Raw genomic sequence first — 72,089 nt, 5'->3', positions numbered from 1 at the left:
CAGCCAAGTCAGTTTGACAAACACCATCCATACCCAGAAAAAAAGTAAACAGTGAAGAGTGTTCTTGGAAATTACCCTTAATGAAGAAGCTAAGATTCTATTCCCAGCACAGAGAGAATAACCTAAGGCTCTTTTCAACTGAGTGACAAAGATCAAATCCTTAAAAGAAATGAAGTAATAAACAAGATTTTCCCTTTCATTTGTCTTCATAGAATTCATTTATCTAATTCTGAATTAATAACCTGGCATTGCATGAACTGCAAAACTTGTGAGCCAGACTTGCACCATAGAGAATCACAATTTTTAAGAATAGTGCCCACATACTAGTTATTTAACTAAATGGCTGAACTGAAAGATCCTTGGTTGTTTCAACTAAAAATGGAATTGGCTTTGTTGGTGCTGGCAACCGACCAATGCTATCAACTTTATCCTTTTGCTTTGGAGGAGGTCTAGCTGCTTTAGGCAACAATCTTCCTTTCTTTTCAAACCACTCAGGCTTCAGCAGTGCCCTCAAGCCCAACTTATTGTAATAAACCCTTCTCACAGACCCACCAGCTGCTTCAACTGCTTCCTTAGCCCTAACAGTAACCCTTGATACCTGTAAAATCGCTGTGTTAAATTACACTATGGTATTTAAATTTTAACATTTCCAATTATAGCATAAATATCAAACTACAACATTTTGTTTGTTTATAGGAACGTAAAAGAAAAAATACAAGGTAAAAGAAAATTAGCGGATAAACTTTGGACATATAGTATAATACAAACTGTATCTGTAACAAATGTCAAGTTAGACACCCTATGATAGACACCCCATTGTACCATTTCAATTACCAAGGTAAAAAATCTTGCTGCGCCTGGGTAGTTTATGTTGCTAATGAAGAAAGAATTTCAAGCCACCATATAACTAATCATAAAATGTTTAAAAGAAAGAATGATGATTAATTATGACCATGGTGAAATTTAAGAAATTAGATAAAGATAAGTTTAAAAACTGATGAATAGATATATTTCCAAAGTTAAAACTTAAGAATCAAAAAGCGTGATTATGATCCTCAAAACACGTCTAGCCTTCATATAAAGTCTACCTCTAGATGAATTGGCCATTTGATCTGCTCTGAACCACGCCCCATCAATCTTACTCCATCTTTCGATTGCTTCCCAAGTACCCCTGCATCCTATGGTAATAATAATGACCACAAGAATGAGAAAGCACATGAAGCAAAACCAATTCCAGAAGAACTGAAAAGGTGAGGTAGCCGGTATAAAACCTTGAGTGTTTTCATTGTAATCAGTTCGGAAGAATCTATTTTCCCAGCATTAATAAACTTTGCAATTCTACCCAAACCTATTGGCTGCAGACAAAAAGAGGCATAAAAAATTTAACAATGTCGACATATAAATGGCTTATAGATTATGGGTTTCTGAGATTAAAATAAGAACAACCAAATCAAAATCAACAGAAATTTGAATAAAACTGAGCTACTCAATTGTCATAAATCCAAAGTCAACTCCAACAATCAAGGTATAGAATACCTTACTACATCAACATCAATATTCAAGTATAAACATTTAAGATATAGGGAAAATCTCTTCAATACAATAAAGATATAAACTTTAAACATTTGCTGTCAATGATCACAATACTTTCAGTGAAATCAGACATATATATTCATAGGAAGTTTCAGAATCTTGAAAATAAAATTAGGATCAGAGATATAGCATTAAACATATCAATTTAGCTTCAGTGTCAGGCAATGTTTCCCACTTAATAATTCATTTTTTAAAGTGGGAGAAAATACAAAGAGAGAAAGCAATAATGATAACAACATATTGTGTTTGGAATGGGGAGGAATAGAGATGAAACGAGAGCAACCTTTACAGGTCTATTATAGAAGGACAAAAGGGGCTAATTTGTAATTAGCTGTAACCAGGTAGTTACTTATGTGGTTTTGGAGTAAGAACCTAATAAATAGGTCCTCATTTGTAATTGAGATTTTTAGCTTTTGTTTTCTAACACTGGTGAATCTGGTTTTTACAAAGTGAAAAGGAGAATGCTCCTTTTGGAGGTAATATGGTTTACCCTGTTGCTTTGACTTCTATGAAGAAAAACTATTCCTTTTAGTCACACTATTTGGTAACGGAGGAAGCAATATTGTATTAGGCCTTCTGTTTTTGGATCCCAATAGATTGATCCTACACACAAACTCACACAGAGGTTTAGTTAATCTTTCAATAACATAACTGCCTCAGAGATCTTAGATCATCCTTGCGATTGCGATAATTGAAAATTGCATCCAAATGTTGTGGATAGTGCTCTGAAAGACAACTGCTATATATCCCACGTCCATTGGTAGCTCCAACTACTTGAGATGTAATCTACTTTGAAAGACCCCTATAGCACTATTGCACAGCAGAATTTCTCAAATCCATGATTGCAACTCTGTCCCTGTTGCAACTACTGTTGTTGTTGTAGTTGTGGCATGAGTCCTGCATCTTCTTGTCATCTTTGACAAGTCGTCGGCCTATTGAACTTTTGAATAAATAGCATGCTAATTTTATGTTTTATTTTTACTTGTGCGCATAACATAATTTTTTAACATATATATTTGATAAAAATCATATATTCTAACTGTGATGTGACTTCTGCTATAAGCTCGCAAAGTTATCCACTACATGATATGACAGGCTATTGGCTTTCTGCCATTTTTCACAATTTGTACCAAATAACATTAAACACCATAACAAAAAGATTGGCAACAGACACAAACTGCCTTTTTCTCATTTTTCTCCATTATTCATACAGTATTAAAGTTCTCGTTTAGTGGGAAAGAATGCATTTTTAGAAACAAAAACAACCATGACCAAGTGCATTTGGTCCAAGAATCAATTTTACCGAGTTCAATTATTTTGGTTTTCCATATGTTCTGCATTATACAAAAGTAAAAACGATAAATATAAAGACGAAAAGATACCTGAAAAGTGAGGCTAAATGGGTTCTTGAACCCACGTTTGGGTACTCTTCTTCGAAGAGGGGTCTGGCCTCCTTCAAAACCCAATTTTATACCTTTTCTAGCTCTCTGACCCTTGTGACCCCTCCCAGCAGTCTTACCCTTTCCAGACCCAATCCCACGCCCCTTCCTTGTTGGCTGCTTCCTGGGAACCTTATCTCTCAAATCATTCAAGCTCAGAAGACTGTACGCTCTAAAGCCTTGAAAATCTGGGAATTTATAACAACTAATTCTTCGATGAGCATTGGGAGAATGAGGGAGCTGAAAGGGTTGAAATTGGATAGATGGGCATCTGAGTATGGGTTTGCTATGAGTTGAGCTTCTGATGATTGACGTTGAGAGAACAGATAACCTTCGTCTAATCATTTTTTTCTACTCTATTCTTTCACTAACACAAAATAAGTGTTAATTTCCAATGGCAACAGCTTCAAACCTTAGGAGAACCACAACAGAACAATGTCAGAAATCACACTTGGTGAATAAAGCCAAATCCCATGAAATGAAACCCAAGCTACCAGTGAAACGAAAGTTCATGCTACATACCAAATTTAAATGCCAAAACATGAAACCGGCCTTATATTACAGCCAAAAGTCAAATTAATAGCCTTTACACATAAAACAAAACTGAAAACTAAGAGAATGCACCCACAAAATCACACAAACCAGAAAACAGGATGGAAAAAGGGACAGCTGTTAGCAAAAGGGGCCTAGCTTTGCAACTTAGCAATAGGGCCGATACTGATACAGGGCCCAGTAGCACCACACTGACTAAAAGGGAGAGTAAGAAACCACAATATCTTTTGGATTATCAGCTTTGAAGAAGGCATTTGACAGAATCATATTATAAAGATATCTTTGTGAGGTGTCACTTGATCATAGGTTATGTTAAGGAAATATTCCTTTGTTAGTTTCTATTTCCTCCAAATGCGGTCAATCAATGATCGGCAATGTATATATTTCAGCAGAATGAATGAAAAAGGGAGCTGGAAAAATTATTTCTCTCCCCTTATCTCTATAATTTCAAGGAGGTTGCCTTGACCTCGAATCAAAGTAGTTGTTTTCCTTATCAACAGCTCACAAACTTAGGCAATAAACCAAATACCACATAAGCACTGATCATAGCTAAACATTTTCACAATGAAGGACGTAAGCGAACATAAACCCAATAGTTCAAGAATTCAATTCACTCAAGGGCCAAACCTAATGCTTGAAACAAATTCAAGACAAAAACTTTAAAACCAATGAATATATTCTTCAACCTCAGCTGCACCAACTCCATAATGAATTAAAAAATACGATTCACATAAATTCTCAAACACAAAAAACGAAAAGAAAATGTAAAACAAAATCATAGTATTTAATAATTTATACTTCACAAATATACATTATAAAAAAAACATGGGTGTTCTTTAGTTCAAGACAATCTATAAAAGTAGAAGTTAACAATCATAAAGCAAATACATGACTGCCAAGGGCATGAGAGCGTAGGAATGAAGAAAAATATAAACTGATATTAAAAGATTGAAAACATGGATTTGCAAATAAAGGAAAAGGAGGTCGAATTTATGGAAAAAGGACACCAATTAGAGGCTATTTTGAAGTCATCACGGCAGTGGAAAAGAATCAGAGACTTGTACTAATGAACAGAACATAGATCAGAGGAACTGAAATCAAGCTGAGACGTGAATGGGTTCACTAGAAGCAATGTGGAACAAGCTAGTCAAAATTGAGATCCCACCTAGGATTAGAAATTAAAAAGGAAGATAAATGCATAAACTGTGTACCAAATGTAAAAAGATAAATATAACAGATAAAATAAAATTACATTTGAACAATGTGCATACACACTGTTAGGTTTCTGCAGAACTAACACTCACACACTCACAAACAAGTATTCACACTGAAAAAGAATGGGTATGTATTGAATTCAACAAGAAAACATGTACAATCAGTAACTAGGAGCCTAATCCCCCTCCTCAGGACAATGGGTCCTGTAACTATCAAAGAAAATTACTCAACAACGTATTGGAAACGAGAACCTGCAAATTCTACTGCAACTCATCAAATTAAGGTTCATGAGTTCCTCAACTAACAAATTGGAAGATCAAATAATAATCTAACCCACACCACAAGCAACGAAGGAGCTACAATTGATATCAAGTAGTTTAGTAGTAGTAGTAGAGAGAGAGATCGAAAGAGAGGGATGAAGATGAAAACGCAAAACAGGGATGTGCCTGAAATTGAAACACCCACAATGACCCAACCCAAAGCCTCTGTGTTTGTTTCTCTTTTCTATTCCTCCTAAAATATTTTACTGTTTTCTTATTCAGGTATTAATATGTTTGTTTGTTCACCAAAGGACAATATTTTAATCTATTGAATGCCAAACCCCAACAAACAAGAGACACCTATACATTCGATCACAACGTATATTCTCTATCGATCCATTCAGACAAATAAGCAAACACTTGGTGTGCAATGAGAAACTATGCTACTCAGAGTCCATCATATTTCATACACTTAGTAGCCGAACCAAATAAGATACCAAGCGAAACGAAGCGTGTCGGAAAGAAACTTACAGTGAAAAAAGCGAACAAAATTTGAAGTTATGTTCGGAGCGAGAAAGAGAAGCAAAGAATATGTTAGTCGTTGCTAAGGACCTCTTCGGGGTTCAGAAATGCCTCCTCTTCAGGGTTAAGATGAGAGACATAGACATAATTTTCATAGGATAAAAAATTATAGAATTTGAGAAAAAAAAATTGATGTCAAATAATATGATAATTAAAAAAAATACTAGTTTATATTATAACCATTTTTTAAAAGAAACATGTAATTATACGAGAAATCATTTAAATAATTTCTATCTTTTGATCATATTTTAATTATTTTTTATTTTTAGTTATTCAAAATTCATATTTACGTAAAAAGGAAAACAGTATAATTACAGTGTGAAGTAAGTCTTGGGTATTCTTCTTTTTTAATATTAAAATTTTAAAATATAATTAAAAGTAAAATAAAAATATACGATGTATACATAAAAGGAAATATTATATATTGCTATAAATAATTTAAATATCCGTACACATTTGTTTTTAAATTATTATTATAAAAAGAAATAGTCTCTTAAAATCACTTTATCAAGCATATCCAATTTAGTTTTATAAAAATTCAACATAAATCAATGCCCAAATAAATCACCCTATATATTAAGCTAATAGAACTTTGTACCTAAAATTAGTGTCTATCTATTCATTTAATATTTGTGGATTTATACTGTCATAAATTAATTGATATTTTGTATGAGATATCTTATGACAATTTTTTAAAAGTTGAAATATGAACTTTTATTGTTGCTGTTATGAATTTTATGTATTATTCAGGATATTAGTTATTTTAGTATGAAAATATAATTTTGAATTTAATGTGTTGATGAATTAAACTATTCATTTTAATATGTTTCATTAATAAATTATATTTTATACCATCCATGTATTTGGTTCAACAGGAGCTAGATTTACTAAATTGTGATGGATGCGATGCTGTAAGTGATCCTCTGGATGTTGTTGTACTTCCTTGAAAAAAATTGAAAAATTATGATTAGTGTGTAAGTTCTTGGGAAACTGTTCCAGAAATATGAAATTAGAGATAGACAGGATAAGAAAATTGTTAACAAAAAAATCTTGTGACCGTAATAATAAGTAAGCAACAACATTCAACTTGTGTGCTTTATATTGAATAGAGTAATCAAGTCTCAGTAATTTAGATAAGTAAAAGTTAAAAATAAGACTTATTTTATTATTCTCAACCATAAAAAAATACATTCTTATATCCTTTATTTGTAATAATCTAATTTTTATAAAAAATGAAATAGGAAAATAGGATATATATATATATATATATATATATATATATATATATATATATATATATATATTAACAACACGATTCTATAAAAGAATTTAGTGTTTTACATTTAATTTCAACAAATAGAAATAGCTTCCATTGATGGAGAACCTAAAATTTACAAATTAAAGAGATACAAAAGAAATTGAGACCATAAAAAAGATGAAGGTATTTTCCTGAGGTACCTAGAAGCTACTACAAGCTTCAATCATGCTTTCCCTTCGCATTTTTATCTCAAATCTGCAGCCCATTTTCTTATTCCAATCCAAAAGGGGAAAAACCACCATGGATGAAATAGGAAACCCAAGAGGAAAGGGAGAGCTTCCTATCACTCCAAACAACCTCCAAAAGTCTCTTCCAAACCCCTAAGTGATTCTATTTATGTAAAAGTGTGAAATGCCCAAAACCCTCATGAAAACATGATTAAATACCTTCTTTTGTTTATCAAGGCCCATAAACTTGTCAACGACTCTATTCTCACCCAACGAGGCCTAAAAATCGATGCTCTTTGACTTCTAACTTGTTGGGTGAGTTATATTTTTGCCCAACGACTTGAATACTACAAGTCTAGGTTGTCATTTTCTCCAGTGAGAAGTCAGCTCGCCCAACGACTCAACCTAATGCCCAATGGTTGTTTTTTTGTTGTCCGGGGACAGTCCCGGCAATATAACGCTACAGGTGAGCCCTTTCTTCATGTTTGCAGCATTGAGTGTGATTATAGTGTCTTTGGCATGAGTATTTGTCTAAAAATTATTATTTCTTATCCAATCATGCTTCGTTAAGTTTCACCTTATTTTCCTCCACCAGAATTGATTCCTACTAACGTATTTCACACACTCAAAATAGAAATTAGAGGTAAACAAGCATCAAACAACTAAAATACAAAACAATGCAAAAGCATGATAGACTTGAAGATTAAAGAACCTAAAGGCTATGAAGAAGTTGATTTTATTCATAAAACTTAACACTAATAAAAGGTAAAAAATAATGTTATCATATAGGCTTTGTAATATAAAGATGCGTAAATCCTTTATTATTTTTTTACCATTTTTTCATAAGTTTTTCATTGAAATTATTTACTACTTCTAATTACGCAGATTGACAATTTAATTTTCTAAAGACTATAATATTGTTCAATAATATTTGAATACTTTGGATGTTTAACTTATTTATTTGCTAAATTATATAGGTTAATACTTTAATTTTCAACTATTATCTTTATAATAGTATTGGATGAAATAGGTAAGTACTTTGATTCCCTACTATAAAAAAAAGAGTTTGGTCAATTTCCTTTGATTGTATAATGGTAAATATATAAAATAAATTTGAAAAACAAAATATCCTTAAGTGAGTCAACCCAATCAACCCACTAATCCATGGTCAGTCGAATTTAGTTACAAAATTCCTAACTCACTAAAATGAGTTGGGGCGAACTAACTCTTTTTTAATTCAATTCGTGACGAGCATGTGAGTTGGGTTGACTCACTTTAACACCCCTACCCACCAACAAGACCAAGGAGTGTGGATATTAAATAAAATGGATTTAAGAAGCTTTCAAAAGCTTACAAAGCTACACATGGTTGACTATACACAAAAGAAAATACACATGAAGCACATGGAACAAGCATGAAAAGCATGAAACACATTTAACATATGTTTAAATGTGAAAAGCAAACTAGCTCAAGACATATGACCGAGATCTATAATTTGCAAAAATTTTGGTGGAGAAACACACATGGATAATTTGAATTTACCTTCCTTTTGTTTCTATAGACCTTCCACTCTTATACTTGAATTTTAAATGAAAATATCCCTACTCTAGAAAAGAACTAAAAGAAGAGTTTTCTTAGCACTAGTGCAAAAAGGACTTTAGACGTCTGTTATTTTGGGCTTTTAACGTCTGATCTCTGTCCGACGTCTATATGGGTGATGTTAATGAGACGTCGGACCTATATAGGTCCGATGTCTATATAGACGTCCGATCCATACATGTTAGACGTCTCTGAGGTTGCTCCTGACTCATGGTGATTCGAGTTTACAACTTTATATTTTAGTTGAAGAGAATGTATTGTACATTTTTTTTATTGGATGATTTTAAAAACGTAGTGGAGAGAATTGGAGGAGTACAAAACACAAGAAATCGCCGCCATAGAACGCCGTCTAAAGACACGAGAATAACTGCATCAAAACCCAACGAAAACGCATTTTAATCGGTTCAAATGAAAGATAATGCATCAAAGAGTGATGTAATCGGAGTAAAATTAATTTAAAACGGTGCAAAAGTGAGAAAACGAACCTGAAAAGCGTAACCCGTAGAGAGAAAACGCAACGAAGATGATAAACAATGAGTGCGCGTAACGGCTGTCTCGCGTTCACGGTGTTTTAATGATTTAGGGTTTAGACGTCGGTTCCCCAGTTAACAGACGTCTAAAGTGCTTCAGAAGTCGGTTCCCTCCATAACAGACGTCTAAATAAAATAAAAAATTATTTTTTTTTAACTTTTTCGTTTAGTTTTGGCGTCTATTCGGGGGAGCCGACGTATATGAGTATTTAGATGTCGGACCCTTCCATAACCGACATCTAACTAGTTGTTTTATTTACGAAAAATGTCACCGGTCATTTTTTACGTTGGATATTCGAGGGTCAGACGTCTAAAGGGTGACGTTAAAGGTCTTTTTTGCACTAGTATAGTTTTTCTTTTTTACTTTTTTTTTGGCTTTGTATTCAATTCCCACATATTATTTCCACACGAACTTCCATCTTTGTATTCACAAGTTTTTTTTTTCATGCATAATATCCTCTTCAAACTTTGTAATCTAACATTATGGTATGAAAGTTTTAACTAAATCTAACCTTTTTACAATGAAGGACATGAAATCTAACATTTGTTTAACTAAATTACACTATTGACATATTGTAAGAATTGTATAAAAAGTTTGTGTTCAAAAATAATAAGGAAACTTGTTATTTATTTAACATTAAGTTTAGAAAATAATTACAAAAATGATTAAATATGTTTTTGATTCGTAATTTTTGTCCAAAATTAAAATTAGTATTCTGAATTTAATTTCCTAATTTCATAAATGAGTGAATTTAGTCCTCCAAAACTATGTTAAAATTTTGTTGTGTAATGACGTTTGACCATGGTGTATGAAATTTGGACATATCGTTATGCACGTGGCAATTGATTATTGGACGAAATGAATTAAGTTTTAAAAAACTGAAAATGTGCATTGTTCTTCAGCGCTCCTAATCGGAGCAGTCGTACGTCGCATGGGTAGCGTTGTTGTCACCACATCCGCTCTCTTCCCTTTGTCGTTCCAATCCCCTCTTGTTTTTTTCTCATATTAATTCTTGTGTTCTGATTTTGGGATGTCTTATGCTACATGTTTGGAGAAGATGATGGCCAAAAGGTCTCGTCATGTTATTGTTATCCTCAGAATTTCCTGTTATTGTTACGTTCCAACCTTTTTTCTAACTGGATAATGCAAAACATGGTGGTTCTGCTGTCCCTTGTCATGTACCAATTTGTTTCTGTCAATTGAAAGACTCAAGAATTGGTTCATTTTGCACTTCCCACTTCCCATGCTTTGGCCTTCAATAACTCATTAGCTTGCATTTTCTAATCTATTTTATACACTCTACCACTCATTTTGATGTGAAATATTCTTTGTAATTGTTTTTCAATGAACATAATACTCAATAATTAATGTTCTCAAAAGACTTGAAATATTTTTTATAAAACCACATTTTTTTTATTAAGTTTGATATTTGAAAGTTTTCGACTCAGTTGTTTCTCTATCTTAAATAATCCGATCTCTGAATTTCAATATTAAAAACATAAGAGTACTTACAAAGATATTTAAACGTTCAAGTCGTGTGTACAAATAATAATAAAATTATAGGATAAATAATAATATTCATCTTTTATACCCTAGGATAATTACTTATTTATATTATTTTTAATAGACTTTCACCTAAATAGACCTTTTAGAACATGTTCATGTTGCTTTTAATCTTGATTAATCATGATGATTAATTTTATATGTTTATTATCATTTGATTGGTTAGTAAAATTCTACTAAAGTATTTTCAATTTTGCCTAATACTTATGAACAATACTAATATTTCTTTGTTTGATATTTCTAAATCTTATTTAATATTTCTTGATAAGATTGGTGTTTATTAACAAAACTAATACTTATTGACCTTATCTATTATTTCTTGACAATATGGTATTTCTTGACTTAATTAACTTTAATAATGTTATTTACCATTGATGGATAGTTTTTCATTCCAACAATTTGTTGTAATATTTTAAAATATGTGAAAAATCTTATGCATAATTAGCTTAGTCTATGGCATGGTCTAATCTTGCCCCCTATTTCATACGCAATCTTCCATCAGTGACCACATATAAAGACAAAAGAATTGACTTTGTGCGTTGACATTTTTTGTGTGGTTGAGAAGACATCTTAAACTCATTAAAACAATAATCACTTCAATGACTATAAGCAACATAACCCCTTCTTATCACACTCAACATAATTTTTAATGTTTTTTGTAAACAATGATTAGGGTGTAAATGAAAGTCTAGTGGTTAGCAATCGAGTATCTATTTGTTTATGAAATTTGTCTACCACTTTATCCTCAAAGTTTATAGTTTGCTTTTCTATAAAAAAAAACGTAAAAATATTTTTAAATTTTTTTATTAACTAAATATTTAAGTTAATATTGATTTAACCAAAAATAATTTAAATAAATGAAATTATCATCGACATGAAAAACACTTATTTATTTTTAACATTTATATTTATTTAAGTTAGTGTTAATTATATAACAACTAAAATAAATATTAAAAGTAAATAAAGTTATTGTCAATTTAACATAAACAAACCTTATTTAATTTTAATATTTTATTTATTTAAATTAATGTTGGTCAAAAATATATTAAATATGAAAAGAATTAAAATAAATAAGGTTAATAATAATTTAGTGAGGATAATTTTATTTATTTTTAATATTTTATGTATTTAAGTTAACTTCAATTTAACTGATGCTAACTATAAAAAATAATTAAAATAAATAAGGTTAGCATAGAATCAATAGACAATAACCTTATTTATTTGTAATATGTGTATTTAATTAAATAAGAAGAAGGTAAGTTATATATTTTGAATACATGTGTGTTTATATATAAATTATTTTTAATCTAAAGGTTTAGATTTAATGATGATAAATCTTCTAGTTATATTTTTTTTTTACTTCGTATATAAATCTTATGATATTCATATTTTTCATTCACATTCATAAATCTTTTCACACTCGTATCTTTCTTACACATCACCAACTTTTTTCTCCTTCGTCCATACTCATCTTTTTCATCTACATTTTCTTCCTCATCTTCTTTAGTCACATTCATCTCCTTGTTTCGTATTAAATTTCTTTATTTACACTTATTTCCTTAATCCATTATAATTATTTTTTTTTGTTTATAATATTTCAACATGAAGATACTATACGGTTCTTTTAAGTTACTATCCCTAACATTAGCCAAATTGACTAAAATAAAAATATCTTAGCGTGTTATTAAAAATTAATTTAAAAATTAGTGATAATTTAACATTAGTTAAGCCGATGCTAATTAGAGTCAATCTTCAAAAGGAAAACTAATGAATTGACACTATGATTTTAATTAACATCGTATAAACGTGCGACTCAAATCCACAACTAACAACTATTTAGCGTTGAAGTTTGCTTGTTAACACCAAATTCCAAAACTAACAATATCTCGATTACATTACAATATTATATTAATAGATTTGAGATTGGAACAATATTAAATATAAATATTTCATTTATTGTCATCTTCTTTTACATATTAAAAAAATAATATGAATAATCCAGAAAGGTAACTTTTTTTACTTGGTAATAATACCCCCTCCTAATTGAAAATATAAGTTATTATTATCCTCCAACTCATTAGTGTCCCTATAAATAAAAAAACTTAATAATAGATATATATTTGGAGTCCATTATAGTTTCACAGAGAAGTTTACAAGGAACATTCGGTTGGTGATTTTCATTACTGATGATAGTTGGTAAAAGCTAGATAAGGTACAGTGGCCACCAATTTCCTGTGCCACCAAACCCATGTTCTCAAACCTCATTCATATGGTCCACTCCACTTGGCTACTTCTAGTTGTAATTTAGCTTTTAAAACCTTTCATTATGGTAAAGTGAACTATCTATAGACCCTTCAGGTTCTCAACTCCATAACTCAAAACCACCCTTTGCATCTTGTTGCATAAATCACAATGTAGCATGTCACATTTCACACCCTAATAAAAGAGATATAGTAGAACAATGAATTTGGATTCTCGTTGAATTTGTTATGTTGTTCTTCCGGTGAGCTTTCAAAATATATTAATGACAGTATAGTAAAAAAAAAAATATATTTAAAAAATCAAAAATCAATATACATTATTGGATTTTAAAGGCTCAACATATAACAGGATAAAAAAACCAACAGAGAACCTATACTCTAAAACAATACATGTAATTAACAGTTCTTACAATGGAGATTGAAATCTTGGTTTGTAACATCTCATTGGTGATTCTTACCTAGATTGACCTAATGTTATAGTCTTTCTAGATTCACTCCCTCTTGTGTGGAGCATGAAAACCATAATCGATGAACAATTTTCTTCCTCTTCCCTGAGTTTGGACTTAGCAGCATCTTTATGTGTTGTGATTATAGTGAAGGAAGGAGTGCAACACAGAAAGTGTGACAATGGATGCTGGAGGTGAGTTAAGATGTATAATGTCAACAAGGGCTATAGACATAATGTGATGATGTGTGATAATGAGCAACATGAATGATCATAGCTCTCAGACAAGAAAAAAGTAGCAACACTTAGCTTGAACACAAAGCAGATAAGTGAGGTGTGGATATGGATAAAGTGAAAAAGGAAAGGGTTCTTGTGTGTAGATTCCAACTTCTTTTCAGACCTTATCTTTTTCATGTTTATTTCTTTTCAACGCTCTCTAGGATGATTTTAACATTGCCACAATAAGTGTTTTCAAAAACCAAACTAATAATTCAATCCATGAAAATACTAGGTCATGACTTTAGACCCTAGTGCACCTACAAATTAAATATAAAATCAACATTATATAATATAAATTAATTCAAATAATATATTTTATAAGGTAATAGGCATTTAATTTGTTAAACATAACACTTTTGGATCATAATTTTCTTCATTTATATATTAGTTCTTAACGGGGAAGAGACACTCGATGTACTTCTACATTTTTTAAGAAAGTAAACAAATAAATAATGGTAATTGACAGTAATCATACAAAAATCGTAGTGTATAGTTGTAATCTGTTATATTGTTAAAAAACATAAAAAGTGTAGTTTTTTGTGTTGGTGATTAAGTGTGTAGTTATTTTCAGCATATTATTTTTTTATATTTTAAAATATAATTAAAAATAAATAAATAGATATAATCATTTCAACATAATTATTTTAAATTTTTTACTTGTTAAACAATGTTTCAAATTAATTTTTGAAGTGTTACATATAATACATATTCTAAATCAAATACCAATTTGGAATACTTTTAAAAAGGTTAAAAAAAAGACTATATTTATCTATTTTTAAATAGATGTATGTTTAATAAATTTTAAAATCGTTATAATTAAAATTGAATCACATAAAATAATTAAATTGATTAATCAATGTATAATATAATCAATTATGTTTAAAATTTCAAACATAATCAATTATCTCTCCTTATATAAATAATCTCTTCAAATGAAATCAAAGATTAAAAACTAATAAGCAATAGAAATCATAAATTGAAGAACAAATATGGAATTGTCCAAACATCACTTTCCATTTATTATCTTAAGGGGGTGAGAAACTCAACCAAACAAAATTAAATGATTTTTTCCATATAAAATAAACAAACTTCTTTATTATTAAGAGACTTCTAGTAAATATTAAATTATTTTTAAAATTAACTCTGAATATCTATCCTAAATAATTCTTAAAATAATAATTATTACTAGCACCCTTACTAGAAATAATCATATGTCGACTAAGAAGAACCAAAGGCATGTCAATTATCTAATAATCTTCTATGGGGAGATTGTTACATTTGTTAGCAACTAAGAAAATGTTTGAAACAAATTAGTAAAATCATGTCATGAATGATAATTTTGTTTTGGTAACCATTGACTCTTCAAGGGATCATCATTTTGTTTCCCTATTAGCCATCATCATTAAGAACAAATTTCCATCCATCTAAGATACACTATGATTTTGAGCTTACAAAATGTTAATGTGGGATTCATTTATTGCACATTTGAATACTCTTAACTAATACTAGAATAGTCATTCACTATTACAAAATTTTAATGTATGATTCATTTATTGTACATTTGAACATTGTTGTAGAATCTTCCGACTTCTAATTGTGTGGCTCTTGCTCCTCCAAAGCAGACAAAATAGTAGAGCTGATGATCATAAAACAATCAATAAGTCTTTGAATTGTTGGAAATGGCCTTAAATGATTCAAATGAGATTTTATATATCTTTCATTTAGATTGAATTGTCACATTTCTTACTAAGACTGAACAAGTTTGCGACCATTCTTATTCTGTGTTATTCATTAAAACTACAAGGGTTGGGTTTCCGCCTCCCCCAAACTACATTATGTATAAAAGAGAAAAGACTATTTAATTGCTCAATTCGACATTATTTTTGGTGGAATAACTAGTCTTGATTTTATCCATTTTTATTTTGTTCTTTCTTTGGTATCCTATCATAATTAATATATACTTTCCTATGTTTAATTGTAGTTAAAATATTTGATCAATATTTATTAATCATTGTATAATATGAATTTGGTTTAATTATATTTTAAGTCCCTTGTAAATTTAAAAATTTTAATTGAGTTTTAAATAAATTTTTATAATCTATAAAGTACTCAATAAATTTATATTTTTAAATTGACTCATTGTTAAATTCTTTATTAACTAAGTAATGAAGCTGGTTAAATTACTGACGTGGTTATCTTGTCATGTGACATGGTTGAGTTCTCGTCCTATGTTATTTTTTACTTTAGTAGTTAACTTTTTTATAATTAATCTAAAAATATAAAAATCTAGAAATCTAAAAATCAAGTTATGATCCCTTGGGAACATTGTGCTTAAATAAATAAATAAAAAGATCAACTTTTTTTAATTACTGCCAAAACTTTCTCTACACCAAGTCAGTAGTTTAATAGAGGCTAAAATTCTATTTTGATCCTCTAATTGTTATAAAAAATTCATATTTAGTTCAATTTAATCTTTTAATTTTTAAAAATATCCAATTAGATTTTTTTTCGTTTATATTAACGTTAGATTTTTATTAAATTTTATATATCAAATCAGTTTACGTAAAAAATAAAAGATGTGAATATGTAAACTTTTTAAGTAAAATAAGTTTATGTATAAATTCTAACAAAAATCTAATATCAATCTAATAAAAAAAATTTAATTGGATTATTTTTAAAAATTAAAGAATAAAATAAAATAAAATAAAAATTAGAAACCTAATTGAATTTATAATAAGAATTAAAGGACAAAATAGGATTTTAACCTTCAATAAACAATGAGAAAAAGTTATGATGAACAAATACCAAAAAGAATGTAAACGTTACGATGCATAAGTTGCGAAAACTGGGTGAGATTCTCAATTTTATTTAAAAGCCGAACCCGTGCACCCATCTTTCCATATTTAAGCCCAAAAACAATCAACCCCATTCACCAAGGGGAATTTCTTCCTGCACCCTATATTTCCTTCCTACACCTCCATATTTTTTAAAATTCTAGTTACACCTCTGTTTTAATTATAGTTCCGAAAGGGGTAGTCTATATATATTTAAGACTATTAATACTAATAAAAATTTACATTTTAGATTTTACAATTAGTAATACAAATTTGAAAATCAATTTGAAATGTAAGTTATATTTTGGATTTCACATTCTATAATGCAAAATTACATTCTTCAATATACAATATGTAATACAAAATTACATTTTGAATTATACAACTTATGATTCAAAATTACATTTTGAATTATACAACTTATGATTCAAAATTACATTCTAAATTGTACAATCCATAATCTATATAAATTGGATGTTCTGAATATATTTTGAGGTTTGGATATTTCTTCCATATATGTATTCCAAAATGTAATCCAAAACTCACATACACCTTGTTTCCCTTACACTTGGACTCCTTCTTCACCTAATCTCTCCTTCCCACCTTAAATCATTCTCTTTCTTTTGTTTAAATCAAAATGTAGGTGTGATCATGTTGTGTGACAAGTTTGGGAACACATCAGAATGTATTGTATTCCCTTTTATTCTTCTCTTTTGTCAAGAGTAAAGAAACCCAAGAAACTTGGTCAAGGCGCTTAGCAGGGAGATTTTGCAGGCACGAGCAGCACTGCAGGAGTAGACGATGAGATGAGGTGGTAGAGGACTGCGAAGTCGAGAAGGAGAAGCGTGGTTTGGAAGGGGAAGTTGGTGGTGCAGATTTTGCATAAGCATGAGGTAGTGGACGGGTGGACATTAGAGATAGCCACTGAAAATGCTTTTGTGGTGGCTTTGGTGATGGCTTATACAATATTTTTAAGTGGAAAAAATATTTTGATGGCAATCCCTTTAGGGACTTCCTATCCAAAGAAGTATCAACTTAACACTAAGACTAAGAAAGGGAGTTGAATAAGGACTTGATCTTTTCTTTCTAAGTCTTAGAATGTTCTCTTTAACTAAATACATTTATCTTGTTTTATAGGTCACTAATAAGAGTGGAGGCCAATCAAGCAAAGAAGCTTGGTGAGCTAAGGGAAGCAAAGGAGGTAAAGAAAGGAAGAAAGGAAGTGCTTTTTGGATTGGAAAAGCAAAGCTCATATACAACATACGGCCAACCAAGCAAACCAACGTTTCCGCTTTCTTTTAAAGCATGTTTTCAATGTTTACCGTATGTAACATGTGGCCAACTGTATAGCTTCTCCTGCACACTTCTTATAGAGCTTCATGTACATTGCTAATATGTCCAGTAGCTTGCTAGGCATGTTTCTCTTCAAGAGAAGCCAAATCCTTTGTAATGGTAACTTGAATTGAAGTAAAGAAATGCTGCCAATTTCCAGCTATTACTCTCAAGTTCACCTCTGTGCTTTGTTATCTAGCACCTCCTCTAGCTTCTTTCCCCTTTGGAAAGCCTACTGAGTTAGAGATCTACCAAAACATCCATTCAAACACCACCAGACAATTTCACAAACACCTTGAGTGCGCTCTGAACCTCCACTGTTTCCTTTCATCCGCTGCCAATTCTCTGAGTTGTGGAGCTTCTTCTGCACATCCTGGAGTAGCGTCCATCATATTCTTTAACAAATTTATGCACAACCAACTTATCTTTAGGCAATGATGAGCATATTTTTAACCAACTTCATCACCAACCAACCAAAATCTATAAAACTCTTATTGCACAATTGGGTGGGCACAAAGGATCAAATAATTGGGGACCTACAACTAAACTTGTACACATAGAGGTCACCACAGTTCATGACATCAATTTTCATTCACAACTAAATGCGCAAACAACTTCAACCTCGGTAAACAAATAGGTGGTGGTAATTATGAGCACAAAATTTCCCAACAAAATAAACATCCAGATTTGGTGGGGACTATACTAAAAATAAGAAGTCACCAACAACTAGAACCCTATTATAGAAAAATGTGTAGCACATAAAATGCTCTTTCTCATCTTCATATGCAGGATGATATTCAAAGTAACACTGAAATAAAGGAAATTACAATTTTATTATCATTAAATGTAATTATGTAACAACAATTATGTACTTTAAAGGTAATGAATAGGTTATCAAACTCGTAAGTGTTAAATACGTAATACATAATGGAAGAAAACCACAATCGACATTGCAACACTCTTAATTCCACAATAACATCTATAACAACCCTAATTGTTGCAACACTTCGTCTCTGCGGACATTGTCATTATCCAGAATCCAATCACAAACAAACTTCTCCTTAAAGTGTTGGTGTTCTTCCTGAAAACAATCAGACGCAAAAAGAATTAAGAAAATGCCCAATTTTTTATCAAAGGTCCAAAGTATAAGAAGTCTGATTACTTACACTTGTATAATTGAACATGATTTTCTCTTCGTATTTATCAACATCATCTTACAACTCCATATATTTCATAACAATAACTCCACAATCATACATGCATCAAACAAAGTCCAAAATACAAATAATCTTGTACTACTTCAATGAAAGGAACATATATTTTAATGAAAAAAATCAACACTAAAAAGTTACATGTTGGGTTGGATTGGAGTGTGCACGTGTTGTACTTGGAAGAATGTTTTGTTCTCTTCATAACGATTCACCTTGTTGTGGAATGAAATCCATTGCTGTAAAATGAAACATTGTACAAAAAATAAGTTCGTGTAAAAAAACAAAATCGAAACTTTACACCAACAACAACCCTAAATCATAAAAAAATGAAAAAATTGAAAAAAATTCCAAATAACTGAACAAGAACAAGAAAGCAAAATTGAAACCTCAACAACAACAATGGTGCTTAATGTTTCAATGGTGCTTCGAAACCAACCCAAGTCGAAATGAACGGCGACAACCACAAAAACTCACGTCAATGGTGGTTCAATGTTTCAATGGTGTTTCAATGGTTGTTCGAAACCAATGCAAGGTGAAATGAACGACGACAACCGCAAATGGTTGCGAACTCCGAAATGAAGCATAGGAACCTCAAAAACTCACATTAATGATAGTTTGGTCGTCCAATGATGTTTCAATGGTGCTTCAAAACCAACGAAAAGTGAAACGAATCATGGAAAATAGGTGGTTGCAAACTCCCGTGATTGTTGCAACCGTGGTTGAACTCATACAACCTTTTGCAACTTTCAAATAAAATTTTGAAACAAAAAAGGAAAAAATACGATTATAAAATCCCTAATTTTGGAATTTCCACGTCATTTTTAATTTATTTTAATTTCAGCCATATGGACCAATCAATACATGACACATCACACATAACAAAGTTAAATGGTTGTTAAAAAAATAGTCAAAATATCATTATGGTTAAACTTATTCCTCTTGTCAAGCCTACATATATGTATTCATGCATGAATTTGTGCTTGTACAACTATATATTTATGGATTTAATTACTTTTTTCTTATTATTTATTTTGGTTTTTGGTTCAATTTAATTTCCTTATTAATAAATTGTTTAATCAAGTCTTTCAATTTAAAAAATACAAGATTTTCCTTATTATTTATTTTTAACGTAGAAGTGTTACATTTTCATCTATTGAAATTGGTAATAGTAGTTGTATAAACAGTTGTAACCTTTTGTTTATTAAAATAAAATTAATATAACATAATTAGTTATTTGATTTATTTAAAACTATTTGATTAGGTTACGAAAATAAAATACTTGTCCTGTGAAATGGAGAGAAATATACAAGAGATTGATTAATGACCCCAACAGTTTTTACACGAATGAATGTAGGAATATTTAAGGTGAGTCATCTTTAGACCGGTCAATGAAGTTGAAACCATAGCTCTTATTTATTGCTACATGCCAAAAATCACGCTCATGTCATGCTTTCATTTGTTGTTACTGTTTACTTTGAGGCTAAGCATTGGAATAAAGGATTAGCAACGTTGAATTGATTGTATCGGAAGCCTCGTCCGAAGAGGTAGACACCACTCAATTTCGTTTTCGCATAGAGGAACAATTTTGCAGTTGTTTTATATTTCATAAAAGTCCACATTACAGTATTCTTTTGCAATATCCCGATCATTATAATATTCTAGTGAAATTTGTTAGACATTTTTACTCGTTATGGAATCATTCAAAATAAATATAAACTTTATCTTATAAATCAGTTTTATAAAATTAAATTAGATTTAAAATGTATTTTTTAACATTTTAGTTTTCACATGAATATATACTCATATAAACAAAATAAGATCATGTTATTTATCAGTAAGGAGTATGTTGAGAAGGATCCCATAAATCTATTATGGTTATGGATATTGAGTCCAATAATTGTGGTTGGAGGAATAAGTGAGCTTGCTGGTGCATTGTATCGGAGAAATGAACACAAAAAGGGACAAGGGAGCTTGAAGTTAAATGCTAATCTAATGCTCCACATAAATTTCATCTGAAGGAGATTCTGTCTGCCACAAAGAACTTCCACCCTTCATCTTTATTTATAGATTATATTGAGTATATAAATATTAATGGTTAGATTAAGACCTTCTTCACTTGAATAAATTTGAAAGAGAGTGATTGAGGGGATTTGAAACTAAATTTTTTTATTGTTTATTTGAGTGGATTTGGAGATAAGTGACAGTGAATTTGGAAGTAAAGTTTGTGAGAATTAGTGTAAGATTTGATTGACGTGACAAATTAAAAAAATTTACTTCCAAATCCACTCTCATTTACCTCCAAATTCACTCAAATAAACAATAAAATTTACCTTCAAATCCCTTCAAGCACTCTCCCTCAGATCCATTCAAGTGAACAAAGTCTAAATAATTTGTAATAACCTAATATGTAAATTCATATTCTCGGGTACTAGAGACTTTATCTTTTTTTTCTAGACACCGAGGAGACTTAAACACCAATGAAATCTAAGTCCAACCACATAAGTGATTGACACCATTCTCTATCCAAAACCTCAAGAGAATAAGTTAGTGTGTCTTTCATCTTTATACAATGTTTTACTTTTTTATCTCTATCCTGGAACTTGGATTCACACTTGAATTCCCAACCTAAATTATTCAGAAAAGTGATTTTGGTATTGATAAATACAACTTGATGATTTATTCATTGAAAAGTCATTTTTTTCCCATCGAACTTATTATTTTATATATTGTTATATATGATGCGTGAAGATTAAAGCAAAAGCAAAGAAAAAGTCAATATTGTATTTATATTCAAACTAGTTGATTTGTGACTGAATATTGTGTTGAAGGCAAACTCTAGGTAGGTTCAGTGGAACATGACAATTTGACTTGACTTTTGTTAACTGAAAGGGTTAATTAGTAGCATATACAACGTTAAAATCGTTAAAATCATAGATGAAACACCGATCACAAGTGATAAATGCCTTCGGAATACTCATGAAGTACAAACTCAACTTGTGTAAAATCTTTGAGAAGCTATAAAGAATAGTTTATGATATTGTATAAGCTATTTTAAACTTTTTCCAGTCTTTTCCAAAGATGTTAATATGTTACATGAAAATAATTTCACTGAATTTTCTTTTACGTTGAAATAACTTACTCATAAATATTTACACAAGCACTCCACTAGTGTTTCATTATGCACTTTTAGTAAACTTAATATATTTTTTAATCTGCGCCAATTACAGACCAAGACTTTTACCTTTCCAATCAACCTTTCTTTAAGATAAACTAACTGATCTTTACAATTTCATAACGTCTTCATAGTCCTTATGCAACTTATTTTAATGTTTGACAAACCTAATATTCCGCAGGCACTTTAAGTGCTATAATATTGTTTTAATATATAACATCACCTTTCTTTTTCTTCTTTTTCATTCCACAAAACGCGGAAACAAGAACTTTCTCAGAAAAGAATAACCTAAAGAGGCAATGTTTATATAATTAAAAAAAAAGAATCAATTGACCCTACCCAAGTATATATATACAAGATTTATATAAACAAAGGAAAGATGCATCATAAAGATTTTAGAACTCAGAATAGGTCTTCAATTAATCCCTTTTTGGCGACCCTTCAAAAATCAAGCTTTCAAAACAGAAATATGCACCTCCCTTGGTTAGTCAAATATCAATATGCAGCTACACTCTTCTTCGTTACCATTGCCCTCACCAAAGTTTCCTGTTTTCAGTTCAACTTCCCTTTCTTCCCAGATGACTCTAATCTATGGCTGAGCAAGAGTTCAAGTATATTATTTGATGCAATCATAGTCACCCCTGATATTATAGATCCCATAGATCATTATTCTGGACGTGTTTTCTACATAAAGCCATACCAGCTTTGGAAAGAGAAGAACAACCAAAACCAAATAGCTTCCTTCAACACCACTTTTGTGCTCCACATAACTCCAGAAACTACCCCTGGTGGTGAAGGCTTGGCCTTTATCTTAACTTCAGATAGGACTATCCCAGAAAACAGTGATGGACAATGGCTTGGTATTGTAAATGCTACTTCCAATGGAACTTCACAGCCTGGTATTGTAGCGGTGGAGTTTGACACAAGACACAGTTTCAAAGAAGATGGCCCTGACAATCACGTTGGCATCAACATAAACAGCATCAACTCCATCCAACAGGTTTCGTTAATGAACAATCGGCTCAATCTATCTTCAGGTCAAGATGTCAAAATTCACATTCAATACATTAATGACACAATATCAGTTTTTGGTGCCATGAGTGGAACTTCTGAAGAATCCATGGAGACCCTCTTGGTATCTCCACCTCTTAATTTGTCTTCCTTTCTTCAAAAGGAGGTTTACATTGGTTTCTCGGCCTCAACAAGTAACTACACGCAGCGGAACAGTGTCAGATCGTGGGAATTCAGTGGGGATGATATAAGAGATGATGACAAAAGTCTCTTGTGGGTTTATGTTGCCGTTCCAGTCGTGATTGTTTTAATTATCATTGGTGGGTTGGTGATTTTGTTCTTGCGCCGGCAAAAGATTCGCCATATGGAGGGGCCAGAAGATGCATATCCAAGGATAGAGGATCAGATTAAATATTCCTCTATGTCTCCAAAGAAGTTTAGGCTAATGGAACTAACGAAAGCAACTGGTGGATTCAGCCTTCAAAACAAGCTTGGACAAGGCGGGTTTGGAACTGTGTATAAGGGGCTACTGGAAAATAAAGAGGTAGCTGTAAAGAGAGTTTCCAAAAACTCACGCCAAGGGAAGCAAGAGTTTTTAGCAGAAGTGACAACAATCGGAAGCCTTCACCATAGAAATTTGGTGAAACTCACTGGTTGGTGCTATGAGAATAGAGAGCTTCTCCTTGTGTACGAGTTCATGCCTAATGGAAGCCTAGACAAGTACCTCTTTGGTGACAAAGATTGTGGTGATAATTATAACTTTAAAACACTGGACTGGGAAACTAGGCGAAGAGTGATTAATGGGGTGGCTCAAGCACTTGACTACCTTCACGATGGGTGTGAGAAGAGGGTTCTCCACAGAGACATCAAGGCCAGCAACATAATGCTGGACTCAGATTACAATGCCAAGCTGGGAGACTTTGGATTGGCTAGAACAATTCAGAAGAGAAATGAAACGCATCACTCTACAAAAGAGATTGCAGGCACACCCGGGTACATGGCCCCAGAAACGTTTCTCATTGGGAGGGCAACGGTGGAGACAGATGTGTATGCATTTGGGGTTCTTGTGTTGGAAGTAGTGTGTGGAAAGAGGCCAGGGAATGTGTATGCACAAGATGAGTACAAGAACAGCATTGTGTATAGGGTATGGGATTTGTATGGGAAGGGAAAAGTAGTTGGTGCTGTTGATGCAAGGTTGAAGAAGGAAGAGATTGTGGAGGAAGAGGTGGACTGTGTTCTTGTTCTTGGTTTGGCTTGCTGCCATCCAAATCCACACAAAAGACCATCAATGAGAACAGTTCTTCAGGTTCTGAATGGAGAAGCACCTCCACCTGAAGTGCCTAAGGAAAGACCAGTTTTTATGTGGCCTGCTATGCCTCCATCCTTCAAAGATGCTGAAGATAGCTCCCTCATCCAGGGAACTCTCACTCCTTTCACTGAAATCACTGGAAGATGATGAAATCGTTTTTAGAAACCTGGGAACTAATCAAGATTATCCTGATTAATTGAAGATTGTGAACCATTCTTGGATTCGTAGATCTTAGCTTTTCGCTTTTATATGTAAATACGTACACGGCACACAAACTTGTATAATCTTATGTTTCATTCAATTATGTATATAGTTGCTTCTCAATTGTTACGACTATATGTCTTTATTCGCCAAATTATCTTTTGCTTGATAACAATTAAAGCTATAAGTTTGGGGAGTATCTTATTGTTTTGTTTAGTTCATATTCCGGATATAATATATTGAAAGACAAACTAAAAGATTACAAAAACTCAGCTGCCACTTAAAATTGTCTATTTTTTTTATTATAATGGTTTTCAATTAAAATTATTAATTATGTAAGTATTTAATATTGTAATGTAATAAACAAATAGGAAGGAATGAGTATAGATACTATGTTATGTAATAGATGAATCATTGTTTGACCTAGTATTCAAAGGGATTTGGAACAGTGATTTAACTAATTCATAATTAAAGAACTTTTGTTTATTTTATGTAACAGTTGAAGTTATTGTGTACTAATTGAAGTTATTTTGTTTGATTATTTTGTGAACTAATTCATAATTAAAGAACTTTTTTTCATCTTTTAGTTTTATAATCTTATTTTTCATTCGTTACGATATTATTCTTTTCTCTTTTCTAGTTATTTGGATAAATACACATATAGTTATCAGGTAACATAATATATATATATATATATATATATATATATATATATATATATATATATATATATATATATATATATATAAATTATTCTCTTAATATTTAGTTTTATATTTCTCTTTTTCTTTTTCTAGTTCTTTTAGATAATATCCAATTTTTTTTCATTGAGTATGAAAATAGGATTGTATATATACATATTCCTATGATTCTCACCTCTATATTGGCTCTATTACCTATTCTATTTTCATCTCATTTCCATTTAAATAAATAAATATATATATATATATATATATATATTATTTTTAGTCTTTAGTTTTATAATTTTTTTCTTACGTTACACATTATTTCTTTCTCCCTTCTAGTTGTTTAGATGGTCATGTATCCATCGACTCTACTTACATCTATGAGTACTTCTCCTTTTATCACAATCTTTATGCACTTATGTTCAAACAACGTATCATCAATTACAACAAAATTGGAATATTTTTACTATCTTTTAATGTTTTTTTACATGATAATGTTTAATTCTTAATTTTAAATGTTCAAACACATAAACGCTTTCGTTAGGTAATATAAGAAACTTATTTTCTTTGAACTTTAATTTTTGTTTGTTTGAAGAACTGTTATTTTACTAAAACAATTTTTATTATTTTTCAAAAGTTTGACTAACTTGATATTTGAAAAGTTTTCTTAGATTTTTCAAGTTATTTTTCCATTTTATCATATGCCTAATTAGACATTCAGTTTTCATTGTACATAATTTCATTTATTCATGGTACAATTTCATTTATTGATGTAGCAAATTGTTTCTACAATACACAATAATCATTTTTTACTTTCTTTTAATATTTTTATTTGTTGTTTATTTTTATTGTATAGAATACAATTTTAATAATTTTATATAATTATTTTTATTTTTTAACTCATTATCATAATTATAATTTTATCAATGTAATTATATAAAGATTTCATTTACTATAATATAATAATATAGTATTTTTGTCATATATTTTTTTATCACCATATAATACAGGTTGAAGTTAAAAAAAATATTCTAAATTTGAATTATTATTAGTTTAATATTTATTTTTTATGCAATTTGGTTTAAGTGACATCGATTTATACTTTTGTAATACATTTTTAATTTATTAGAAACATTAGTATAAAAACAACGTACAACGTCGAATGTTTTTGCTCTTTCACATCGAATTGGAGAACGACGTCATATCGGGAGACGTTAAATTGAGGTCGAATTTACAAAATTTAACGTTAATTTAACGTCGAATTTTGTCAATATTCGACGTTAATTTAACATCGAATTTTGAACATATACGACGTTAATCAATTTTTTTTTTAATTTAACAACTCTACAAAATCTGAAAAGCAGAACTATCAACGATAATATAGGATCAACAACAAATAATAATAACAAACAACAAACAAGTTCAATCAAACAAAAAACAAGTTCAATCAAACAACAACAAACAAGTTCAACCAAACAACAACAAACAAATTCAACAAAAAAAACAATAAACAAGTTTAACAAATAAGTTCTTCAAAACGAAAACGAAAACTAACCTTTAAAAGGTGGGTTCATCGAAATAAAGTGTTGCCACCAGTGAGAGAGAAAGCAAAATGCGCCTATGAAGGACAAGAACACGAAAATAATATGTGAAAACAAACGAAAATCATATCTAAAGTTGTTAATTAACATGCATTTGTATCAAATGAAAAAAGATTACATGTGATGGTCGTCAAACTTCATTCGAGAAAAGTTTGAGCAGAGAAGAGGGTCTCGCGCAATAAGATAAAGGGAATGAATTTTCAATCTCCCGCTCAAATTTTTATTGAATTCACTGGTCTTTTGACGTCTAACGCTGAGGCATTCGACGTTTTATATCGTCTTACGTCGAATTATAATTCTAAACGACATTTAATAATTGCATTTATTTACAAAATTGTCACCGATCATTTTTAACGTTGGTTATTTAGTGGTTAAACATTAAACGTGTGACGTTATACACTGTTTTTCCACTAGTGAAAACCTAACGTATGTTAAAGTTGTCCAATTTCATGACTTATTTCTAAGACACATGATATTTCAATATTTTTCTTTCATAATTATATATTATGAATTTTCTCTTACTAGATGAATAGCAAAACTTAATCATGCACATCCCTCTCTTCAATCGGAATTCTATGCTTAAATCTATAAACTGTTCAAAATCCTTTAGTTTGAATTTTGTTGCCCTTCAAGTGTTCGTTCTTCTTTCATATCAACAACCACTTGTCTCCTTACGGCTAAGACATTCAAGGTCTTTTTTCCTCTTTTCACATGCATATGAGAAAACTGGCCTATTAGATTTGTCTTTAAAGCGTCAGAAAACCACCTATTATATTGGTTTCTTGGTTGTTGAGTTTGAATACTAATCACCACCAAGTTTCCAAGAAAAAACAATGTTTTGTTTGTTTGCATGATGCTATTGTTTCCTCCCGTCTAATATATTTGACTGGACAACAAAAGATGTTTCCGAAAGAGAATGAATTGTTTAGTCCGACATGTTTATTTACAGAGATTTTGACCTTTAAACAAATATTCTTAGGAAATTATATTGACATAAAATAATCTTTTTTTGAATAAAGGGTGATATCACACTTTTTGGTATAACAAGATCCATTCCCTTCTTTTCAAGATTCATTCTTCCAGCGTGCATTTATTTATTCCTTTAGTGGCAAAGAGTTGAAAAGTTTTATGTTGTATATCATTCGTGTAATTTCGTTCCAAACCTTTGCATAAGATATTAAAATATATATAACCCAACTTTCTACATAATTACACAATCAAGCTACTTAAACTTGTAATTCTATATAGAGGTACAAGAGGATAAAGTCAAGGTCTTAGTAGACGACATGACTATGCCAGATGCCTCAGTTTCTCTGTCAACATATAAGATTTTTATTGTGGCACAGACATTCCAATCTTTTATCGCTTGGCCTAAACACTTGGTTGGTTCTATTTCTAATTCCCGGTATTGACTCTTACCTTAAACTTTTCAATTTAAATGTTTACATGTTATTGATGTCGAAACTTATCATATTTTTCCACGTAATAATAGACGCATGGAGAGGAGAAAATTTGTTTATCTGAGGACGATCTTCTTTATGCATTACACAAACTTTGTGACATCATTGCAGATAAGTCGATGATGGTTCAATATGATCCTAATGTATTGTTGGAACTCCCACATTGACTAAAGATAAGACCAATTTATAATATATAAGTGGGTGCAAACCTCACCTTACAAGCCGATTTTGTGAGATGAGTTAGGCTTAAAGTCCACTTCTTAACATGGTATCAGATATATGGTTAGAGCTTATCCTAGCAATATTTGTTGTTTGTTGGGCATGTTGTTTCACCCCCTATCGGGCCGTTATCGGACCACCCATTAATGTCTAGTCTCACACTCGAGATTATGTCTATATCTCGACGTGAGGGGTGTTGGAACTCTCACATCGACTACAGATAAGGCCAATTTATAATATATAAGTGGGTGCAAACCTCACCTTACAAGCCGGTTTTATGGGGATGAGTTAGGCTTAAAGTCATTTCTTAACATGTATTTGGGAGAGGCTCTGAAATCTCATTGTACTTGCATAAGCAAAATGTCACATAACTTGCGTCGAGAAAAGAAGAGTTGAATATTACATTAATTCAACTATGGATGATGCAAGTCTATGAGCAATTATTTATATAAAATTGATTTACATATAAAGTTACTTATATCAAATGTATTTTTTTATTTCAGTTATATATTTGGTAGTAACAATTTGGGGTACAATGATGTTTATGGGTTCATTGATCCCCAAGGCACTCACGAAGGAAATAAATTTGATGACATCCAAACATACCTCATCGGCAGCTTTCGAAGGGGGAATGACATATATTTTGTCCCTTGTATATCTGGGTAAGTGAAGTTTGTTGTTAACTTCAAAGTTCCATCTGTGATTTTAATATATAACAATTAAGTTATTATCAATTTCAGACACTATTGACAGTTACTTGTTCTTTTCATACCGGAGAACACTACTGTGTGGTTGTGCTCATTACACAAGTCTCCTCCCAAACTTCTCAGGCAAGTAGATTGATAAGAACCTCAATGTTTGGACTTTCTTTGTTATATAAATGAATGCTAAAGCCTTTTTTTAATAGTTCCCTTGCAGCATATATGATGTTGTCCGAGAAATGAACTACTAATAGTAAAATGGTTGACGTTCAAGGTTTGACATTTTGGTCCATACTTTCTTATAGTTTTTTTGTTCTAATGATTTTCACTAACTATTTATAACTATGATGATATATTATAGTGTAATAGACAAAGACGGTCATATGAGTGCGAACACTACGTAATGTATTGGATGACACACATTATTCGTGCCCATATTACAAGTGGCTGGGAAAAAGGTAATACTTGGATTTAATGAATTTTGTTTTTCTCCATCGTTTGGAATTCATATACACTAATTAATATTATGTCTCTTGTACAGAGATTCAAGTCTCCTGATCCAATTCCTGAGAAGCCACTTACTTTACTATGGAAGGCACTTGCAAAACATCTAATCAATTATACAATAATGCGTGGTTATTAAGATTTAAAATACATTAACACATATTAGTTGAGTTGATTTATAGTTATTAGACTTTTTACATTATGCTTTCAACATGTGCTGTAAATTTGATTGTTATGTTCAATCTGGGTTGTAAATATATTGTTTCATTGTGATTGTGGATATCACAAAAACAGACCTGTTATTAAGAAAACTCGCATAGTATAGGCCTCGATTGTAACAAAAACCGAGGTAGAAAATAGAGTATAGGTCTCGGTTCAACCACAACCTCTGTAATAGGGTACACCAGATTTAAATTGTTAAGGGCTATGGCCTCAGTTCCTGTTTGAACCACTATCATAGACCCATGTTATTACATTGGTTTAACCGAGGCAAAAACCCCTCTCCCCCACCCCCCGTCTGTTTTCTTTTCTCTAGTTTTCTACTTCGGTCACTAGGGAACCGAAGCAGAAACTCTCACTATATTACCTCGGTTGAAAATGAGGCCAAAAGGTCACCATCTTTTTACCTCGCTAGTATATACTTCGATTCAAAAATCGAAGCGTATTGTCAAAAATAACCGTTGTCATTTTCTTTCACTACAAACTGCATTAGTATAATGATTTTGGGTACATTGGAAACCTAGCATAACCAGTTGATATAGAGAATAACAAGTCAATATATATAGTGTATTTTTTAGATCTACAATTCCAAATTTGTTTCAATATCAATAGTGCAAAAACAGCATATAACGTCACGCGTTCAACGTCCAATCAGTGAATATTCAACGTTAAAAATGACCGGTGACATTTTTGTAAATAAATGAAATTATTAGACGTCGTTTAGAATTGTAAAACATCGAAGCCCATACAATTCGACGTTCTATGATGGTAATTATTTAAACCAGCGCGTCATTCTTTTTCTTCTTTCCTTTAAACCACCAATAGTACATCGAATTCTATATGGGCTTTGACGTAATATTTGTCAGCTAGAAGCCAAAGAGTCACCCCTTTTTAATTCTTTTTTATTTTTTCTTTTAAACCACCAATATTATGTCGAATTATGACGGGGCTTCGACGTATTATTTTTCAGCAAGAAGCCAAAGAGTTACCCCTTTTTAGTTCTTTTTTATTTTTTCCTTTAAACAAGTCGAATTTTGTAGGAGCTTCGATGTATTATTTGTCAGCAGAAGCAAAAAAGTAACTCCTTTTTAATTCTTTTTTCTTTTTCCTTTTAAATCACATATAATACGTCAAATTCTGGAGGGGTTTCGACGTACTATTTTTCAGCCATAAGCCAAAGAGTTACCCCTTTTTAATTTCTTTTTCTTTTTTCTTTTAAACCACCAATAATACGTCGAATCTTGTAAGGGCTTCGACGTATTATTTGTCAGCCAAAAGTTTCCCCTTTTTAATTCTTTTTTCTTTTCTCTTTTAAACCATCAATAAAACGTCTAATCTGCATGAGGCTTCGACGTGATGTGCATTGGAGTGGTTGGATGCATTAGTTGATTGTTGTTATCAAAATCCTAAGAGATCTATTACAGAATGATGTATGAATGTCGAATGCCCCAGCGTTAGACGTCAAAAGGTTAGTGAATTCAATAAAAAATTGAACGGGAGATTGAAAATTCATTCACTTTATCTTAGCGCGCGAGACCCTCTTCTCTTCTCAAACTTTTCTCGAACGAAGTTTGACGACCATCACATGTAATCTTTCTTTCATTTGATACAAATGCATGTTAATTAACTACTTTATGTATGATTTTCGTTTGTTTGGACCGATAATTTTTGTGTTCTTGTCCTTTATAGGCGCATTCTGCTTTCTCTTTCATTGGTGACGACACTTTATTTCGACGAACCCACCTTTTAAAGGTTAGTTTTCTTTTTCGTTTTGAAGAACTTATTTGTTGAACTTGTTTGTTGCATTTTTGTTGAACTTGTTTGTTATTGTTGTTTGGTTGAACTTGTTTGTTGTTGTTGTTTGATTGAACTTGTTTGTTGTTGGTTATTGTTGTTTGTTGTTGATAGTACACTACACGTTCATAATTCGTGCTTTATAAAATACCAAAACCTGAAATTTATGTTTATGCTTTTTAGGTCTAGTAAAATTGTAAAAAAGGATCACAATTAATTAAAAAAAAATAAAAAAATGATTAAAGTCGTATATTGACAAAATTCGACATTAATTTAACGTCGGTTTTTTAAAATTTAAAATTTACGTCAATTTAACGTCTCCCAATATGACGTCAGCCTCAAATTCGACGTGAAAGTCCCAAAATATTCGACATTGTATATTGCTTTTGTATTAGTGTATAAATAAGAGTATCTCAATAGTATTTATTCACTTCAAAATATTTTCTCTTAAACAACTTGTAACTTGTAGATAACACATACAATTTAAATATAAAAAATGTGGGATAAAATAAATTAAGCTAAAATAATTTGAAGGGATGTGAGGGAGCTTTGATTCACCCAATTCTTTTTCTTCATATCTAAATTAATATATAAATAAAAGATTTTTTTTTAAAATTGTAGTATACTTTGTATATATTTGAAACCTCTAAAATTTGTGCATAATTATTTGAATTGTGTAAAATATTTTATGAAAATATGTTCTAATATGAATACATGTTCATATTAACATAAAGAATAAGTAAAACTTGCACATTCTCTCACATGATAGTCAACAAAACAACTTATAAAATTTATGTTTTACTACACTGAATTAATAATTGTACGTCAAATTATCAAGAGTGTGTAATTATTCATATGGACGTGACAATTCTAGTTCTTTAAACATGAGGAGAATAAACTACATGTAACCTACAATAAATTATTTAATAGATATCCTAATATATACTTTGGTATATCCATTTTTTAATCATAATATCACAAAATATATATTGATAATTTATATTATCGATTTCAATGATAACTATACATAATATACTAAAAATGTAGTATACAATATTTTATTTATAATAAACTATAAATTAATAAGTGATTCGGTATATTTTTATATTTTAATTATAACAATAAAATTATTTCTTAGAGACTTTGATTTTTACATTGCAACGGACACCTCATGTGTTCATCATACATGACTTCAATAAAAAAAATAGTTAAATATTATTTTATTTCATAAATTTAGATAAAAACATTACAAAACTTTGTAAGGTGATATTTATTTATTTATTATAATTAATCTTATTTTTAGTTACTGAAACATTCAAAACTTTTCCTTACGTTAAAATATATACATCTCATATTAATGATAAGATATTAATAGATATTTATTAGTATATAGAAAAATAAATTTAATAAACATCAAATTTCTTTAAAATATATTATAAGTTATGAGTGTGATATCATGGGGAATGTTTAATTAAAATCTAATTCGAGGTTTATATATATATATATATATATATATATATATATATATATATATATATATATATATATATATATATATATATATATATATATATTAAATTAATCTTATTTCTAATAAACGAATGTGAGATTTTCAACAATGTATCAAAATTTGAAAAGTAAACTAATTTTAATTTTGTATTCAAGTTTAAAAAATAAAATATATTTAACTCAAAAAAATATTAATTAAAAAATGTTTGACTGGTTAAAACTTATCATCGTTGTATTTTTTTTGGGTGAATAATAAAATGATGCTTTATTTTTATCATATATCAAGTTTGTACCTTATATAATGTATTAAATTGTTTCTAAGACACAATTAATACTTTTATTTCTTTTAATACTTTTTTTTTGTATAAAATATGATTTTGGTGATTTTTTATATATTTATTTTTATTTTTTAACTTATTATCATAAGTATAATTTTATCATTGTAATTATATAAAAATATTTTAACTATTATAATATATTAATTTAATGTCTTTTTTATTAATTTTATTTATCACCATATGTAGATTGAAGGTAAAAAAAATTTTAAAAAAATTGTTATGTTGTAATTATTATTAGTTTAATATTATTTTTTGTGTGATTTGGTGTTACATTTTTGTAGTGTACCTTTAATTTATTAGAAAGTTTAAAAAACTTAAATTAAATTTTTGTTTAATCCTTAATTTCATGACTTATTAAATTAATCATTTTAATATTCTTATTTGAATACTAGGATGAGAGCGTAAAACCTCATCATGCACGTCCTCTTGAATCGGAATTATGTGCTTAAATGTCTAAACTGTTCAAAATCCTTAAGCTTTGAATATTTTTGCCCTTCAAGTGTTCTTCCTTCTCTCAGATTAAGAAACACTTGTCTCCGTAAAGCTAAGACATTCGAAGTCTTTTTTCCTATTTTCTTTTCACAATATATATGCATATGAGGAAACTGGCCTATTACATTTGTCGTAACGTTCCAAAACCACCTATTATTGGTTTCTTGGTTGTTGAGTTTGAATACTAATCACCACCAAGTTTCCAAGAAAAAACTATGTTTTGTTTGTTTGCATGTCTAATATATTTGACTGGACAACAAAAGATGTTTCCGAAAGAGAATGAATTGTTTCGTGTGATATGTTTATTTATAGAGATTTTGACCTTTAAACAAATATTCTTAGGAAATTATATTGATATAAAATAATCTTTTTATGAAGTAAAGGGTGATATCATCATGAAAATCTCGTACACTTTTTTCGCACAACAAGATCCATTCCCTTCTTTTCAAGATTCATTCTTCTAAAACGTGTATATATTTGTTCCTTTAGTCGCAAAGCCGAAATAGTTGAAAAGTTTTATCTTGTATATTACTCAAACTTATGTAATTTCATTCCAAACCTTTGCATAAGAGATATTAAAATATCCAAACATTCTATATAATTACATAATCAAGCTACTTAAACTTGTAATGAGCTAAATAAATTAATTCAATATATATTGATTAATAATATACAAGATCATTTATAAATTTATTCACGTTGTAGTAAAAACAATATTTCTCGTTTCATTTAGATTTTGAGTATGTTTTATTAAACAAGAAAGTTATAATGTTTAAAAAGAACAAATTGAACAAAATCCAAACTATCATGTATTGAGAATTTAAGTCGGATTCTCCAGTAGAGTAATAACTTTTTACTTTTAGTAATCACTTACAAAATCATATTTAATTAGTTGATATATATATACGCCAAAATATTAATCAACATATATAAAATATATATGATATTTAATGAATTTGGGTACATTGATAACCTAGCATATAACAAGCTGATATAGAGAAGAACAAGTCAATAGAGTGTATTTTTTAGATCTACAATAACTGTAAATTTGTTTCAACATAAATAAGAGTATCTCATTAATATTTACTGACTTCAAAAAGTAATTCTCTCAAACAACTTGTAACTTGTAGATAACACAGATATTTACAATAAAAAAATGTGGGATAAAATAAATAAGCTAAAATAATTTGAAGGGATGTAAGGGAGCTTCGATTCCCCAATTCTTTTTTTCACATCTAAATTAATATATAAATTTTTTTATTTATTTTAGTATACTTTTTATATATTTGACACCTCTAAAATTTGTGCATAATTATTTGACTTATGTAAAATATTTTATGAAAATCTGTTTTAATAGGAATACTTATTCATATTAACATAATTGAAGGATCAGTAAAACTTGCACATTCTCTCACATGATAGTCAACAAAACAACTTATAAAGTTTATGCTTTACTACACTTAATTAATAATTGCACGTCAAATTATCAAGAGTGTGTAATTATTCATATGGACGTGACAATTCTAGTTCTTTAAACATGAGGAGAAACGTGTAAACTACATGTAATCTACAATAAATTATTTAATAGATGTCCTAATATATACTTTGGTATATCCATTTTTTAATCATAATATCACAAAATATGTATTGATAATTTATATTACCGATTTTAATTATAACTATACATGATATACTAAAAATGTAGTATACAGTATTTTTCTATAATGAACAATAAGATAGTAATACTGTATATTTTTATATTTTAATCATAACAATAAAAAATATTTCTTAGACTTTGACTTTATCATGTATATCTCGTTAACATCAATAAAAAAAAATTAAATATAGTCTCTAAACATAAATAAAAATCTTACGAAACTAATTTGTAAAGTAAGATTTACTTATTTATTGTGATTGATTTTATCTTTAGTTATTGTGGGACTTCAACACCTTTTTTTCATATCAAAATATATATATTTCGTGTGTAAGATTAAATATTAATGAATTACTTATTTGTAGATGAAAAAATAGATTCAATAAACATTAAATTTCATCAGGACTCATGAAGATATGATGTTAAAAAATAGACGCTTAATTCAATTTTTCAAAATCTAAAATGAGACTTTAAATATATATATATATATATATTGAATTAATATTATCTCTAATCAATGTGAAACTTTCAATAAAATTAAAATGTATTAAAATTTAAAAAATAAAAGAATTTTAATTTCTCTAATCAACGGGAAACTTTCAATAAAATTAAAATGTATTAAAATTTTAAAAATAAAAAAATTTTAATTTTGTTTCAATGATGAGAATTAAATTTATTTAATTAAAAAAATTGACTAATTAAGAAAATTACAATAAAAATTTATTTTATTAAAAAGATAGTTATTTTTATTGTCATATACATACTTTTACTTTGTCAACTATGGATAACTATTTTAGCAAATATTGACGTGTAATAACTATTACAATCTGACAGAAAATTATAAGAAAAAACCATGACAGAGTTTAAGGTACAGTGACAAAGTACAGAAAACGGCAACAAAGAAACTTGCAAAGGTGATTTTGGTGTTGGCAAACACAACTTGGTGATTTTAGTCATTGAAAATTATATTTCTTCCAATCGAACTTATTATTTTATATATTATTATGATACGTGAAGATTGAAGCAAAAGCATAGAGAAAGTCATCATTTTTATTTTATTTTCTAACTAGTTGATCTTGTCATATGAAATATTCTATTAAAAGCAAACTCTAGGTAGGTTCAGTGGCATAATAATTTGACTTGACTTTTATGAACTGAAAGGGTTAGTACGAAGCATAACGTGTAAAAGTCGTTAAAACCATGAACGAAACACCTATCACATGTGATAATATAACCTTGAATAATCATTAAATAGCATAATAAATTCTTTATTCCTCATCAGGTCAAGATCAAAACCTGTATATTTTTATGGCTTTTGGACTCAAGTTCTATAAATATTTAAAATTATCTTATCACATAACCACTTGTAAATGTTTCAGAATAGTTTATGATATTGTATAAACTGTTTTTAACGTTTTCCAATCTTTTTCCAAAGATGTTTAATATGTTAAATGAAAATAGTTTCACTGTATTTTCTTTGACTATAAAATAACTTATTCATAAGCATTTGCACGAGAACTTAACTATAGTTTCATTATATTTTCAGCACTTTATTTAATAGAATTTAATAAGTTGTTTACCATCTTAAGATTTTTTTTTAATTTATATACCAATTACAGAGACGAAGACTTTTAAATTTCCTAAGTAAACTTTATTTAACATAAGCTAAAAAAGTCTTTAACTATTTCAATCCGTTCATACTTAATTAATATCCAAACTTTTCTGAATATGTATGAGAAACCTATACTATTCCGCCGGCATTTTAAGTGTTATAATATTATTTTAATGGCATATGTTAACATCACCAGCCATTTTTTTTTCCTTTTCATTGCACAAACCGGAAACACGAATTTTCTCAGAAAAAGATAACCCTAAGAGACAACAATGCTTAGATAATTAAAAAAAAAAAAAACATCAGTTGACCAACCCATGTGTGTGATACATGGTTTATATAAACAAAGGAATGATGCATCATAAATATTTCAGAACTAAGAATTGGGCTTCAATTTTTTTGGTGACCCTTCTTCGTAACCTTGTCTAAAATCATTGCAAACCCTTCAACATCAATCCACTTTTTGCCATTTCAAAACGGAAATATGCAAATCCCTTGGATAGTCAAATATCAATATGCAGCAACACTCTTCTTCGTTACCATTGCTCTTACCAAAGTTACCTGTTTTAAGTTCAACTTCCCTTCCTTCCCAGATGATTCTAATCTATGGGTGAGCAAGAATTCCAGTATATTCTTAGATGCCATCCAAGTGTCCCCTGATATTCGTGGTCGCATAGATCATTATTCTGGACGTGTTTTCTATATAGAGCCATACCAGCTTTGGAAAGAGAAGAATAACCAAAACCAAATAGCTTCCTTCAACACCACTTTTGTGCTCAACATAACTCCGGAAACTACCCCTGGTGGTGAAGGCTTGGCCTTTATCTTAACTTCAGATAGGACTATCCCAGAAAACAGTGATGGACAATGGATTGGTATTGTAAATGCTACTTCCAATGGAACTTCACAGCCTGGTATTCTAGCAGTGGAGTTTGACACAAGACACAGTTTCAAAGAAGATGGCCCTGACAATCACGTTGGCATCAACATAAACAGCATCAACTCCATCCAACAGGTTTCGTTAATAAACACTCGGCTCAATCTATCTTCAGGTCAAGATGTCAAATTTCACATTCAGTACATCAATGACACAATATCAGTTTTGGGTGCCATGAGTGGAACTTCTGAAGAATCCATGGAGATCCTCTTGGTATCTCCACCTCTTAATTTGTCTTCCTTTCTTCAAAAGGAGGTTTACATTGGCTTCTCGGCCTCAACAAGTAACTACACGGAGCGGAACTGTGTCAGATCGTGGGAATTCAGCGGGGATGATATTAGGGATGATGACAAAAGTCTCTTGTGGGTGGTTTATGTTGCCGTTCCAATCGTGATTGTTTTAATTATCATTGGTGGGTTGGTGATCTTTTTCTTGCGCTGGCAAAAGATTCGCCATATGGAGGGGCCAGAAGATGCATATCCAAGGATAGAGGATCAGATTAAATATTCCTCTATGTCTCCGAAGAAGTTTAGGCTAAGGGAACTAACGAAAGCAACTGGTGGATTCAGCCTTCAAAACAAGCTTGGACAAGGCGGGTTTGGAACTGTGTATAAGGGGCTACTGGAAAATAAAGAGGTAGCTGTAAAGAGAGTTTCCAAAAACTCACGCCAAGGGAAGCAAGAGTTTTTAGCAGAAGTGACAACAATCGGAAGCCTTCACCATAGAAATTTGGTGAAACTCACTGGTTGGTGCTATGAGAATAGAGAGCTTCTCCTTGTGTACGAGTTCATGCCTAATGGAAGCCTAGACAAGTACCTCTTTGGTGACAAAGATTGTGGTGATAATTATAACTTTAAAACACTGGACTGGGAAACTAGGCGAAGAGTGATTAATGGGGTGGCTCAAGCACTTGACTACCTTCACGATGGGTGTGAGAAGAGGGTTCTCCACAGAGACATCAAGGCCAGCAACATAATGTTGGACTCAGATTACAATGCCAAGCTGGGAGACTTTGGATTGGCTAGAACAATTCAGAAGAGAAATGAAACGCATCACTCTACAAAAGAGATTGCGGGCACACCCGGGTACATGGCCCCAGAAACCTTCCTGACTGGGAGGGCAACGGTGGAGACAGATGTGTATGCATTTGGGGTTCTTGTGTTGGAAGTAGTGTGTGGAAAGAGGCCAGGGAATGTGTATTCACAGGATGACTACAAGAACAGCATTGTGTATTGGGTGTGGGATTTATATGGGAAGGGGAAAGTAGTTGGTGGTGTTGATGCAAGGTTGAAGAAGGAGGAGATTGTGGAGGAAGAGGTGGACTGTGTTCTTGTTCTTGGCTTGGCTTGCTGCCATCCAAATCCACACAAAAGACCATCAATGAGAACAGTTCTTCAGGTTCTGAATGGGGAAGCACCTCCACCTGAAGTGCCTAAGGAAAGACCAGTTTTTATGTGGCCTGCTATGCCTCCATCTTTCAAAGAAGCTGAAGATAGCTCCCTCATCCAGGGAACTCTCACTCCTTTCACTGAGATCACTGGAAGATGATGAAATAATAACCGGTTAGTTGAAGATTTTAAAGCACTCTTGGATTCACAGATCTTAGCTTTTCTATGTAAATACGTAGACTGGTGTTAAATGTGTTGCAGCTTGATATATATGTATTGCACACAAACTTGTGTAATCTTTGGTGTCACTCAATCATGTACATAGGTTGTTTCTGCATGTCATTGAGCTCAGCATGTATTCAGAATGAAAGTGTTTTGTTTATAACTGTATGACTTTTATCTCCTTTCGTGATGGAACATTTGCTTGAATAGTTCAAAAGTAGGGTTTAGTCCCGCTGCTTGAGTATTAAACTAAAATTCTATTTACTTCTATTCGAATTTCGTTAATAAATTTAGACATTTGATACGTTCTTTTGTAATTTCTTTGTATTGTGTATCTTATTATGAAGGAATTATATTGCTACTTACGAGATATTAAATTAGTCTTGAATGTGTTCAAGTTGTTTGACTGGTTAAAACTAATCATATCGGTTGTATTTTGTTTGGATGAATACTAAAATTATGCTTTATTTTTATCACATATCAAAATTGTACCTTACAGTATGATATCAAATTCGTAATATGTTTTTCTATATGACATTTGTTCGAATAGAACTAAATTCGGATTCTTTTGAATGCAAGTCTTTTGAATGAAAATATATAGTATTAATTGAGAAAGAAAATTTTGCTAAAATCATAGGTTCAACAAGCATTAATCACCTAGTCAATGAATTATTCTTGTGACTGTTCATGCTGAAAGTTTGATGTCGACATAGAAAAACTAAGGAATTAGAAAAGGCATTTTCACTTTGTACAGTTTTTATTTATGATGATGAAAAGGGGTCTTGTTTATATATAATCTTACAAGGACCATTTTCATATGCAAAAAACATCAAAATATCAAAGAAAAAATAATTAAGCTTGGATTGTAGTTATCAGGGAAAAAAATCAATATTATTAGTATTTAAAGGTTGTCAAAGTTAAGAAGGTTATTGGTCCCTGTCATTTGTCGTCCTTCATCATCTCCCTAACATGGTCTCATAATAGTGAAAGGTATGCAACATTGATGGTTAAAGCAACTTTGAATTAGATAGTTTTACCTTGTAAAATAACTGTTGTTAAACAATTGGATAAGCCTAAATGGTTGATAATAATTTAATTGTGATATAAATTAGTGTCACAATTAATTATTTAAAAAGTGTATTTTTCTGAATAATTAATTTGAACATTAATGTAAATGATAATTTTAGTCATGATTTATTTGAGTTAAAATGTATAATATAATAACCAAACTAAATAATTTGTACCTTTTATTAATTTAATCAGTTTAAAAAGTACTGTAAAAGCGGAAAGAAATATTTGTTGCGTAACCAACACAGACATAATAAAAAGGAGAACGAAACGATAAAAACTAAGGCCCATAAGAACACTGACAGCTCAAATTGTAGTTGGGCCTTACTAAAAACTACTAAGGGTAAAATCGTCAATACGAACCCTGTGGATTCCCATCTCCCTCCCAACCCTAATCCCTCCCTTTAAATCCCTTCGATGAATGGTTCTCTATACTTTTCTCCTTCATTTGAAATCGGAAGGATTGAAAATATGTTGTGCGGCTTCGATTTCTGTTTGGTTCTTTAGTGTTTGGTATTGTTTTTATATTTTGTTACAAATTCTCTTTTTCCCTTGAAAACCATGTGATGAATTCGGATTTACAATTTCTCACGACGGTCGTCTGAGATTTCCTGATGCAATGATCCTCTTTTTCTGATGGTTTTCTTGGCGTGTTTGATTTTTTCTTTGGTGAAAGAGTTTTCCATTTCGTTTTGCTTTTCTTTATTGGAGAACGGTTTTTACTACAGAACCATCTGAATCATCAATGACTTGTCGATTTTGAAATGAAGTTATAGTTTACAAGAAGTTACACGTCAATTTAATCTCAGAAAACGATTATACTTCATATCCTTTTCTTTTTCTCATCTACTGATAATTGTTACTTGTTGAAATTTGAATATTTTATATTATCATATGATAGCATTTGTTTTAGAACAGAAGTGGGATGAATCCTCAGTTTCTCTTAAAGAAATTTTTTTCTCCAATTTGTATCCTCGTCCCATTATTTTCAAACGAAGTATATTTTTTATTTGAAGAGGATTCTGTTCCACGGGGCTGGAAAATCAATCAGAATAATTGCATTTATTTTTTGTTATGTTTAAGTAAATGTATGTTATTTTTTAAGTAAATGGCTAGTTCTTTGTGTGTTTTTTTAATGATAAATAAGTATGTAATTTGTTGGGATAAATAATCTTTTAAATTTAAATTAAATAATAATCATTTAAAAATTTGCGATTTCAAAATTTGAAATATAATCATTTAACTCTTGGATTATATATTTGTTTTTTAATTTATATGTTTGTTTAATATATTTAACAAATATTTATATTAGTTATATCTAAATATATATTTAAATTGAACATCAAATTAATATTTCAAAATTTAACATTTATAATCAAAGAATTGTTCATTTTATGGAATAAAAAAGAAACAAAATATTGGAAAACCCAGCTGCAAATTTTGTTTTCTGGATAGAACAAAGAATTCGGACTCGATGAAAACAAATTATTCTTTTTTGAGAATTGACAAGAATTTGAACATAATAGCAGGGATTTGCTGGTAATCATCAATCTTGCAACAGTTTCATGAATTTGAATTTTTCATATTAAATGCTATGCCACTACTGCTGATTTAAAAATCTGGATTGCAGAATCTTATAATGAAAGGAGTTCCTGAATCTCTGAATCTACCGGGTACAATCTTCATATATTTGAATCTAATGGTAGATATGTAACAGCTCCTAATTGATCATGACTGCATATGATGGTCCAGTGTATAGGCATGAATGTCAGAAGCACTGGTACCAGGCCTAACAAAAAGCAGAAAAAGATGATCTAGTAATGCCGAAATTGGTGTTTCAGTTTTCAATATTATAGACAAACAGATAGACATTCTACACAGAATATGGAAATACCTTTTGTTAATAGTACCATAATGGAATTTAGGCTTTCCTCCTGCCTTCTTATCTTCAACATACTGCAGCATGAGAAAATGCCATAAGATATATTATTACTATGCAAAAATTAAGACTTTAAGCATAAAAATATGTTGAAGCATCTGAACCATACCAAACTTAAAGTGACCACCATTGATGAAAAGGATAGAGAGTTGAAAGGTATTTCATCGAGAGGGAAAAGCTGGCATTCTGATGATTCTGGACCAGGTGAAAAATGGGGGTTCTTCAACCTTGCTAAGAAGATTATATAAGTCTGCCTCAAACATGCCATAATCATGACTAAAAATTTGTAGCTACATTAGAAGATCAAGTAAAAAGAGTGAAATAATAAATAAATGCTGATTATTTGTTACCTGGCCAATTAAAGGAATGTCTAATTGAGCAAAGGGGGAAATCACTTCTACCTCAGCATTGGCTTCTTCCCTCGTTTCCCTGATGGCACCTTCCCTAGCTGACTCTCCCATTTCTAGATAACCAGCAGGAAGTGTCCTTGTTCACACCAAAACATGAAATCAACATAACACAACATCGTTAGCATTTTTGTTTTTATAAAGGTTTCAGATAAAAGAACGTGGTACCAACATGATATGTTCATGCAGAAAAAGTGTGTACTGTAATATTTCACAATAACCAGCAATATCAGTGAGATTCCACTGCCGATAAAGATGAATTTACAAAGAATTACAAGGCTGAACTGAAGGAAAGAGATACAATAACATGGTATCACCAAATTCTTCATTAAATTGTTGTCTAACTCTACTCTTCTATTATTTTTGTATTTTGCAGTGGCATACAGCAGAATTTCCCTCCAACTTCTCCCCTTTAGTAGTTTTGCCAAGAATGTAAGTGGAATGAATGAAAATGACCAGTAAAGTTAGAAATGCAATCTTACCATAGGCCATAAGACGGTTCAATCTTCCTCTTGCAAAGGAGGACCTTGTTATCGTGTTCAATGAGGCAACCGACTACCTACTTTGTCATCCAAATGCATGTAATGATCAGAAGAAAAAGTAGTGAGCAGAGTCCTCTTAATAATTTTGGATGTTTTGTAATCATGAAAATTTTGCCTCATCACTCCTAATATTTAAAATTTAAGGCACAGTTTTAATATTTTAAGCTATTGTAATATAATTGTATTTTTACAAAATAAAGCACAAAAGAAAGGACTAGTGCAAATTTGTGGTCTTTTAAAATCTGGAGATCCTCAGTAATAAGAAGTTTTCTGCAGAGGGTTTGCTTGCACAACTAGTACATAATTTTGCACAAAATAGAAGTACTTCATATCACTTTAAAACAATTAGCACGTGATTAATTATGAACCACATCAACTTCAGAAATAATTCATGCATTACATAATAAATAAAGTCCAAAAGCTGATATAACAATGTGCTTCCTCAAATCAACTAATGCTATGTCAAGATTTAACCACATTTTTTTTTTCTCAATGCAAGCATGAAATTTCCCTTAAAAATCTAGTAAAAGCCATAATATTTAAAATAACAAGTCATAACTTATAAGTACTGTCAAACACTATCAGTCTAAAGGATCATACTAAATCAACTTGAATATAAAGTTAGGTAATCCATAAAACTACCAATCTCCATATAGTTACACCAAAAACAATAGAATCAAACCATCCATCAGAAAATAGCAACAGTATTATTTAATAACATCAGAAACATTGTGAGATTTTAGGAGAAAACAAGGTGGTTTTCTTATATGGCATGAAAGTAAACGAGGCATGATCTTTTAAGCATTTACCATTTTTGGATTCTGATATGCAATCTTCCCACAGCTGGTACATATAGCTCTGAATCTTTCTTCTCCTTCAGGTATTCCAGGCTTCGTTGGACCACCACACCACTGACAGAACTTAACGTTTTGAACATCTCCCTACATTGCAATGGAACTTGACAATAAGACCAATAGCTATAAGATAAGAGAAACTCTATGGTACCATCTGAAATTTAAGGATTCTGGTACCATTGTTGAAAAACTCTCTTTTCCTCTCTCACCATTAGTGTGCCTAAACTCATTAAGATACTGGCCTAAAAAACAATATTACAAAAACCCTTAGATTTCTGTGGGTACCATAGTAACTCTCATATAAGATTTGTAGAGAATAAAAGATATCTTTCTGATTGAATCCACGGAAAATCTGCTGCAGAAAAGGGGCATTCTTATAAAATCAATAGTTAATCCATAATGAAACTATATATAATATAAAATAGTAGAATTGCTCATCTATCTACCACCACCAACTACTCAAATCCTTCATACAACAAACTCATCAAACTTAATTATAAAAGTAAGTGAAATTTGTTAGAGATCTCACAAAACTATGTACAAGTAAACCTTGCCCTCACTAGGTTGCAACTGGAGTTCAATCAATTAGTAGGATGAAATAGTTTATAAGAAAACTAATCAGCACCAATAAATTTCTGCATAAATTGTATAAACTAAAACTAACTTATGCAAAAATAATAATAAAAGTTTCCAGAGATAATTATCCATGCCGTAATTTCAACATTAGAGGATTGATTTTCCAAATATTTAATAAGACTAAAACAATGAAGGGCAATATTCATTGTTATAATTCAACAGTTGAAGTAACTCACAGTAGAATGAAGAGATGACGAAGGAGAGTGGTCAGAAGAAGAATCCATAAGGAGATTGAACTCAAAAGAACCCTTGATTTTACGAGGTTTCGCAAGGCAAGAAACAAGAGCAGAGGAAGAAGAAACAATCACGTTGTGAATCGAGGAACAAGGCACTGATTTACAGAGAAACAGAAAAGGAAGGCTATCCTCTAGGGTTGTGGCATAACTGTAGGGTCATGGAGTTCCATCTTTCACCGTTTACAAACTTGCATTTTGTTTTCTGATTTTAGATGAAACTTTTGGACGGTGAAGATTTGTGCTACTCAAATTTCAATAGCGAAGAACCATTTCCGACAGACGATGACATGGGAGCAACAAATGTGATTGCGACAACATTTGAATTAAATTCAGATTGTTATTATCAAGGAAAAGTAAGCGAAGAAAAAAAGAAAAGATAAATAAATTTGTAAATAAAATTGACATTTATGAAGGATTATCATAGACTAAAATTGAAAAAGGATTATCACAGGCTAAAATTACTAAACTTTAAAAAAATTGAAAAACTAAACGTAAATTAAATTTTTGCAGGAAGTAAAGCTAAACGTACACCTAAAATTATAAAGACCAAAAATAAATTTAAGTCCCATTATTTATCTATTTATTTTAATATTATTATAAATTAAAATCAACCTTTCTAATTATATGTCTCACTTTTCATATTTTTTTCTCACTTTTAAAGGTCGAATTTACTCGCTTAAAAATCACTTTTTAAAATATTTTCAAATTATTCTTAGTTTTATATTCATATCCGAACTTTTCAATGGTTTATATTCAATTTCTTCTCTTTTAGCTCTTAACTAAATTTCAATGTTTCTTATTTAGAAATGATCAATACTTAAAATTAATTTTATACAGTAATTTAAATCATTTTATAATTTCAAGATTCAATTTATATATTTTAGTGTATTTACTTTAAATTACCATTTATATATTTCAATAAATTATTCATTAGAATTTTTATTTATACAAAAAAAAAACATAAAATTATCTAGTTGGATACAATACTACTTTGACAAGGATGAATTGAAGACAGATTCAGACAAGTTTATTTTGTCTCTCTCTTATCCAATTATTGACTAAATTACCATGATATAATCAAAACTGAAAATACATTACATGTGAAAGACTCTTTTCATGTTTAACCAATTAATTCCCAAGAACAGTAAATGGATCACTTACAGTGAGAAAAATCTAATTTTGAGAATATTTTCACAAGAAAGATTTATTCAACAAAGGACCCATTTTAGTCTTATTATCAATTCTTGTTGAGGTCAATCAATATTTTAAAATGACTCAAGCAATTAGTTGGCTTGTTCTAAGCCACAAGTGACATTTCTCTATTTTTTTTTTCTTAAAATGACAGGTTTCTCTCAATAATAAATAATCTGCATTATTTTGAGGTAGAAGAAAAGGACCATGCTGACAACTCAACTACAATGATGATGACAGATTATGGCATGTCTCATGAATGTAACTCTGGTTGATTTTCTGAAACACCAAGCAAAAAGAATGTTAGTTAACTCGGGTAAAATTGCCATGATTTCTGCCAAAATGTTTCTGGCTTATGAATTTTACTCCTAAATTGGTATAAATGGCTACTCCATACACAGAAAGAAAGCATAGCTAAATTTTTTTACATTTTCTGAAAGAAATATTTGCTTAAAAGGGAAAGTTTGCAACTCCAGAAAGAAGGCAGAGCTAAATTCTTTCCGTTTATTGAAAGAAAATCAGAAGACATATGAATGAAGAATTGAAATATGTTGGAGAACAATATCTCACTTCACTCCTTCAGTATACATAAATTGATGAAAAGGAATGGAAGTGGTCTAGTTCTAAATTGGTGATATGAAGCACCATACAATCAATTTTCCAGAACAATAGAATTTATACATGCCAAAAATATAAAGAAATGGGTTTTGTGTACAATAAATTAGCATGGGCATTTATTCATTGCTAAGAGCCACAGGATTGTAGCAAGGGTTTAGCTTAGTTGGTTGAACAATGTGTACAAGTTATTCTAAACTGTTTGATATTACAGTTTGACTTCTCCATTTTAAAGGAAAAAGGAGTAAACAAGCACTTACTCCCTAATACAAGGTCAGTTTATCACACAAAGATTGATAAGCAGCACTGCAATGCTTGAACCTTTCCTCTGCTATAACCTATCAAGAATAACTAAAAGAATTAGTAAGCTCAACTCAACATGTAAGACAGAAATTCTTCAATAGGAAAAGAACAAAAAAGCAAGAATTACTTAGCTATTAGAGCCTGGCAATACCTTAGAAAAGCCTTGATGACGATCTGGATGCCACTTTAAAGCAGATATACGGTACCTGTTTTCATAAGGATGTTTAGAATCACATTGAAGAGAAAATGCAAAAGAACTCAGAAAACACATTAAAGAGAAAACAGAAAAGAACTCAGAAAACACATTAAAGAGAAAACAGAAAAGAACTCACGCATTTTTCACATCTTCAAGTTTCAGAGGGCCAGAATCACTCAATCCAAGGGCTAATCTATATGAAACTACATCTGAGTGTGAACAATCAGACTCTGCTTTGGTTGATTTGCCATATTCATTTTCACTTTGATGTCTCCACTTCTGAGATTTCCTGTTATTAGAAAAACCTCCTGACCTCTTCTGACGATTTTCCTCATTTATAAAGGACCAATAGAAAGATCCATTGCCACCGAAGGAAGAGCGAAAACCAGTCTCAACATCAAAATCATCTTTGCAAAATTCATGACCTCCTGAAAGACATCAAGTTTGTTTGAAACATGAATCCAGAACAAGCCCATTAATATCCAGAATCTTCTTTGCACTACAAATAAAAAAAGACACTGCAGCTTGTTTAAGAAAACTTGTGATGCAAGTTAAACCAAAACCGCTACATGATCTGTACTAGTTAAACCCACCAATCCTTCCCAACAGGGCATGAAAATTTTCTACACAAGATGCAATTAGAAAAATCCCCAGATGAAACCATCTAACAAATTCTAACCATTAGAGCCTTCAAATATAAATCCATAACAAACCCTACAATATCCAGAATCTTCTTTCAACAAAAAATAACAGAGAAAGTTTTCCAGACAAGACGCAGTAAGAAGATTTCGAGAAGAAATCGTTTAACAAACTCTAATCAAGAGAGCCAGTATTGCAAGGTAGTCATACTATTATAACATAACTATGTCAAGCATCCTTACTTCTGAACCGATGTTTTGATCTTTGTTTGCCATTCCAGTGCCTTCCAGAGTGTTTTCTGAACCAAGACGGGCCTTGACTGGGAGAAGGATCATCCTCATCAACATCTTCTTTCCCACTCTAAGACATGGAAAAAAAAGAAAGCACAAGCATTAGATGCAACATCTTACAAATAACTAAATCAGGATAGAGCGCATATAAGGGAACCATCTAAAACTAGGACCAAAAGAGTTCATATTAAAAAGAACTACAAAAATAATGATACTGTGGACTTCTCAACATCACCACACTAGGGGGCTTAGAGCAATACAAACTTTATCCAAAATTACCAACACTAGAAAATTATATGGATTCACTACAAAACATAGTGAACAAACAGTTAACAAATCATATAACTGAAAAGTAAGAACATTAGCCAGTAATAGGCAATCAAAGGTTATAGTCCAGATTGGACAAATGCAAATTCTGTTCACAGTGGAAATGTTGTCATCGCAAAGTTATAACATAAAACAAAGGACAGAACTTAGATGCATCTCTTTAGGTGTTTTTACTGTTTTAGTTTCACCTCAGAAACCAATTCTGACTTTAAATGAGGACCTCACTAGGACAGGTTACCAATATGACACTCAAATTTTAATCACATAACAACACCTAAGACATCTAACGAACTTTCCCTATGTTCCGTCTTTAAAATAAATCTGAGAAAAAACATTAGGAAGCCAAGGTGCTGTGATCAAGTTAAACTCTGGTATGATTTTTTCCAAGATTTTGTGGTTTCTGTAAATAAAGATACCTCGATAAATGGAATAAGGGAATGGCAATATGATAGCTAGTGTTGGAATTTGAAATGGAGAAGAACTTTGTTTGAGTGGGAAAAAAATCAACAAGAGATGGAAATAATCAATTTGAACAACGGGTATGTTTGGAGGAAACTTTCCCGCAAGCCCTTCAAGGAAAAAGAAGGAAAAAAGAAACCATCTTCTCCTCATGCTAAAATTACTCTATACATTAAAATTAGATTTTGGAGAAGTCAACAGGAAATAATTTCTACATGGTGAAGTCTCTCTTTAAACGTAGTTAATTGTGAAAAATATAGTAGCTACTTTTGTTTGAACCTTAACATATACCCAATAAAAATCATTTTTTCCGTGAATAGTGTTTCGATGAGAACTTTGAAAACCCACCAAAATGTATTGAGCAACACTAACCTGAAACATGAATTGCGCGTAAGCATTGACATCGCGGAGAAGTGTTTGTTTGGCACGAAGTCTTCCGAATCTTCTCGAGTGATCGTTGCATCTCTGCGAGCAAAAGGGCGTAAGAAAAAAAATTGTGAAGAACTTATGTTGAACTAGACAAGGTGCAGTTCATGGGACTGACGGATTCCCGAAAGGTGTGAGCTTTGCGTTGCAAGTGATGAGTGGAATGAAAGAGTCTGGTGAAGTTGGTCTTGTTCATTTTTCTCAGAATCTTGAAACTGTGAACAAAAAAAGGGAAAGGTAAAAACTCATTGATTCTTCCTAAGAGGGTGAATCATGCCCAAGAGTGTTTTTGTAATTTGTGTTTCAACACTAGATCTTAAAAGAGTAATATTTTAACAATTTTTTATTTACACTTTTTAAAATTAACTCGATTGTAACATAAACTTCATAAATGAATAAAGTTGAATAGATAAGAGATTAAAATTGAAACTAATAAATTGATTTTGTCAGAAGTTGGAGTGGAATATATGTGCAGATAAAAATGTGACAGCTAACCCTAGAGAGTAATGCAATGCTGTCATGAAGAACGAAGATGGAATGGAACAGACAAGGATGGTAGTGAGTGGGTGGGAACAACCTTTGTGTTTCAATCTCACAACTATTAACTCAGTGGTGAGTTGCCTTCTGCATAATTCTCCCACTTCCTCTCCCCAAAACTCATCAACCCTTCAAAATTGTGGAAACACATGAATAATTAAGGTAGTTAAATCACCATGACTTTACTCGTTCATTTATGAAGTATAATTACTAAATAAAATTAAATTTTTGAATTACTAATTTCAAAATTATATTGTATTCTAAAAACATAATTAATCTTTCTTCCAACTGAGGTATCGTGGGTTCTGAAATTTTTTTCTATCACCCTTGTTTTGTTTAAAAAAAGACTTAATGTTTAATTTGGTCCCAGGGTCGTTTGTTTAAAGTGGTCGTTTGTTTTAAAAAAATTAAAAATATCTTCATTTGTGTAAAAAAAGATTAGTTATTTTTACGTGTTAAAAATTTAACAGGGTAACTATTCTTTTGACCAAAACTAAATGAGTTGTCCACTTCTTGATTGCGTGGCATGTTGAGGTCAATTACGCTTTACCTCAATCAAAGTTTTAGAAAATCTTAACTTACATTTTCTTGAACAAACTCAACAGCGTGGGTTCTTCGTCGGGCAAGGAGACACCTTCCTCCTTTCTCTTCTCTGTTTATGGGTTGGCATCATTGGGAACTTTTCTTCTTTCATTCTTCTTGTTCTAGTTCTGTTCAGTATTAGGGTTCCGAATTGGGGTTTTATTTTTGAAATTCTGATCTCGCGACGATGGGTTTCCTTCATTTGGATTGTGTTTGTGTTTTGTTTTTCTCTGCAGGTTAGTGGCGCAATGGTTAGGGTTCTTCGTGATATTATAATTTAGGGATTTTAGGGTTTTCGTTTGGAATTGAGGGTTCTTATTTGAAAATTTCTTGTCTCTTGTTTCTCCTCTCCAGATTGTTAATGCTATTTGGGGGTTAGGGTTTTCGAATTGGGGTTTTGATTTTTGATTTCACGTTTTGGGATTATCTGAAATTGTATTATGATCTTGCATTTTTTAGGGTTCTAGAATCTTTCATCTTGTGGGTTTTTTTTGTTTTGTTTTTGAAATAAAGCTTTGATGGTTAATTGTTTCTAACCTAATTGTAATTTTCCATAACCTTAAATTTATTTTTCACGTTATAAACTTTTATTTTTAAAATTTGCATTTCAATTGACTTTAACGCACAGCTCAATCAATAAATTTTAAACTTTTTTTAAAAAGTATGACCACTTTAAACAAATGACATATTCAAGTAACCAAAATATGTATTAAGTCTTTCTTAAAAATATCTCAAAAGATTGAATAAAAAATAAATATTTAAACTGTATTTAATTTGAATTGTTAAATGATATGACACTATTGAGTAAAGTAGAAACCTCTCTTAAAAAATTAATAATATAATTATTTATATATAAAGACGTTAATGTAGCTAAAACATTAATTGGTTTAAACCCTTGGATGGATGGTCCTCGTATTTGTATGAGAATCTCAAGTAAGTTCTTATATTTTCAACTGTCTCAATTGGGTCCATATATTTGCAAAAGAGAGTTACTCTCTCCACCACCACATACTGCTTATTGCACCTCTCCATTTCTCTTTTATCCTTCAGTAATATTTAAACGATAATATTTAAACGAATGTGAATATGCTTTAGATTTTTAAACAGATGACAATGGATGGATATCGATATCCGTTGAAGGACAAACGGATGTCGATATCCGTCCATGGATGTTGACATCCGTTTAAGAATTGAGGGTCCACGAATGTTGACATCCGTCCAACCACATATAGTGATTGCACAAGAGAGAAGTATTACAGTGGTAGTTATGGGTGACTCAATTAACAACGTTTGGGTATTGGGTGAGGTCATTTAAGTGAGCATGCAAGAGTTGATTTGGCAACAAAAGATAGAGTTTTGTACGTAGACCAGAAGAAAGAAGAGAAGAAGTAGAGGAAGGATGGGTTGTTCTCGGGTTTGAGTGGTAGGAGGAAAAAAGAATGAAGGGTTTTCGGGTTGAGAGTTGAGAGTTGGGCGAACAATGAAGTGAATGACGGTTAGTTGGAAGATGATATAGGAGTGAGTTGAGTGTGGTGTATTCTTGGAATTTAGTAATAAGCCAAGGGAGGTCTTGCATGCAGAGGCTCTTTATTTGAATATATATTTTGGGTGTAGGTCCCACGACAGGGAATGCAGAGAAGATAGGAGTGTTGAGCAAGGTTGAGTGTGGGAATTGGAAGGTTAAAAAAGAGTTGGGGTTGTGGTGGTTGGAATGTTTTAAGTGAGTAGAGTGAAGTAGTTAAAAGAAAAAAAATAAAGATGAGATGATATGAAAGATTGGAGGAGAAGAGTGTTGATGGGTGTTGGGGCTTTGTTTCTGTGGTGAGAAAAGAAGATAATGGGGTACATGGAAAAGAGTGATGGTTGTTAGTGTGGAGCTAGCGGAAAGTATGGGAAGAAGTAGGAAACCTAGATGACTCTAGGGGTGAGTGATGAAAGGGAAGAGAGTATGGAGTAATGAAGAGTGTGTGTAGGTTTTATGAGAAAAGAGGAGAGTATGGTTAGAGTAGGGAAGAGAATGTTTGATGGTGTGATTAACATGCATGTATGTAGAAGTGAGGAAAGAAAAGCAAGAGGGAGAAGTGTGAGGATATGTGTCGTGAAATTAGAGAGAGAATGTGAGGATTGAGTGTTTTGGGTTGAAGAAAAGAAAAGAAAAAAATAAATAGAAGAGTTATTGTGTGGTGTGTGAGATGAAGTAAGTGAGAGAAGGAGAAGGGTGGTATTATTGAATGCTTCTACGTAAAAGTGAGAGTTAGTGTGTTTGGTGAGTGAAACAGTGGAGTGATGGGTTCCACAATGAGAGTGAAATTATGTTTATGCATGGTGGATAGATACATTCAACCTAAAAGTGAAGCCAAGAAAGACATATCTTCTATGATCAACGCTGCAGTGAATGATGAGCTCTTTTTCAGCATAGCAAACCACACCATGACAGTCGTTGAAGCTAATGCTGCATATGTTAATGGGGTGTTTACACCATGGACTTCCCAATTGTGCCTCCCTTCTGCAGAATGTGCAAGTGTAGGAGCATGGAAGTGTAAGGGTGCAGGGAAATTTAGAGTTTTAAAAAGGTAAATTAAATTAAATAGTAAAAGTTAAATTAATAAGGTTACTTTTGGAATAAAAATAATAATGGGAAGGTGTAGGGAGCACTTGGGGGAGGGACAATTCTCTTTTTGCAAAATATCTCAATTGGGTCCAAATATTTGAAAAATTAAACCAATTAAGCCATGTCAGTTAAATTTTCACAAACGACGTTAAAATGTGTTGAGGTGGATATTTTATTAAAAAAAATATGCTACCAATGATAACATGGAATTTAATAAATTAAAAAATATAGAAAAATTATGCAAACAGAAAAAAAAAGGGGATAAAATGGCCTGCACTCAAAAAAACCACAGAGAGCCAATTTGGAAAACCCTTTGAACCCCAAATCGCCACTGCCTCATCATCCTTGTTGTCATCTCCTTTGCAAAACCCTAGCCCCGGAAAGTCGTTGCGAAGACGCTATGCGCCGCAAAGCCAAATCGCGCCACCAAGAAATCCCAACTCGCGCTTCCATGACCAGAACCACAAAGCTTCGCACCTCCATCATCCTCACCAGCAACCTCAACTTGCAAAGACAACTAAAGAAGCACAGAAACCTAATCGCGTTTCTCCTTATTAGGGCACCATGCCTCCGCCATTAAGCACCACCGTGAGCAGCCCTTGGCTCTGCAAAACGCGAAACCATCACCACTTGCAAATCAAAGAAACAACTAGTGCCGTCAAAATGGGTTGAAACCCGTGAGCCAACCCGGCTCACCACGGGTTTGAGCCGGGTTGGGTTGGAAAAAAATGCAAAATTTTTTATGCGAGCCAATTTTGACCCGGCTCACACGGATTGAACCCTTGGTGGGTCGGGTTGGCTCACGGGTCCCATCTATTTTTTTTAATTAAATTAAATTAATTATTCAAATCCTATTTTTTTTATTGAAATCAAATTAATTATTCAAAATGCACAACATTTACTTAGCAATAGAGCCTTTTGCGCTGATGTCTTTCCAAAAGTTCCCTTCTGGAAATAAAACCCTAAGATTATAGTTTGGATAATATTATAGATGGAGATAAAGAAGAAGATGCTTCAAGAGAGCATAATACTGTGGATTTATCCATTCAGAACTACAATTTAATAGATGAATAATTCAGGAATATATCATTTGTTTTATCTTGTTTTTAGACCTATCTACAAGTATGACAATTTTATCTTGTGCTATATATTTTTGTTAACGGCTATATGTAGTTTCTTGGTCAAATGGTTGTGTATGTCTCATTAAACTGAATTAGCAAAATTTTATGCTTGATAGCTTAGAATATATATAACAATATATTTCTTTTGTTTCATTTTCTTTTATATCAATTGGTCCAATTATTACTGTTTCAATTTGATCGATCAAAGTAACATGTTATAAGAATCTGAGAAGAAGAGGGTGAAAACAAAGTTAATTAAGTGAGCCAATGAGCTAACCCGTTTAACCCACCAACCCGTGGTGGGTCGGGTCGGGTTCAAATTTTTTCGGCTCACTAATAAATAGGCCGAGTTGGGTTGTCTCACTAAGTGACCAACCCGTGGTGGGTCAGGTCAGGTCGGACCGGGTTATCCGTTTTGACAGCTCTAGAAACAACAAGAACCAGAAAACCCAGATTCACATTTGCCTCGCGATGTTCCTTCACCTTTGCCTAACCTTTGTGCCACCGCGAGCTTTTTCTCTACCTGCCTCGCAACCTCCATTAAAACCGCAGATCGCGCCTTCATCAACAACCATAGAACACATAAGAATCATGACCCAGACATAAGAGAGCTTTTTCACTCTCTTAGGGTTCGAGCAAAAAAGGGGGAAAATGGCTTGAACCGAGCTTCTCGTGTCTATAGTGCCTCTCAATGGCACTGCTTCTGGGTTCTGAATCATCCATTTTCACAATTAACTTTTTATAAGTAATTAAAAGAAAAAAAACCTAACCCATAAATTATTTCTCCTAATTTTTTTTCCTTCCAGAATATTTTAAGGAATCCAATTTACCTCTCTCAGTTACACGATACCATAAAATAATCTCTTTCTTATTTCCCAACTACCTCCTCTCTGCAACTTTTGAACAAAACCAGAAAGAGAAGAGGGAAGAAGTTCCTCCTTGCAACGCGAAACAACGCAAAAAAAGAGGGGAAAGAAGAAGAACAAACACCCTGCCGCGAGCCGCCACAAATGTCGCTTGCTCGCGCCATCGCGACCACTTTCCTTACGCGAGATAGAAATCAAAACCAAGGAGAAGAAGAGAACGACCAAGGATTGCCATGTCATAATCTCTTAAATTAAAAAAAAATCTACACAATAAAATATTTTGACATCAGCGTATTAATTATACAACACGTCAGCACCAATTAACGTCGTTTGTGACAACTTAACGGTTAAGGCAAAATTGATTCAATTTTACAAATATTATGACCCAATTGAGACAGTTGAAAATATGAGGACCCACTTGATATTTCCATACAAATACGAACATCCGAAGTTTAAACCAACATTAATTATAAAAAAGTAATAATTTAGAACAATAAAAATAAAATAGTTGAATATGAAAATGTCTAAACCTAAAAAGAAATTCTATTTTTAGCACAATTAAGATTAAGAAAAGTTTAACTATAAAAAGATCTCATATATTTAAATGATAATGTTTTATGAAAATGACATTTATACATACAAATAAAATATTGCAACAAATCCATAAAAATAAAGTGATTCATAAAATTTCAATAAATAAAATAATTTATTAAAATTTGTATCTGCTTAGATACTATACAATTCTTTTTAGTATTTTGAAATCTCAATGGCATAGTATCAGATGTCCTCCAAAGAAAATCCTAATAATCTTAATTAAATATATAAGATTTTCTTAATTTTTAAAAATATAAATTTAATAACCCAATAACATATATATATATATATATATATATATAAAAGATGATTGTGATTCCAACATCCCTACCACATTCTTTGTAATCAATTATTAGTTCAGTATCCAGCAGAGCTTGTGATCTTTTGCAGACCTGTCACCTTTAAAGAAAACCATTAATGTCTAAATAAAGTTCTTAAGGAAAGGGAATTTATCTATATTCTTTTCATTCTTTTCAATCATTCATCTGCTTCTAAAATATTTTCTGGAACTATATTCATTCTTTATATCGAATCTTTTAAAAACCTTTTTTTTACTTATTTCTTGGTATAAATTCTTAATTAAATTGTCAATTTAATTAATATTTATTCTAAAAACTAAGAAATTATTGTGCACAGTAAATTTAATTTATGTTAGTGTAGTAAAACTTAGTCATTGCATAATTCAGCCATTCTTTTAAATGCAATAAATGAAAAGAAAATGAAGATTGCTTTTAAAATGAACAGTAAAAGAAATCTCATAGAAATGAATGGTAGGGAAAAGTGAAAGAAAGAAAGGGAATAGCTCCCACTTCTTGGGAGAAAATAATTTAAGAGGAACCACTTTACTATTTTCAGACATAAAATGCCCTTTTATTAGAATAATGTCGTAATTTTTTGTACATTTTTTATGGTGTAAATGTAGAGAATTAAACTATAAAATTAAAAAAAATATATTTTTTCTTAAGGTAAAATTTAGCTCTAAAGAATAAAAACTAATTCAAAACTTTTCTTTTTTCTAGTTTATATTTAATGTTATTTTTTCCTGACCCAAATAAATGGTGAATGATTTAGATTAGGAGCTGGTTCGGAAAAATTAAAGTCAATAATGATTTCATGTATTTGATGTGAGAAGGTGCCAGCTATTTCCAACAATAAACGTGACGCGCGAGGGTGAGATGATCGGAAAGGAAACGGACGGTCAGGATCTTCCTAAATGACATTTGCGGTTCATTTGAGTCGCATTTCATTTGCCATAACTTTCCTTTTTTAAACCACACTACTGCGGATACCTCAGCCACACAAAAGCACGTTCCTTAAAAATAGAAAGTGCAACACAGAAGTCACGTACACGTAGCTTCCTTCATTTCGGAAATTCTAAGGTACTCATAACAACACATTCTCCACTTTCTTTTATCCTTATTTCAAACATTCCATCATCAATTCTTCGAAGGTGACAGTTAATCTCGTAACAATTTGCACTCCTTGTACACTAATTACCTTAATACTTTTTATGTGAGACTCTGATCATGTTCAAAATGCAGCATTTTTTGGGTGTGATGATCATGAATTGTTATGTTTTTACTGATCTTTATCATCATGTGACACGTATAATAACCCCAGATCTTGATTGTAGCTTAGGGAGACACATGAATCGTTTTTGTTTGTTTCATTGTTTTATGAGAGTTTTTGTAATGTTTGGTGCGTTTTGCAGTAATCAATAAAAGATGGCAGATGGTGAGGATATCCAACCTCTTGTTTGTGATAATGGAACTGGAATGGTCAAGGTATATATAAATGGATCAATTATTGTGTGTTCCTCTTTGATCTTTCTTATACACAAGGTTTGAATTGCGGTCACCGTTGCACTTTCGTCATGTTAATGCTGTCAGAAACTGCAGACCAAAAGTTTGTGCAATTGTTACGGCATCATATGAAAAATTGCAGATAGTGCAATTGAAATGTGGCTATAATGATAATGGAAACACTGAAATGGCCATTTCAGACCTTTTCTGAAAATCTGATTAATGGGTTTTGGTTGTTAATTATCTTCTCTTTTTGTGTTGATTTATGTTAAATTTTGCAGGCTGGGTTTGCTGGAGATGATGCTCCAAGGGCTGTGTTCCCTAGCATTGTGGGTCGTCCGCGTCACACTGGTGTGATGGTTGGAATGGGACAAAAGGATGCTTATGTTGGTGATGAGGCTCAATCCAAGAGAGGTATTTTGACTCTGAAATACCCAATTGAGCATGGCATAGTTAACAACTGGGACGATATGGAAAAGATCTGGCATCACACTTTCTACAATGAGCTACGTGTGGCCCCAGAAGAGCACCCTGTTCTCCTCACAGAAGCACCACTCAATCCCAAGGCCAACCGAGAGAAAATGACGCAGATTATGTTTGAGACCTTCAACACTCCAGCTATGTATGTTGCCATCCAGGCAGTGCTTTCCCTTTATGCTAGTGGTCGTACAACTGGTAAAGATTCTTCTGTATCTGATCCTCCTTTTCTTGGTTTCTGGTAATTGGGGACATGATGCATGGTATTTGAATGTTTGTGGTCGTCAAGCCACTTGTACTTTATTAGAATTACGTAATTATTTCAAATGAGTATAGTTTAAATGTTCATAATATATGAACTGTGTGCACTAATCAACTGAGTCTTATTATGTCATTTTTGAACAGTTTGTGGGAATCAATAATGTCATACATTTTATGCATTTCATTACTAGTGCAGGTTGACATGAATGTTAGTTGAGAATATGAGATCTGAAGGACTCTGTTGACATTGAAATAGTTTGAAAAAAATGGTTTTTAACTTTTTATGCTTTTTCACACAGGTATTGTTCTGGACTCTGGTGATGGTGTCAGCCACACAGTTCCAATCTATGAAGGGTATTCCCTGCCACATGCAATCCTGCGTTTGGATCTTGCAGGGCGTGATCTGACTGATGCCCTCATGAAAATCTTAACCGAGCGTGGCTACTCTTTCACCACTACTGCTGAGAGAGAAATTGTGAGAGATGTTAAGGAGAAGTTAGCCTACATTGCTCTTGACTATGAGCAAGAGCTAGAAACATCAAAAACAAGCTCAGCTGTTGAGAAGAGCTATGAGCTACCTGATGGACAGGTGATCACGATCGGTGCTGAAAGGTTCCGTTGCCCTGAAGTTCTCTTCCAGCCATCCATGATAGGGATGGAATCTTCTGGAATTCATGAAACCACATACAACTCCATCATGAAGTGTGATGTTGACATCAGGAAGGACCTCTATGGTAACATTGTGTTGAGTGGTGGTTCAACAATGTTCCCTGGCATTGCTGATAGGATGAGCAAGGAGATCACAGCATTGGCCCCAAGCAGCATGAAGATTAAGGTGGTGGCACCACCAGAGAGGAAGTACAGTGTCTGGATTGGAGGCTCCATTTTGGCCTCCCTCAGCACCTTCCAACAGGTACAGCACTTTGCTTCAATTACATGTGAATGAAATTTGTGGGGCATTATGATTCAGAAAATTCTATTCGGAAAATATGCAGAGGCCAATGTAATTAAGGGAAAAGAAAAACAGGAAGGAATAACCAACATAACTCAGTTAAAGGGAAAGGAAACTGGTTTAAACTAAAATGGATGTGAAACCAATGTACTGTGTATGCTAATGGAACAACTTTTTTTTATCTTCCTTGAAAGAAGAAGCTTTTCAAATTAACTTTTGTGAAAGCTCCTTTTGGTTTTTTCATGAAAAAAAAAAAATACTTTCATTCTCTGTATTCTTTTTATAATTGTGTTTGGTTCAACTTCTCCATTTTAAGAAAAGAACCAAAAGAAGTTGTAAACACAATCTTAGTACTGATCTTAACCTTTTTTCTGATAACAATTCCATGTATTCATGATATCTCTTTCTTTCTTGAGAACAGATGTGGATTGCAAAGGCAGAATATGATGAATCAGGCCCCTCAATCGTCCACAGGAAATGCTTCTAAGGATGCATAGAGTCCAGGAAATTTTAATATATAATCCATACACCTGAATTACCATAAACTGGTTGAGGAAGTTTCATTTTCTATTCTTTACCATTTTTTGACCATGTTTTTGTGTTTTCCTTTTTCGATATTTTGTGATAAGAGCATCAAAGCAAAGCATGATAATATATATATATAAGATTCTTTTTGTTTTTTTCTTCTTTTCATTGCCATTTTGTTGTAGAGGAGCTGTGTACTGTCATTGATTTGATTTGGTTGAATCAAATGGTCCTAAGTATTTTGATTAGAATAGTAGTATGTTATTGATTTATTGTTCTGTGAACGAGGGAGTCACTGTTGTTCACGGGCCAATCTTTCATCATAGTAATTGATATTTTTCCAACTTTGCATGTGATATCAGAATAAAAGCTATTGCAGTTTATTTACCATTATGTTAGTGTTAATTTCTTTCTGCAGTTGAAGAAATTTAAAAATGGATCATGTGAGCAACATGATTTTCCACCATCTCAGTCACACAATAAAGCTATACAGAATAATAGCAACTTGCCACGTATAAGAATTAGAGAAAGAAGATCACCAACCAAACAAGATAAGAGATTGTGATCTGAATTTGGTTGTAAGAGACAACAAAGTCTAAAAGCAAATTTGGTATTAGGAAAGATAAATTCGTGAAAAAGAAGCGTGATACGGTATATAGCAAAAGTAACTTGCTAGAAATAGGAAAAGCAGAACAAACAACCTCAAAAATGAATAATTACTTACTTACATTAACAAAAAAAATGAGACGTTTAGTCTAATAATCTATAAATCCATTGCAACTGAGTCTTGTGGGTATTAATGTATATATTTAATTGGAAAAAATACCAAGTGTTGAACTTTTGTTATACCACTTAATAATTTTATCAGTTACACATGTGTTGTTCAACTCTAATCAGATAGGAACAGTGTAGAATGTGAAATTAAACAACCTGCCATTAAATTGAAATATCTTACGAAAGGGGTCAATTTTATGAAGTTTCGTATAAATCAAAAACTAGTTATCACATCGTCTTACCATTTTATTTTAATGGAAAATATATTATTCAAAATATAAGTAAATATTCATTACTAAATAATATATATTACCAAATGAGTCTAAGTTAAATTGATCACTTGTGTATTCTATTTAAAATTATTTGTAAGTATTAAAGTTTAACAACTAATTTACTTTAATAGACAATGTTATTTAAAATATAAGTAAATGTTTAATATTAAGTATCCGATACATGACTTATTTTAATTGATTAACACTTTATTTTGCATGAATTTATTGGAATATATCTATCGAAAAGGTTTAAGAAAAGTTCTAAATTTAAGACTCACATTTTAAAAAATTCCAATTTAAAGACTCCAATTTTGTAAATGATATAAAAAATAAAAGTATGGTAATTCTTTGGATGTGATAGTTTCTTTTGAACATATTTTCTGATTAATTTGAAGTTTAGAACTCTGCCAAAATTACCATCTGTAATTTCAATGTGACCACAGCTTCCCAAACTTTAACTTAAAGTCTTAATCAAACAATAGATTTAGATTCATTTTTACTTATTAATGCTAGGAAAGGAAATTACTTAAATCTAATTTGTCAAAAAAGTAAATGTAAAAGCAAATGTAACTTACTCTAACTCAAACAATAAAACTACAGTTTGGAACTGGAACTGCATGATTCAAATCAATCCAAAGAGTGCAAAAAGCGAGTTATTAGCACTACTAAAAAATCACATCCAAATTTTGAAAAAAAAAAACATTTGATGCATTAACTTTCAATGTAAACATAAGATTAATTATAGAAAAATTGAATACGCACTTAAAACTACACTTTAGACTATAAACATCATTCGATCAAACAAGGTATGAGAGTATAAAAACAATCACACTGCAAAGTGTACCACCAGCAATCCAGAGAAGAAAAAAAAAAAGCATGAGAGAAGCATGGTTTCCCTAATTTATCACCAGCAAACATGTTTCCAATAGACAAAGTATAGTTTAAAACGTAGAAGTTAAGTGAGAATAAATATTGAAGATAAACAACAATTAGATGCTGCAAAAATGTCTAATGAAGTATTGAATTTCTTTTAGCTTCCTTTTTTGGACAATGTTATGATCATTCCAAACCCCGCAAATTTCTAAAATTTGATGGTCCAACTGTGTCAATAAACCCTTTGACGGACAACTCAGGAACTGTAACCTTCTTGCCACCCATTTCATGGTCAATGAAGACAACCACCACTGTGATATCATCATGGAAGAAACGTCTAATCCCCTTTCCAATCTTCTGGAGGTCTTTATATCTCATTTCCCTTTTCCTAGCTGCTTCATTCAAAGCTGCCATAAGAAGTCTTCTTGCAATCCCCTGGTGGTTTTCAAGAGAGTATGTTAGAGACAAAAAGTTAATGGTTTTTCATATAACAGGGAAGAGATGGTTGAAGGAAAAACCATCTTACTGTTCGTGGATTGTTATGAACAATCTCAGCAGCTTCCTGGTTTGTCAAGTGCTCCCAGAGTCCATCAGATGCAAAGATAACGAACTTATCATTAGGTCGTAAAACTCTTGAACATATGGATGGTTCTGCAGTTAGCACAGGGCGGCGGATAGGTTCAGGCAGATGGAACCGTGGGAAAGACGGATCGAACGAGAACTCCGGCCGCTTCAAATATGCATCTCCTATAGATCTGGATACCTGATCTCAATTGCGGGTGGACAAGAAAACTTAAGTTACAATGAGCAACCACAACCAACTGAGTAGGCATCTCTTTACATAAGCAAATGCAAGATTAGCAACTGAATCAGAATTTAATGTAGCAGCAAAAGGCCAAGAAGGCTTGTTGAAATAAGCTAAAAACAGATTATAGACACAGATCATAAATGTTTTCACAAGTTCTACCAAAACACTTGTCATAAAAGAACTATAAACAAGTTCTTGCAAAACATAATTCTGTGTAAACGAAGAAAAGGGTGTAAAACCAAATATAGAACCATATACACCTTAATAAGAAAACTGATTCCCATGAATGAAGCCACAACAGTCTATAAAAGAGAGGAAAAAACAGAACAACATCGGCAGCAAGCAACAACAACATAAACCATTAACAGAAATTTCTTCAGAACGAGATAAGAAAACCTGGATGATGCCTTTAATGCGCCATGTTCCTTGCTTCATAACTACAATCTGTGAATCTTCTGGATGCAAAGACCTGAGTTCTCGTCTAACCTCCTCCTTGCTTGCATTGTGCTCTTTGGTCAACTGTTCAGCGATGATCTTGTTTGATCTACCTACAGAACCAATCACAGCTCGAGAGTCTCCGAGATTCGCAATATATAGTGTTCCTTTCCAGATAACACCAACCAGGCAACAGGAACCCATTGCTGCTATCAATGGCTTTATTCCATAACTCCTTCGAACAAGAGTCAGAAACCCATCCTCAGTAGCAGAAACAGCATTCCTGATAATATCTTCGGTGATAGAACCATTTTCTTGAGCAACCCCTGCAATAAGATTCAGCATAAAACTTACACAACTTCCTGAACCAATGCAGTATCAAGCACACTCGCAAAATAAATAAGAACTGGAAAAAATTTTGCAGGTTAATAAAAATATATGCATCACTGTGAGACAGTAAAAGTATCTACATATTTTAACTAAATGAGTCTGAAACTATCAATTTATATGTGAAAAAAAAAGGAAGAGATGAGCGTATAAAAACTGAGAATATGGAATTTCATAAACCATATCAATCCAGAATTCGCAGGTAAATCAATAATTTGCATCCCGCCTTAATCATATCATACTACATTTTAAAAGTTTCCAACTTTTTGAAGAGAAACATCATGTTACCTATTCCTAGTACTCCAAATTACAAAAGTGAAAAAAATCATACTTGGTCCGGTGTGTGCCTTGATTGTATGAGTAACCTAATATTCATTACAAATTTTCCATCTTCTCCCTTACCACTCCCAACACAAAGCAAACCATAAATATAAAACTGTATTTAGTCAAAAGACAAAAAAAAAGTATATGATTGACTGATATAAAAGAGGAAAATTAACACTTACACAAAACCAAGTTAAAATTGAGGAAGAACTACATGATAAGTAAAAAGGTTCAAGCTTTTAAGAACAAAATTACTCCATCCTCTCTAGGATATCTACAATACATACACAACCAAATTCAATAATGATTTCCATCCAAAGAACACCACTCAAACCAAAAAAAAAAAAAAAAAAAAAAAAACCCACCTCCTATTCCTATCTATTCTTCTGAAAGCTATTTGAGTTTTCCTCAGTTTCTCGTAGCCGCAAAAAATTTACAAACCAACAACAGAACTGGCCAGCCAGAAACACATAAGCCAAACTAAAGGTCCATCCAAATAGCACCAAAAAGACCCAAAATCCGAAGCAACCAAAAAGGTCCAAAATATCAACATTGATCAACTCTCCCCCAAATCAACGACACATGACCCCAAAACCAACTCATAACCTTATTTTTTTAATTCCAAAATAAAAGAATATCCTCTATACTAACCCATCCAGCAAGAGTGACAATCAACTACTAAACGCTACAAAACTCTCCAATCGACCATTAAATCTCTTGATCTCAACATCACTCATCAAACTAGAATTACCTCACATCAATTAATCTATTTCCTCAATTTTTACGGAAAACTGTGTTTTCAGTCTCCATATTTTTTATTCAACAAAGTTCAAGGTCTTTACTTTCAATTTGATAAATTTGACTTCGAAAAAATGCAAATTTACACCTCCGAAGTCTAAAACCCATAAAGAAATTTAGAAGGGTACTGAATCTACGTAATTTCTTAGAGTTTAAAATCTAAATTGATCGATATGAAATATGGAAACTTCACCGGAGTGAATTGAAATTAGAGACCCTAAAACAGTTTCTTTTGGTCACTGTTACTACTGTTGTTGATGAATTGAGAAAGATGGAAAAGAAGACTGACTCATGAGATTAAGGAATAGGTGATCGTTGATGAAGCGCGAGGCTTCGGCTCCGCCGTGTCCGTCATAGACGCCAACGAAGACGGCGTCCGCGCCGGTCTCCACCTGGCTTTGATCCTCGATCACTTCGTTAGCCTGCACGACGGCGAAGGAGAACTCGCCGCAGGAGTGCTTCTCGAGATCGCGGTGCCACACGAGCACGTCGCTGGCGGCGGCGGCGTCGTCGAAGTCATCCTTGCTCATACGCGCATATCGCCTCACCGGTCTCAAGCATGCCGACACTATCCTTGCCAGCCACGAAAACATCCCACATTTCCCTCTCTCACGGATCCCCAGAATAAGAAGACGAAGAACCCAGAGAGAGAGAGAGGGGTGTAAAAATTGAACAATGAGATGCACCCAGATGGGGCAGAAGGTGATTCTCGAGGTTTTCGATTATCGGATGCGGAAAAGATAGGAACTTGGGAAGTAGGAATAGGTGAGCAGCGAAAATAAGGAAGAGTCAGAAGCTTGGGTGCGAATTATGGAGTGAAGAGAATCTTTTTAGTATTGTTGGATTTGGAGAAAGGGTGTTGAACAGAGAAAACTTGAAATGGGAGAGGATCTGGTAATTTGAGAGCAGAGAAAAGAAGAGAAAGGACAGAAGGAGAGAGTTGTTTGTGTCAGAAGTTGTGAAGAAGAATGGTTAAATACATGGTGTTGGCGGGTTGCACATAATGAATGGTGTTTTGTTTGCTTGTGTTGTAGAGAGAGAAAGAGAAAGAAAGAGGGTTGATTTGAGATAGCAGGATTGTGGGGTAAGTGAAAGTGGGGTAATTGTTATTGATAGAAGGGAGAAAAGAAGGGAACTTTGTCTGAGAAAGAGTGAAGAAGAAGAAAGGGTTGAAGAGGGAGCTTGTGTGAGGGAAGTTGAATTATGTCTCTGTTTATGTTTGACTTTGATTTGAGATGATGAAGATGGAGAAGAAGTGATGAAGAAGAAGACGAGGAAGAAATGGTGTATCAGCTTTCCTTTTGTTGAATTTGTTGTAGAAATTGAAAATGTTTTATATTTTTATTGTTTCTTTCTTTTCACATTAACAGGTTCTATACGGCAGACAGTAGACACGAGTAGGTAGGAGGGAAAAGAAATATAATAAATCAAATAGATAATATGATCAAAGAAAAAGAAACATAAAAAGGTATAAAATAAGATCTAGATTGTAGAGTGTGGACAAATGAGAGGTAAAATATAAAATGATTTAAATGTCTATCAATATTTGGTCAAATAAACCTATGAAAATACATTACCATGAATTCATGTGCTTACTTCAGTAGGGAAGGATCCAAAGTCTTGTCATATATGCAAAGGATTTAACTTATTTATTTATTTTCTCCTAAAAGCTTATTTATTCTTTCTTTCACATTTAGTATGTCATCGAGTTTAATTTTAATTCTTGCATATTAAAAAAAGTAATTTTGATCTAGACATTTTTAAAGAAGAAATGTGTTTTGGATATTTTTAAAATTTTCAAAGTTCGGTTTTAATTTCTTTAATAAAATTCTTATTCTGTTCTTCTTCTTTTTTTATATTGAAACATGTCATTTTTAATCTCTCAAATATTATCTAAGTCTGTAAAGAACTGTCTAAATTAATTGGATTAAATATATTTTTAGTTTTTAAAAATTAATATTAAATTAAAATTTGTTTTTGTTTCAATTTTTTATTTAGTTTAATTTAAATTTTTTTTAAAAATATATAGTCATTAAATGTTTTTATGTGAACTTAAGTTGATATTTATATTATTTATATAAGTTAATATGTTATAATATAAATTTTAATTTAAAATTTTGTTTTAAATATTTATTTATTTTAAAATTTTAATTTTAAAATAAAATTAACCTCAAGATTATATTTATTTATTTTAAAATTTTAAAATCTAAATATATCAAAATTTAAATCATAAACAAATTTCAAATTCAAATTCAAATTTAAATACTACAAATATATTTAATTCACATTAATTTTTGTTCACATATTAAACTATAATCATTTTACATTCCAAAATTAAGTGAACAATTTTTTTTTTCACAAAATACTTTAAAAAGGGTCAACACAATTTCGTACTAACTCTACAAAAGTTATTCTTTACTTCAACCTTCTCTCCTTGAAAATCGAATAGCTAAGACTATACCTATGACAATCATCAAGTTTTATGAAAATAAACTAAATAATTAAGATAAAAATAATTCTTTTAGAATTACCTCACAAATTTAAATCTTATGTTGAAAATTAGATTTCTTTCATAATCCCTCTTCTCAAGGAAAGAAACCTATTGCAATGAAAAAAAGTACAAAACCCACTGAAACTACTCCATTCAGAATGTATAAGTACAAATTACTTAACATTTTATTAATTTAATATCGAAATATTTCAAAAGAAATACCAACTATACAATTGACATTAACTTCATATTTTTAAGAAACTAAGGTGATTCCATTTTGTTTTTTTAAAAGAAAAAGGTTAGTGAAATACATTTTGTAGTTTCATAAATGGAAAAACTTAAAATATACATAGGATTTAGAAAAGCAAACTAAAGACAGAATTCTAAATAATAGTGGTAGCAAATTCTCCTTGAACTATTACATTATTTAAGAAATAATGCATTACTCGTATATTTAACAAATTAGTTTGAATAAATGCGTGTGGACAGTGACAAGCTTTCAAGAAGATCAAGCTTCAAGTGGGTCTATGGTGGATTGAGATGATTAGAATTTGTTGTGAAGTGAAGAAAAGTTGGGTATGCTTTAAAATTTTGGTGATATTATTTGTTGAAGGAAAATAGAATTGAAAATGTGAGTGGCATGTTTGTAAAGACAGAAAGATTTTCGGAATTTTGTATGTTGCTATGTTTTTGTTGGGTAGTCAAATGAGTAGGGCGAAAGGGTTTGGGTCATTAAATTTAGGAGTGGAATGATTGCATAAATAATTAGAAGTGATAGTGTGAGGTTGGAGGAAGATTGGCCACAAGTTTGTGGTATTGAGAAAAGGAAATGAAAAAGGTGTAATGGAGTAGTTGTGGGTTATAAATTATGCAACATGTTTGGATGGAAAAGTGAGATAGAATCATGTGGCATGTGAAGTTACTCATACAGTTGCATTAAAGCTTTGTGGTTGCTACCTAGGAAGCAATTTTCTCTCTTTCTCTTTCTTTTTCATTCTCACATGCTTGTCACTTCCATTTTCTTCAATCTTTTCAACTTTTTCAACCAAACCTATCTTCTATCCAAGAACCCTAACCTACCAAATACGCAAAAACTAAATTCACATTTTTATTTTACGCCATTTTCTACTTTCTTATGTTAAACTTCTAACACTTTCTTCTCACCTTAACACTCTCTTCCTATCAAACCATTTATCAAATATGTTTATTTGATACAATCAATTGTAAAGTTCATTTGTGTTTCATACCACGATTTCAAAGGAATTTCAAACGATTTAATTACTCACAAACTTTATATTTAAATATATCTATTTTTATCTTTAAATCTTTTCAAAATACATTACAAATTCATCCAAATTTATTCATACGTTTTATCTTATCTGTTTTTATCTCTAAATCTTTTAAAAAATACATTACAAATTCATCCAAATTTGTTCATACGTTTTATCTCAAATAATTTATTAAATATACACATACTAAAGAATAAAAATAGATGAAATAAAAAAGAAAGAGAGATGTGTGGAAGTTTGTTTATTTGAAAGAAATAGATGGAACAAAATAATGAAAATGAATATTTTTTAATTAAAAAATATATAGTATCTTATTATTATTATTATTATTATTATTATTATAAAAATAAAATTGTAAAAACAACAACCATAATTCGTTATGTTTGTTGATTTTGAAACAATTTCTTTTAAAAGTCTTTACAACATAATTGCACGTTATTATTATTATTATTGAAATTATGTGATTTCATACAACTTTCACATTTTTAAGATGATGTTTTTCAATAAATCGTGTGTATGTATGTGTATAATCATAATATGTTTGAAATTATTAAAGTTTTTCATCACTATCTTTGCTTTTAAATATTGAAATTAAGGCTTTGTACAGGAAAGTCTTCACCCCTGAATGGTGAGGGAAATTGCCTCCAATTTTGGGTGTTGTTTTTGCATAGTAATAAATTGGTTGACTTTGTTTCACTGAGCGGATTTTTTTTTTCGTACCATTGAAAGTCAAGCCCTTTATTTTTATTTTGAGAATTTATAAAGTACTTTTCTAAAGGTGCATGCATGAGTTTGTACAAGTACTATGTTTTAAGGAAGTTTTATAGAATACTATTGAACAAATTCCATAGAAATTGATATTTTAAAGAAAATTAATGCCTTGTAATGAAATTTGTGTTGAGGATCATGCTGTAATCAAATTTGAGTATAAAGAGTTGTTTATTTATTTATATGTTGTGTCCAAGAATTTGAGACACACCATGGTCAAGACAGACATGATTAAGATTTTACCAATGTAGATTAATAGTTTGATAAAGAAATACCGTCAAATATTTTTATGTTTGTAAATAATGACAAAGATTTCATTCATATTATTAATTATATGTTTATGACAATGTCCTTTAAAGAAATATTTGTCCAATTCTTTTAGGTCACGACAAAAATTTGATTCATATATTATTAATTATATAAGAGAACGTGTTTGTTTTGAACACTTATTTGAGACACTCATAGTTTATGAGTTATGGTTAGCAAATTATATTAGTTTAGATTTTAAAATTGTTGATGAGACTATGATGATGATGTTAAATAACAATATATATAAGAATTGTGTTACTTATTATATCATTAGAAAATTAAAGTATTTAGAAATTTTATCTATGTTTTGGGTGTTTATTTTTTATTCTTGTAAATTGTGAACATTATTTTATTAAATATCAAAATTTTGTTAGAACGAGGATAATAGATAAATAACTTTAAAAAAACTTTAAAAGATTTTATTCGGGGTGTTATCTAACATCCCAAAAATACATTGTAAAACTATATAATAGACTAATCACATTAAATAATAATACAGATCAGTCTTACACTAAAGTAGAACGTACGGTTATGGCCGAACGGCCTTACAAAGAAGGATAAGAAATTTAAAACTGTACAGGGGTGCAATTCTGACCGAACGGTTTACAAAAGAATTATACCGAACGGTCCTGCAAAAGAAAAGGGAAAAGGTGATCGAACGATCACCTTACTATCATACTACTATTGACCGAACGGTTCTACTGTTCAGTCTTAACTTCTACTTCTATTAAGTTATCCTCCTCCAGCGCCTCTTCTAGCAGCTCGTCTCCTTCTGCTCACATCCACACGGATGATCATTGCAACAGAAAGACAACCGAACGTACAAAACAGACAGGACAAAAAACATAGGGTAAGCTTATATAATTTAATTCAAGTATAAACATATATTCCACACAATCAACCAAACAAGATAAGTTCATCATTCGTTCATACAAAGCCTAATACTAGACCGACTGTCCGGACTGTATGAAATCTGTGTAGCTACGACGTTCGTGCACCCCGGTGATGTAGTAACTGGGATACCTTCAACAGTTGCCACCCGAGGTTATTCCTTTCTGTCCAAATTAACCATAAGGACTAAGACCTCCTGTCGTTCCCACACATGACTTACCCTCCTCTATGTGAGGACGAGTAATCACGAAACATCAGGATGAACCGCCAGCTTAGCATGCCCACATTCATACTTTACCAATTCCAATATACATTCATGAGTCATTCCTCCCCGGAATGCTCGTCCATAATCCAAAACATTTCATCCATATCATATTCTCTTCATCTTTCATTATTTATCATATCAATTAAACCATTCGTACAAAGATCACTAAGGGCACCAAATACCGAACGTTCAACCCTAACTAAGAACGAGACCGAACACTTGGAGCGGGACCGAGAGGGCTCCAGTTCCAGAACAGATTAAGACCGAGAGGGTTACTATCGGGTTGAGAAAGAAACCGAGTACATTCATATATCACAAGAACTACTAGAACGAACGTTACTTACAAAGTGAGCCAATTAAATGAATTGACTCTTGAGAGTTCAAACCGAACACCGAAAAGACCATGCCAAGTACTAAAAGTCTAGGCCGGGGACCAATGGATACAGATACTTCAGGACATTCAAAGAATAATACTTAGAGGAATTCACATGAAGAAACCAAACGCTTATAAATACTTAGCTTATTTGAGTTTAGCATCAAGAAAATTGAATGTCAGTCAATGACCAAGCACGGTAGAGAGAGAACTCTATTAAATTTGGACGAACACTATTTTCATCAAGATAGATTATAAGAAAGAGAATGAGCGATTGGTGTAAGACCGAGCACTACTCAGTACGAGCGCTTGGTGTAAGACCGAGCACTACTAAACTTATAATAGAAGGCTTGATAAATATAATAA

The 72,089-nt window shown here is 31.5% G+C and overlaps 7 protein-coding genes and 1 non-coding gene across 12 annotated transcripts in view; 4 read left to right on the top strand and 4 right to left on the bottom strand.

The window, feature by feature from the left end:
* The window catches only part of LOC108332338 (uncharacterized), a 5,782-nt gene extending 67 nt beyond the window's left edge, over positions 1-5,715 (bottom strand). Inside the window, exons 1-5 of the mRNA XM_052874068.1 lie at positions 5,591-5,715; positions 2,976-3,444; positions 1,272-1,355; positions 1,089-1,178; positions 1-598 (exon numbers count right to left, since the gene is read on the bottom strand). The exon at positions 1-598 is cut by the window's left edge and continues 67 nt beyond it. Of these exons, the coding sequence (XP_052730028.1) occupies positions 332-598; positions 1,089-1,178; positions 1,272-1,355; positions 2,976-3,377 (843 nt within the window). The 5' untranslated portion in view covers positions 3,378-3,444; positions 5,591-5,715 and the 3' untranslated portion in view covers positions 1-331. The remainder of the gene's footprint in view (positions 599-1,088; positions 1,179-1,271; positions 1,356-2,975; positions 3,445-5,590) is intronic.
* A 17,033-nt stretch (positions 5,716-22,748) lies between these two features.
* On the top strand, positions 22,749-24,971 carry LOC108325580 (probable L-type lectin-domain containing receptor kinase S.5). Its single transcript, XM_017558677.2, has one exon. The coding sequence runs from the start codon at positions 22,823-22,825 to the stop codon at positions 24,818-24,820; it is 1,998 nt and encodes a 665-aa protein (XP_017414166.1). The 5' UTR covers positions 22,749-22,822; the 3' UTR covers positions 24,821-24,971.
* A 13,052-nt stretch (positions 24,972-38,023) lies between these two features.
* On the top strand, positions 38,024-40,514 carry LOC108324410 (probable L-type lectin-domain containing receptor kinase S.5). Its single transcript, XM_017557358.2, has one exon. It carries the CDS (start codon positions 38,148-38,150, stop codon positions 40,146-40,148), a length of 2,001 nt encoding a protein of 666 aa, XP_017412847.1. The 5' UTR covers positions 38,024-38,147; the 3' UTR covers positions 40,149-40,514.
* Positions 40,515-41,834: 1,320 nt separating this feature from the next.
* LOC128196067 (small nucleolar RNA Z161/Z228) lies at positions 41,835-41,920 on the top strand. Its single transcript, XR_008248167.1, has one exon. It is a non-coding gene; the product is annotated as a small nucleolar RNA Z161/Z228 (small nucleolar RNA).
* An 833-nt stretch (positions 41,921-42,753) lies between these two features.
* Positions 42,754-46,172, bottom strand: LOC108324319 (nudix hydrolase 23, chloroplastic). Its single transcript, XM_017557247.2, has 7 exons — positions 45,833-46,172; positions 44,976-45,107; positions 44,107-44,183; positions 43,568-43,703; positions 43,327-43,467; positions 43,173-43,234; positions 42,754-43,067 (listed from the first exon to the last, which is right to left on the bottom strand). The coding sequence occupies exons 1-7, from the start codon at positions 45,878-45,880 to the stop codon at positions 43,007-43,009; spliced, it is 657 nt and encodes a 218-aa protein (XP_017412736.1). The 5' UTR covers positions 45,881-46,172; the 3' UTR covers positions 42,754-43,006.
* Positions 46,173-47,343: 1,171 nt separating this feature from the next.
* On the bottom strand, positions 47,344-50,992 carry LOC108325562 (uncharacterized). Of its 3 annotated transcripts, XM_017558655.2 has the most exons (8): positions 50,834-50,891; positions 50,457-50,553; positions 50,285-50,377; positions 49,079-49,196; positions 48,334-48,625; positions 48,153-48,207; positions 47,959-48,036; positions 47,344-47,362 (listed from the first exon to the last, which is right to left on the bottom strand). In XM_017558655.2, exons 1-7 carry the CDS (start codon positions 50,857-50,859, stop codon positions 47,962-47,964), a joined length of 756 nt encoding a protein of 251 aa, XP_017414144.1. In that variant the 5' UTR covers positions 50,860-50,891; the 3' UTR covers positions 47,344-47,362; positions 47,959-47,961. The 3 variants fall into 3 exon arrangements, with proteins under 3 accessions (XP_017414144.1, XP_017414145.1, XP_017414143.1); XM_017558656.2 differs by lacking the exons at positions 47,344-47,362; positions 50,834-50,891 and adding an exon at positions 50,916-50,992 and having other exon boundaries at positions 47,566-48,036; XM_017558654.2 differs by lacking the exon at positions 47,344-47,362 and having other exon boundaries at positions 47,566-48,036.
* A 6,888-nt stretch (positions 50,993-57,880) lies between these two features.
* LOC108326082 (actin) lies at positions 57,881-60,917 on the top strand. Of its 3 annotated transcripts, none has more exons than XM_017559350.2 (5): positions 57,881-58,028; positions 58,361-58,433; positions 58,733-59,126; positions 59,489-60,102; positions 60,563-60,917. In XM_017559350.2, exons 2-5 carry the CDS (start codon positions 58,374-58,376, stop codon positions 60,626-60,628), a joined length of 1,134 nt encoding a protein of 377 aa, XP_017414839.1. In that variant the 5' UTR covers positions 57,881-58,028; positions 58,361-58,373; the 3' UTR covers positions 60,629-60,917. The 3 variants fall into 3 exon arrangements, with proteins under 3 accessions (XP_017414839.1, XP_017414840.1, XP_017414841.1); XM_017559351.2 differs by lacking the exon at positions 57,881-58,028 and adding an exon at positions 58,033-58,099; XM_017559352.2 differs by lacking the exon at positions 57,881-58,028 and adding an exon at positions 58,139-58,161.
* A 1,672-nt stretch (positions 60,918-62,589) lies between these two features.
* LOC108326465 (probable protein phosphatase 2C 43) lies at positions 62,590-66,652 on the bottom strand. The gene is made up of 4 exons (XM_017559988.2): positions 65,627-66,652; positions 63,790-64,154; positions 63,112-63,348; positions 62,590-63,020 (listed from the first exon to the last, which is right to left on the bottom strand). The coding sequence occupies exons 1-4, from the start codon at positions 65,928-65,930 to the stop codon at positions 62,772-62,774; spliced, it is 1,155 nt and encodes a 384-aa protein (XP_017415477.1). The 5' UTR covers positions 65,931-66,652; the 3' UTR covers positions 62,590-62,771.
* Positions 66,653-72,089: the final 5,437 nt, after the last annotated feature.

Source organism: Vigna angularis, chromosome 3 (genome assembly GCF_016808095.1).
Source record: "Vigna angularis cultivar LongXiaoDou No.4 chromosome 3, ASM1680809v1, whole genome shotgun sequence".
Lineage (NCBI taxonomy): Eukaryota > Viridiplantae > Streptophyta > Magnoliopsida > Fabales > Fabaceae > Vigna > Vigna angularis.
The sequence above is the reverse complement of the archived record's forward strand: the minus strand, read 5'-3'. Positions and strand labels throughout refer to the sequence as shown.

Excerpts from the sequence above, each read along its gene's own strand:
- LOC108325580 (XM_017558677.2), top strand. The coding sequence starts at position 22,823 with ATGCACCTCCCTTGGTTAGTCAAATATCAATATGCAGCTACACTCTTC.
- LOC108324410 (XM_017557358.2), top strand. The coding sequence starts at position 38,148 with ATGCAAATCCCTTGGATAGTCAAATATCAATATGCAGCAACACTCTTC.
- LOC108324319 (XM_017557247.2), bottom strand. The coding sequence starts at position 45,880 with ATGGATTCTTCTTCTGACCACTCTCCTTCGTCATCTCTTCATTCTACT. Across the intron at positions 43,468-43,567 it reads ACATTCCTTTAATTGGCCAG|ACTTATATAATCTTCTTAGC; the intron begins GTAACAAATAAT and ends TGTTTGAGGCAG. Across the intron at positions 43,235-43,326 it reads TGGTGGTCACTTTAAGTTTG|TATGTTGAAGATAAGAAGGC; the intron begins GTATGGTTCAGA and ends CTCATGCTGCAG.
- LOC108325562 (XM_017558655.2), bottom strand. The coding sequence starts at position 50,859 with ATGACAGCATTGCATTACTCTCTAGG. Across the intron at positions 49,197-50,284 it reads ACGCGCAATTCATGTTTCAG|AGTGGGAAAGAAGATGTTGA; the intron begins GTTAGTGTTGCT and ends TCCATGTCTTAG. Across the intron at positions 48,626-49,078 it reads ATCAAAACATCGGTTCAGAA|GAGGTCATGAATTTTGCAAA; the intron begins GTAAGGATGCTT and ends GATGTCTTTCAG.
- LOC108326082 (XM_017559350.2), top strand. The coding sequence starts at position 58,374 with ATGGCAGATGGTGAGGATATCCAACCTCTTGTTTGTGATAATGGAACT. Across the intron at positions 58,434-58,732 it reads ATGGAACTGGAATGGTCAAG|GCTGGGTTTGCTGGAGATGA; the intron begins GTATATATAAAT and ends TAAATTTTGCAG. Across the intron at positions 59,127-59,488 it reads TGCTAGTGGTCGTACAACTG|GTATTGTTCTGGACTCTGGT; the intron begins GTAAAGATTCTT and ends TTTTTCACACAG.
- LOC108326465 (XM_017559988.2), bottom strand. The coding sequence starts at position 65,930 with ATGTTTTCGTGGCTGGCAAGGATAGTGTCGGCATGCTTGAGACCGGTG. Across the intron at positions 64,155-65,626 it reads CCTATTCCTTAATCTCATGA|GGGTTGCTCAAGAAAATGGT; the intron begins GTCAGTCTTCTT and ends ATCTTATTGCAG. Across the intron at positions 63,349-63,789 it reads GCATTAAAGGCATCATCCAG|GTATCCAGATCTATAGGAGA; the intron begins GTTTTCTTATCT and ends AATTGAGATCAG.